The sequence below is a fragment of the Melitaea cinxia genome, chromosome 15 (assembly GCF_905220565.1).
Source record: "Melitaea cinxia chromosome 15, ilMelCinx1.1, whole genome shotgun sequence".
NCBI classification, from domain to species: domain Eukaryota; kingdom Metazoa; phylum Arthropoda; class Insecta; order Lepidoptera; family Nymphalidae; genus Melitaea; species Melitaea cinxia.
The window spans coordinates 8010114-8067709 of record NC_059408.1 but is presented as its reverse complement, the minus strand read 5'-3'; the positions used below and the strand labels follow the sequence as shown (position 1 = coordinate 8067709).

Genomic DNA, 57596 nt, shown 5'->3' with positions numbered 1-57596 from the left:
CAAAAATAAGAAATAACCAACTTTTTAATATGACTATTTTGAGCGCATTCTTTAGTGTCCTTCTTTATTTTCGATTTGATTGTGGAGTTTCTTTGGAGAATACCTCAATCGTAAAATGAATAATTTTCTGATTTTTCTTTCAAGTCGTGTTTATTAAAATACAACGATACGATGATGTTACAAAGGGAGGATCGTAATCGAAATTCGCATCATTATTGCGAGTTGGAGATATTACAGATAGCCGACTACAAGGGAATGAATTTATATTTTTTTTCAGGAAAGAGGAATAATACTTCGATTTTTAATATCAAATATCGTTTCTATAGTTACTAGTTGTAAATCTTTTTTATTTTATTTTTTACTTTCTGTTACAAGTTTTTTAGCTTTCATTTATTGCTCTAATAGAACAAATCATTGTAACTTTAAACTCCTGTAATAGTCAAGTTTATGATTTAATTATTGACAAGTATAAGGGTTATACAGAGGTACGTAACTGAGGTAGCGCACAACAGGAAATATCCTGCACAAAATCTGAAGCAGCCCGACTGGGGAAGAACCTCGACCTTACAGAAGATAACAGCCAAATAATACTGCTTTTAAACATTGTGGTCTTCCTTTGGTGAGTAAGGTGACAAGAGTTCCTGGGGAGGGTTGGGGGTAGGGTTGGCAACGCGTTTGCGATGCTTCTGGTGTTGTAGACGTCTAGCTACGGTAATCGTTTACCATCAGGTGAACCGTACGCTTGTTGCCAACATAGTTGTATAAAAAAAAAACACATGTTCACTTATTTAAACTGCTAAATAAACAAAAATTTGAAAATATTTATACATAGAAATGAAAATATTTTTAATCTTATATTTATTTATAATAAAAACATTGCTACACAAGATATATTTTAATGAGATACTAAGCAGCAGAACAAAAGCCTTAGTTTCGTGCACTAGCTTGTATTACATCTTCAAACGTATACCCACAAACCGTCTAAAATCTCATCAACAGGTGGGGTCCATTTTCACAGTAAGTGTCGACCGGAAACGCCATGATCGCTGAAGCGTCTCAACCTCGTTACGATCCCCGTTCCTGTCTCATTTCCTTCGTGTTTTTATAACCTTTCTAAATACTTCAAGTTTCTCACAGGTCTATCATTTGGCGATGACTTGCTTTACTAAATATTTGGTAATCATCTGCAGTGTCTCAGTAATGACTTTTCGTAACAAATGGTAATAATTATATTGAAAGGAAACAAAGAAAAGTGAAAACAGTAATTTCTGGTTGGTAAATAAACTTGATTGTATTATCTGGGTTATAGGAATAAGTTTTATAAAGAATTGCTTGTATACGTGATAAGAATTCAGTAGGTACTAATAAAATTCTATTCTTTAATAAAAAATAACTAATATAAGCATAGGTATACTCGAATGCTCAAAAGTATCTAAAACACAGAGATATTTAAATTAATCTAATGTTTTTTTTTTTTTGTCTTCTTCGTATATTTTTTTATATAAATTTGTAACATTTTACCGAATCATATTAAATAACTTATAACACGATACTTCAGTGTATGAGTAAAATGAAATAATTGTGCTTTCATTTCTTTTGAAATGTAAAACAAAACACTTATTCGAACATAGCCTGGTTATATTTTCTGAAACTACATATAAAATAAGGTCGTCGCTATGTTTATAAATATGAACTCCACTATGGTATCAGTACTACAGAAACATCCTCACGGATCATTGTGCATGGAGGAGTTACTGTTGAAGTAAATATATTATACGTGTTGGGTGAAGAAGCTGTGATTGGGAACTCCTGACCTTATTCCATCATTCATCACTTCATCGATCATTATTGGACTAGTCAACTAAAACTGTTTTCAAAGTATTCATTGAGCGCTCGCTTCCACAATATCTTAGCATTTTTTATTTAAAGGAGTTAATGAATCTGTGAAACGGCCAAAATGTGTAGATTTAGCACGTATTTCGTTAAGATTAATTAAAAATATCATTTCATATTGTTATTGTTTTGATTTTTTCACATATAAGACGCCTACTTTTGTAAGGCTTTGTCCAAATAGGCTTTAAAAACACCTTCGAATCGTCATATTACAAATAAAATATTAATTATTTTCAAAAGTGAAGCTTGCACTGAATACATAAATAGATGTCCATATCTAGATATATAGCTTTGAATTTTGTACGTTATGAAATGAAAAGGCTATTTCGTAGTTTTAGGTTTCCGTGAATCAAACCTATCGTTAGCTTTTGCTTAGAAATACGGTAAGACTGACCACAGCATTGGTATTTCTAATTTCCGGTTTCTCAGAAAAAGGTTTAATTAAGTAAAAATAGTCCGAACGCAAAAAGTATACGCTCACACGTCAACTTTTAGTTTAAGCTACTAAACCTCCGAGGTCGCATCGGTAGTAGGTATATTTTATCGAGTTACTCTGTAAATGTTTATTTTATTTACTACAAAGCTAAATAATCTTTGGACTCTATTTTATGTTCTGAAATGTGGCCATTTCATTTTTTTATACCTAAAATGTATTTTTGACCATAGACAATCAAATGAATGATGATTGTTTGTATAGGTAGTAAATTGACACATATTAAAAAACCATAAAAGTATTGAATAAGTATACATATAGTAACTAAACTATACTATGTTTAGTTTAAGACTTTATTATTACAAAACTAAAAAAAGATTAAAAATTAACCGTACTTTCAACATCCTAATTTTTAGAAAAAAATGATGTATATCATAGTAAGTTGTTTTAGAATAAGCCAGATTATAACAATATTATGTAAAAATTAGTATTAAAAATTTGAAATAAATACGTACTCTTTGACCGAAAAGGAGGAGGTTACTCAATTCGGCCGTATATATATATATATATATATATATATATATATATATATATATATATAATGTATGTTCGGGGATAACTCCGTCATTTATGAACCGATTTTGATAATTCTTTTTTTGTTGGAAAGGAGATATCCCTAGTTTGGTACCATGATAAGGAAACCAGGATCTGATGATGGCATCCTAGAGAAATCGAGGGAAACTCTCGAAAATCCGCATAACTTTTTACTGGGTGTACCGATTTTGATGATTTTCAATTTAATCGAAAGCCGATGTTTATCTTGTGGTTACATTTAAATTTCATCGAGATCTGATTACAACTTTTGGAGTAATCTTTGATAATGCGTATTTACTTGACTATTTTTTCGTCTACCTACGTTGTATTACTTGTCGATATAATTGAAGTCGGTTTTTCTTCGTTTGCCTGCAAACACAATTATAATTATTTAATTATGTTTCTATGCGATACGTTTTATCATGTCAGTTTGCAATGTTGCGTCGCTATTTTTTAATTTTGCTTAACACTTTCAGACTGGTTTGGTTATTAAATTAACATAGTGTAGATATAGATATTTGTAAAGATCATTTTTAATTAAAAATTAGACATACCTATAGCGATAACCCTTAATTATAACACGAATCGTTCAACTCTATTCTTATAAAGGGAAGGTTTTGGATGAGGTAGCAAATTAAGAATATATGTAATTACACGTAGCTAGATGCGTATTATGTTTGTATGTGCATAAAAAGTGTTCTATCGGTCGGCCGGTCCTTTGTTGAATAAATTAGTTTCGGTGTCTACCAAATTACGCTTCGGATCTATCTATACTTATAATACTCATATCTTCGCAAGAAAATATGCTCTACCTATTATTTCTTTTCGAATATATTAACATACTTTAGTATTTCTTAACAGAACGGGAGCTAAAACAATAGTTGATTATACATCATTTTAAAAAAAGGTTTTTGGGAACACTGGTAGCCGAATACTATTTGTTTTCATTGATTTATTCATGGTCACACTGAAGATACAAGGTGCCGACAAAGACGTTCCTTTTGAAATACATCTTGTTCGAATTTGTAATGAGAGTTTGTATGTAACGTTACAAAATAACGAGGCACGTACCGCTTTAGTGAAACTGAATACCTAATTGTTTAAGGCTTAGGAATTTAGAAAACAAGTACAAAGTAAAATCTATTTATTATACGTAGTGCTCAATACAAAATCATGTCAAGTTTGAAGTCATATAATATACTGGCTATTGTTTAAATAAGTTTCTTCATATAAAATTTATCAGTTTCGTGATAAGGCCACATGTGATAAATTGCCAGTTTCATAAGGCGTTCATTAGAAGCGTGCAAAATGCGCTCCGTTGCGCGGCGATAACTTTGCCGATAACGGTTTTATTGCTTCAAATATATTACCTATTTGCGTATCCGTACTCGGTAATCGTTTACTAAGACAGTTAAATACTTAAAAATTTAAACAATTTCATGTCAGATGTAAGTTTTAATTTTTGTTATACCTAATTAAGCGTGAAGTTAATTTTTTTAATGTAGAGCAAATTTCCTGTTAAGTGACTTAGCAAAGAAGAATAGAAGAATCATCTTGAGTAAATTAATTTGGTAGGTGACTTAATATTTTGAATACCTAATATTTTGTACTTGTATCATTCTATTGAAATGTTTGTCTCAATGTAGCTAAGTTTATATTTTTATTAGAGAATTATATTAGAGATTAAGACTAGACATTTAAAGCAATAACTAATGAAAGAATTTTCTATTTAAAACTGTTTGAAATTAAAAATACTTTTAGGATCTTTATTATTAAGTTCGAAAAATCAAACGCCATCGGATTATTTTATGTTAAAATAACAGTTAAAGTTGCTCTGCAGGCTACGTCATCACTTCTTTAATTAAACATTGCATCGGGCCTTTAGATTACAGCGGCTACCCGGCTTTGTGAATACCTGGATTGATTGGTACACTTAACATAAAAACTGGATTATTAAAAATATAAATACGATATACATTTAATTGTGGATAAAAAGCAGTAGCAGGTGTAATTTAAAAAATTTATCATTTAACCAGTTTAATTTTTGTCTATTTTTAAAACGTAAATAAATATAAAAAATGATCTATATATATCGTTGCATGACGTTCAAGTCTCTTGATTAACAAAGTTATGTAGACTGTAAACTGACGATGTTCACATTATCAAGATTACACACACAGAGACACATACATCATTACATTTATTTTGTATATACAATCTAAAGCTAAAACACAATATTATAGCACATTAAAACTAAAGTTGTTTTTCCAAAAACATTTACAAAGAATTTACTTTAACATTAACATGCAGCATGTTGCTGATGAGATTGTGGAACATTCCGGTTTGTATGAAATGGCTTTCGTGCGATTTTAAGAGAACTTTCGTAACAAACTAAACAGGGCCTTATTATAATGACTTTAGGTCTCATGTCGAACGGATCATTAAAACCGGCGACTAGCTGTCTCGTCTTTGATAACGTCCTTCGAAAATTAATCGTATTTATGTGCTATAGAGATTTATAACGTCGGAGAATCTCTCTTAGAGGTATATTTAAATTGAGACTCGATTATTTCACATAAGCTTTTTGAAAAGTATACTATTTATTTTCTTATAATTATTTCGATAGTTAAAATGTTTTTGATGTTGTTTTAAAATAAAATATTTCATCGTAATATTTCTAAATATAGGTATGTAATGTAAATATATGAATAGAATGCACGACGCTTTCTTTTTAAGTCAATAATGATTAAACTAGAATAAAAATTATTGCAATTCGAACGTACTAATATAACAACTCGTTGGTTCGCTTATAAAATGAAAATGGAATCGAAGGCTCTAAAGCAATGTAATCAAGTTCTCCAGTCCATCCATAATAACATATTACAGATAATAACAAAAAGGATTCATATATCAAAGGTGACAAATCAAAATAAACAAGTCACGCATTCTCGTAGCCGCAGCAAGAAAGCTGAAATCAAAGATCGAAGTCTGAGCCTAATGTATATTAAATATGAGCAGAGGCCTCACCATATGGCATTCAAGTGAAAAACAGTGCAAAAACAAGATGGAATTGCCATTATAGCTTATAACTCAATCAGTCGCTCCCGTCGGTGGCAAGGCACGATAGGCATTTTACACTTTTTTCATTCGCAGCAGCGTTCCTACCTAACAAAAATGTCAACTACTATTACAGAGCGAGCAAGCGTCAAACGCCATAAAATTATGAGAGAAAGAAGATAAAACATAATGGGAAAAATTCCGAGCATTTCCACAGACGTTATGTTACTATAGGTAATAATTTGCTTTTATAGGATGGTTATAAATTACAACCATTACTATCGAAAAGACGTTTCGTAATATGATTAATGTTTAGTTTGAATTACGATTTTATTGATATAGCGAACAATTTTTTTTTATAATTTTTTATTTGTAAGTAAATGTCCTATAATTACAGATGCGATATAAATGAACTAGAGGAATGAATGTATAATGATCCGAATAATTAATCACGTGATGTGTGATTTGTACCTTTGATTACTATAAATAACTTTCAATGGACATTGGCGGCGGCGTTCGATTTAATACAACTCTTGGTTATTTTTATAATTGAATGATTGATTCGTTCGAAAGCAATTCACTAATGTATTTAACATCGTAACACAATTATGCTTCACAAATCAGTTCCTCTCAACTGCTACCATAGATACAGCTACGTATATTACAATAACTTGAATTTTTATTTAAGATTAATTCTAATATGTTTCATAAAAGAAATAAAACTCCTTATGAATTCGAATATCTGCTCATGAAAGTTTGCGCAAAATCGGAATGTTTTTAAATGAATATAGTAATTAATGAGTAAAATAAGAAAATAAAAATAATTGAATAAATTAATTTTATTGATATCATAATAATAATAAAAATATATATGTATGGGTTAGAATTATATTTATTCGTTTATTAAAATATAAAATGAAGTATTTAAGATTATACAATGAGTGTTTAGGTGATTTTAAGGTCAACAATTGAGTGAGTGATATAAAAAATTATCGAATTTCGGCTGGTAAATATTTTTAAAAATGAGCTCCTTTTTGTATAATTCAGTTGATTAATTTAACCGGTACGATTCATTACTCTTACTTGTATCTTTAGTAAGTTTTTCGTGATGCTTATTCAGATAGATGTTATTTTTTAGGATGCAGTATCATTTATGTGATGTTAAACGGCGGACCCAATCGAATCTTACAGATAAAGTACCTATGTTCCTAATAAAGTTATAAAGCATACGTTCATTCAGCAATCATGTTACATTTATGAAATTTTACACAACGAAAGACTGAATGAAAAGGATACATATAACATTATTTCGGTAAAATAGTTATGATTGAGTTTATCGCATCATATAATAAGAAGGGAGTTTTATAGGGAGGTAAGAAATTTATCAGATGTAGCAAAAAGTAGTACGTTAACAACTTTACGAAACTTATATTGTATTTTAAGGGACGACAATATATTAATAAAATTGGTGCGAACTTAAAATATTGTAATCTAAATATTTTTTAAATAATATTTGGGAGCCATCTTTTGAGTATAGTTTTCTATGCTAAGTACAATGTTTATTTTTATATATATTATATTACATTATTTTAAATTCAGAAGTTTTGTTAAGTTGTAGTCCTTAATTTGTATTTTAATGTAGATAGCTCAGTAAAATATGTTTATAAGAAATGTTGTAATTTTTTATAGTCTTTTAAATCAATATGAACCTAATGAATGCCAGAGAAAAAAAATGTTTTTAGTTTTTTGATCAATTTGTAATTTATTTAATTGCTTTAGTTATTTTTTAACCGACTTCCGAAAAAGGAGGAGGTTCTCAATTCGACTGTATTTTTTTTTTTTTTTTTTTTTTTTTTTTTTTTTTTTATGTATGTTACATCAGAACTTTTGCCCGTGTGGACCGATTTCGACAAATTTTGTTTTAATCGAAAGGTGGTGTGTGCCAATTGGTCCCATTTAAATTTATTTGAGATCTAACAACTACTTTTCGAGCTATATCTAATAATGTGTTTTTACTTGACGCTTTTTTCGTCGACCTACGTTGTATTATACCGCATAACTTTCTACTGGATGTACCGATTTTGATAATTCTTTTTTTGTTAGAAAGGGGATATTTCTAGTTTGGTACCGTGATAAGGAAACTAGGATCTGATGATGGGATCCGAGAGGAATCGAGGGAACTTCTCGAAAATCCGTAATAACTTTTTACTGGGTGTACCGATTTTAATAATTTTTAATTTAATCGAAAGCTGATGTTTATCATGTGGTCACATATAAATTTCATCGAGATTTGATAACTACTTTTTGAGTAATCTTTAATAACGCGTAGTAGCTTGACTATTTTTTCGTCGATCTACGTTGTATTACTTGTCGATGTAATTGAAGTCGGTTTTTTTTTCTTTTGCAAGCAAACACAATTATTAGTTTATAAGTTTATTACTAGTTCGCCAACCCTGGCACTCGGTGAGACACTTTTGACGGCTTGAAATGATGGACAGTCATTACGATGTCATTGACATCATTTGTTTCATCCGCCTTCATTTACTTTGTGTTATGACTTGAAAAGCCGCAACGATTGTTGTGGTCAGCTACTGAATGTATGAATCAAGATATTATTAATTCACTACTCAACAAATTGTGACGAGTAAAATCAATATTTATTCATCTTGAAAACATTATATTTATGTATTTATTTATTAAGGAAGGAAAGGAAGGAAGGAAAACGAAAGCTATCTTTAAAAATAATATTTATCAATATTTACGTTGTAGGTATGTAGAAACGTTTGTACAAATTATACGCTAATCACCACCCATAATTACTATTATCGAGTCTCTTAAGCTAATCTTATAGAGCGTTGTATTGGTCCGTATTTTGGATCAGTTACCAGCTTTGCTGCATCATCGGTCATCTAATCATGTATCAGGCGAGATTAAACCAGCCCAAGCGGACCGCATCAAAGGCGGTATCACACTGTTATTTTGACTGATTGATCTCTTCCAACAAAAAAAGGTTGCATCGCTACCGAGATCGACAGTAGCTGAGAAAAAACAAATTAGTTGGCTAAACCTTTTCATAAAGCATTGTTATTATCACCACCTACACCGACTTATATGCCTTCCCAAAATGCATTTTGTCGTGTCTGAACGGGACTTTTTTGTTCCGTCAGTAATATACGGTTCAGAATAAATAGTCTCGTTCGTTCTCGTATCGGTATACAGGTGTATTGTTGCCGCGTAATCGCTGTAGTCGGAAGGCAAAATCATGCTACGTCTGTGACCTTGCGTTCGTTATAAAAACGCAATTTTTTGAAGAAATGTTCCTTGGTGTCAGATGTAGCGGCTCGAGCTTTGATTATCGAAATTCTCATATTTAGTTTTAATTGGTGGCTTTATCGAGTTTACATTTTACGGTCGGATTCGATGAGAGGTTAATAAGCGGCTTTTTGAAAGGTATATTCGTTTTTTAGAGGTCCGCGGCAATAATAGGAATATGAGTGGATTTGTAAGAGCTGGTTGTTGTGATCGTTATATTATTGTAAATATCTGTTTCGGTTTTTGTTAATTAAGATTTATTAGAAAAGTTCAATTCTTGGTTTTATCTTGTGAGCTGGATATTTATTGACATCGAGGGAACATGTAGTGTTTGACGCTTTGTATCACATTTGACTCAGTTTGCACTGCTAAGTTACAGCATTTTTTTACGGAACCGTTCATGGAATGTAATTGTAATGTTCTGTGCCCAATTTTTTATTGTTTAGGCAATAGTCGATATTGATTTCGGGTCTTAGATACCGACGTATTATTGCTTGTTTTATTGGTACCTGGGAACATTCTAATTAAGCATATCGAACCTTTTTTCTCATCCTCCTTGATTCATTCGTGTCTAAAGACTATAATAATTTGTGACTCACCTTGAAAAGCGTATGCTCCAAAGATTGGTCTCATATTGTTCATGGAAGACGCAGTTCCTGTTGAGTAATCCATTTTGTGAGTTTAATTGCGATCAATTTTTATTATCTTTCAAATTTTTATTATCTATCAAAACACGGTATTATTCACTTATTCACGGTTTGTATTTTATTAGATTCAAAAAACACGTCATTTTGAAACATTAAACGTTTTATATTTTAAGTTTTATTATTTTTAAATCCCAGTCGAGTCTAAGTGGATTTGAATGCGTTACGTTAGTTTCACACAGCCTGATATAACTATGATATAAGCGAATCAATTACAAAGTCGCTGGCGGCACTATTATTTTCGGACCCTACTCATAGCCCATTTACAATATCATTTCGCTCCACCTCTTTGCTCCCCTACCACTTTTTAGTTACTGGTAATAATAGTAAATCACAGGGAAGCCGCGTATATGTTAAAAGTGACGTTCCCGTTATAAAAGGGTGTGAAATGTATGTAGTAACTTGTCCCTACTCAAATTTATGCATGTCCAAAAAAATGAACATATAATTATATAACTCTTTGCTGGTTACCGAGAGTAATTTTATTTCACAATTAGAAACCAAAAAAAGTGCTAATAATAATCTTTCTTAAATTTATAAAATGAAAATTGTTATTATTGTTTTTATTTGGTTAAATTCTGTTTGAGTACGATTTTATTTAGCTGCGACTTTAGTTTAAAAAGCAGCTGCTTGTGAGGTGCGGATAATAGTAGGTATCAATAAAAAGCCGTCATGCAAATTATCGACTATTGTAACGATGTATTGTCGATCGGAACGTATGCCAGTGTCCTGCAATAGTGTGCGATTAGATTCGCGTTTAATTTTTTTTTGGAAATCTTTTTAAATTCTTCTAAGCAGCTGTATCTGTTAACGCGCTTTGGAATATTATGTATATTTTAATATATTTTAACCAAAAGAAAATTACCAAAGTTAAGATTTTAGAAAATTACCAAGGTTAAGTTTTTACATAGTATTCTTTTAATCAAGACAAAAATCTGGCGTCAAATTTTTTTATATAGTTTATCATTAGAAGATGAGATGAAATTTAATAGAGTAACGATAAAAAAATATTGTTTCGTAAAATTAAATTCAAAACGCTGACTCACGTTTCGTTATAACTTTTCATTCAAGTTTTTGAATAAAAAAAGGATGAATGACATTCTCGATGATGCCCGCGAGAAATGTCATTCGTTAATTCGTCAGTAGCAATACGAATGTGACAAGATGGCGTGTGTCAAAACAAAATGGAGTGGCGTCTTGGGATTGTATGTAAGGTGAAAATCACCAACTGTGTACAATAAGCTCGAGTGATCCACTTGAACCAGTTGTATCCGATACATTTATAACTTTAGATTGATCATGTGAATACAAATAAGTCAAAATTTTACAAGATCTTATTAAAAATGTCTATTACAAAATATTTTATTGTTATACTATTGTAATCATACGCCTTCTGTTCGAAATTTTGTTTCAATTTCTAAAAGGATCTTAGTTGTGTCTTAACGTCTTACGTCTTAACAAGTTGTCTCGTCGCTGTTGATTCATGACATTATTTAAAATAGATAAACTCTGATTTTCGTAATAAAACAGTAATTCTTGGGATTGCTTCATCACTTCAGCCTATGGCAGTCCACTGCTGGTCATAGGCCTCCCCAAGTTCGCACCAGACATCCCGGTTTTCCGCAATCCTCATCCAGCCTACACCGGCAATCTTACGCAGATCGTCGGTCCAACGGGCCGGAGGACGTCCCACACTGCGTTTGCCAAGACGCGGTCTCCACTCCAGGACCCGTCTACTCCAACGGCCATCGACCCTGCGACACAGACGACCAGCCCACTGCCACTTCAACTTGCTAATTCTGTGGGCTATGTCGGTTACTTTCGTTCTCTCGCGGATAGCCTCATTTCTAATCCTGTCTTTGAGAGAAATCCCAAGCATAGCCCATTCCATTGCACGTTGAGCGACTTCAAACTTGTGGACCAGTCCTTTCGTTTCGGCTCCGTATGTTAACACAGGCAGGACGCATTGCTCGAAGACTTTTGTCTTTAAGTATTGCGGAACCTTCGAAGTGAAGACTCGACAAAGCCTGCCAAGGAGGGAAGGAATTGCTTACATTGATTTAAATAAAATTATTTGCGTTTTAAATTGCTAAAAATAAGTAGTTTTACAAAAAGTTATGTACACTACTAGACTAGCCCGTTGGCGCAGTTGGTAGTGGCCCTGCTTTCTGTTCTGCGGGTTGCGGGTTCGATTCCCGCCTGAGTCTGGGTATAATATTTCTATTTATATTTTTATATTTCTATTATTCCTATGTATATTTATCAAAAAAAAAAAAAAAGTTATAACAGTCGGCTGTTACCTGTAACACAAGCATTAAGTTGCTTACCATAGGAACAGACGACCGTGTGTGTATGTTATAAGATATTCATTTATTTATTATAGTTATTCATTTATTATTTATATTTAAGTTCATTTAAAAAGTCAGAAAAAAATTGCTAAAAATGCAATATCTAAAAAAGGTTTTGTATTTAAACAAAATACTATATAATTGTACTTATTTAATTTCTAGTTGATTAAATGTTTCAAGCATCTATGGTATTTAGTGTACCTATTCTAAAATGTATGTTACTCGTATTTCTAGAATAATATCCTCCATAATATAGATCTAGTATTTCATGCATGAACTTACCCCACATTTGAAATCTGTTACAACGGTTATAAAGTCATTTGGTGTCATATACACCATTCCAATAAGGGCAGATGATGCGTGAACAATTTTATGAAATTGGTCGTATAAAACGAAACGTATTTTTCCTTCACATCTCGATACTTTGAGCAAATATTGAATATTGAGCATTGATATCTTAAAAATCTAAAAAAAAAAAAATTGATAATAATAACAATGTTATTGAATATTTTTGTATCTAACAAGAAGTCCAACATAAGTAAAGAGTCATTTTTCAATAATCTATAATATAAAAATGAGTCGCTGAATGTGTTGCTAAGCGCAAAACTCGAGAACGGTTGGACCGATTTCGCTAATTCTTTTTTTAAAATATTCCTTGAAGTACGAGGATGGTTTTTACGGAGAGAAAAATTCTAAAAAAAAAAAAAATTTTTAAATTTTCTGAAAAAGTCTAAAAACAACACTTTTCTATACTCCCATACAAAAGATTTGTGATAATACTTAAAAGTCACTGTTAGGCGATACGAAGTTCGCCGGGTCAGCTAGTTTTTAATAAAATACCTAGTTTAGTGAAAGTACATGCATTTTAAAGAAACATGTACGTATTATATAAGTTATTCGCGTTCAAAGTAATGTTTCACTGCGGGTTGGCGGATGAATATTTTTCGTAATTTCACCCGAAATATGCATGTGTACATTTAGTTTCGCTATGTTTTGCATTTTCGTACTAATTACCTACGCTAGGAAACCTAAATTAGTCGAGTACATACATCCAAACTCACGTTTGATTTAAATCTAATAAAAAAATAAATAAAAGTCCATAATCGTCGGGTATGATTTTATTTTCTAGCTATCTGAGACATATTTATTTAATTTATAGATTTTAAGTACAATCAAATACCATTATTAAGATGATAAATTTATATTATAAAACCCAGTAATAAACTATTATTATTGACTATCGTAATATCAAATTTTTAATCAAATACTTTCAAATTTAAATAAAATTAAGTAGATTTCCTTATTATTACTTATAAGTTAAATGTAGGTATTTTTAGATGTTATTATAATTTTTGGTTCGTATAATTTGAGTTCAAGTTTTAATAATATATTTATTAAGGAGTAACGTTACCTTTATGAAAATTTTAATTAACGAAAGTTTATTTAGGTGGAAGGTATGTTTAGGCTATTTCTTGAAATTATGTTAAGTATTCAACACATAACAAGGATGCTCTTAAGTGTAACCTTGTTTGTTTTCATTAAGTTTCTTAACCGACTTCAAAGAAGGACGAGGTTCTTAATTAGACTGTATTTTTTATGTGTGTTAGTTACCTAATAACTTTTTACTGGAAGCACAGACTTTGACGATTCATTTTAGCAGAAAGCTGTCGTGTGGTATCATTTAAATTTAATCAAGATCATCTGACAAGTACTTTTAGAACTATCCCTAATGCCTATTTAATTGGTTATTTTTTCGACTACCTAAGTTGTATTATTTGTCAATGCGACGTTTACGAGCAAATACAATTAGAATATTCATCGCATACATCAAACACAACTAATACATATATCTAAATATGTATTCATATTATAAAGATATCAATATAAGATGGTATTACAAGATCTTTGTAATAAGTTTTCATTTTAAGGAAGTCTTTAAAATAAACGAAGATCACGCCAGCTATTAAGTTTTTACATTTTCTCTAAGCCAAGTATTACGGAAAACGTATAAAAATCATTATGACGGAACAATAGCCGAAAGGTATTGCAAGCGAGGTGTAAAAGGTTTTGTTAGCGTATTAGTCTTACCTAGCTCTACAATATGCACATAGTGAACATATGAGTCGCTATTGTTCTGCTCAGTGGCGGTTAACCTGGGCACTTTCACCGGCTCACGATATCGGTGCCCGTTACCGACACAGCGACCGATTGCACTCTGTGTACCCACTTGTACTTATATAAGTCATACTAGTTTCAAATATAAACTTTGAAATGCAGCAATGTTTTCGAAGCTTCGATATACTATATAAAAATGCTACGAAACTATATTTTGTGAATGTACCTACGTATCTCCTAGATCTATTGTAATGTTTAAAGGTAAAATCATCGCTATCAATATTTCATTATACCCACTGAATTATTTTTGTTGATTGGCAAGGAAACTTTTTTATTTGAGTCTTTCTAATCTTAAAAAATAAATCTTGACAGTATAAAATACAGATCTCGTAAAATAGTGTGTTATTTTTGTTTAAACTATATACCTAGTCGTACGCGAACTTCGTACCGCCTTGTATCTTTTAAATATAATAATTATATATATCGAAATAAAATATAGAATATATCTTTCAAGTTGGATCAAACTGCACACGTTGTGCAAATTTGATTTAAATCGGTTATGTACTTTAGGAGTCCATCGCGGACAAACAACGTGACGTGTAATTTATATAATTATACTAGCTGACCTGGCGAACTTTTTACCGCCTTCTTTATTTTTTCCTTAAATATAATAATTAATATATCAAAATAAAATATAGCCTATCTTTCAAGTTGGATCGAAAGGTTTAAGGTTTATATCTGAAAATATAATCATAAGTAATATAAGTATTCTAGTTGCGTTTAAATGAGAATACGTGTAATAAATCATTTTATTTTATATAACGATGATTGAAAATATATTAATGTTTATAATTTTATTAATGTTGCGTATAGAACATACATAAATTATTTTACGAATAGAGATGTCCACGCTTTGAATTTACTTTAATACTTGTTTAAAAAAATCTAATAATTGATAATAATACAAAATTAAATATAGAAAAAAATACTTAGATTGAATTTTAAATGTTACGAAAAATTTTATTGGTTACTACAATATACCTACGAAAAAGATGCAACAATTAAAAACTCTTATTATAAATTAGTTTCGTGATAATAATTCTAATCATAAATTTAGAAATGATAAAAGTTTCAATTTTGTCGGTTACCGTCAATTATGTCACAAACGAATGACAATCCATCCAATTAGAGCAGAACAATTAGAAGATATCAATGTGTCTTTAAAACTTATAACGATTTCATAAAATTTAAATATTTCAAAAGATTCATGCATTATATTGGAAATTCTTACTTTAAGCGCATAGAGTTGCTTTGACTGCACAATTGGTTGTCAAAACATTTAACCTCGACAACCTTCCTCAAGCGTAAGTTATGTGAAAAATTTATAAAATATGAGAATGTTAATTTAAGTCATTAGAGAAAAGACAAGAAGATATTTTGGAAAAAAATTTGATAGAAAAAATATGTGTGTGTGATCGCGCCGCCGCCGCCGCGAGCGATGTTTGTGGAAACAAGTTAAATGTGTTAAATGTAGATCGTACGGACACATTGACGTTCAGTTGGCTGGAAGAGATAGGTAGGTCGGTTTTGGGTTTGGATTTATAGAACCTTTTTATTTTACTGCCACTTTTTAGAGGTGTCGAACTAAGCACTTGGCACTACTATACGTCAAAATTTTTAAAAATACTTGTGATAAAATATTAAGTAGGTACTCGATATTGGTAATCGTAAATCGTAACATACAAGTGATCGTAATAAAAACACTACGTTTGTCTCACCTCATCTTAGTGTTATTTATTGCCTATGTACTTGCCTAAATAGAGGCGGAATGAAACTATTATTTTAGTTTAAACATACAAATAGATACCTAAGTCACCGGTTATCTAAATTAATAACAGTGACAGACTATCTTCTATTTATTTCTGTAACAATAAATAGGCCTCGTGCCTATTGCTTTTAGATATATATTATCTATTATGCATTATTAAACATAGAAAAAATGTTAATAATTTTGGTACATACTCTTCTAATGTTATTTTATATGATAGTTAATAATTAAGCAACAAAATTTAGCATTTTTACTTCACAAAATTTGAATAATATGTTTTTTTTTTTTAAATTAAAAGTATTTATTCGTACTGGTCTTTAAAAAGGTTAAACACAATCAATCTCTTCAATAGGTAAGTACATCTATGTATTGCCCATTAAGTTATTCAATTCACGGCGAGTGAATAGGATTTTCTTCACTATAATGGACTCTAATCCAACCTCACACATGTCTCAGTAATGCCGCGCTCGCATGAGCCACATTATAATTTTTCGTAACGGATCATTACAATATCTCATCGTGACACAGAAAAATTTTACATGTCATTTGGATGAATTTTTACGAGTATTTGTTTTTCCGCACTGGGCGGGCCCTTTTATATGTCGTTAAATTGGTTAGAATGTTTCGTCAGGGCGGCTTATTTTGTTACACGTTTTTTGTTCTAGTATTGTTTTAATATATTTTTTTTTGCTCTTTTGGTTGCGTGGAATAGAATTTTTAATAGATAACTTTTATAATTGTTCTATCGTAAAAAAACCTGAGAATACCTACCTACATATGGAATTTTGTAAATAATAAAAAGTCGAATTCAGTTTCAAATTTACTATTTATTAAACATTCACTTTTTTTTTTTTTTTTTTTTTTTTTTTTTAAATATATAGACTAGCGCTTGACTGCGATCTCACCTGAAGTCAAGTGAAGATGCAGCCTAAGGTGGTGCGCGCTTGCCTAGAAGATGCCTATTCACTCTTGATTTAAAGATACCCGGGTTATAGTTCGTTGGAAAAACGGAAGCCGGAAGGGCATTCCAAATTTTAGCGGTGCGTATTAGGAACGAGGAAGCAAATCGTTTAGTGCGAGATCGTGGGATTTCAACCACATAGCGGTGCAGATTCATGCGATGCCTTGCGGTTCGGTGGTAGAAAGGTGATGGTGGAACCAAATTGTATAGTTCTAGAGCACACTCTCCGAAATACAACCTGTAAAATACCGACAAACAGGCAACCTTGCGCCGATGTTCGAGACTTTGAAGTCTAGAGCGAACCAGCGATTTGTCACCGATGAGTCTTCTGGCGCGTCGATCCACAGAATCCAAAGCAGCGAGCTGGTACTTGGCAGAGCCATCCCATAAGTGGCTGCAGTACTCCATACACGATCGAACTTGTGCTTGGTAGAGAGTAAGAAGCTGTTCCGGTGTGAAGTACTGCCTGACTTTATTGAGGATACCAAGTTTCCTACCAGCAATTTTTGCCTTGGATTCTATGCATTGTCCGAAGTTCATATTAGACGAAATATTTATGCCTAGAAGATCAATACTATCGGTGATAGGTACAGATACACCCCGGAAAGTCGGAGCTAATGGGAATGGACTCCGTTTAGCAGTGAAAAGACACGCTTGTGTTTTGGAAGCATTAAACTTGACTAGGTTGGCGTCACCCCAATCGGATACCTCTTTCAAAGCCAAATTCATGCGTTCAACCAGGGCCTCTCTATGCTCATGAGTTTCAGCCCCACCAGCTCGGGGACCGGACACGTATCTCTCCGTGACAGTGCTGTCATCCGCGTATCCAAAGATACCGGGCCTGAGGAGGTCATTTATGTGGATCAAGAAGAGGGTTGCAGAGAGAACTGATCCCTGAGGGACACCGGCATTAACCGCCATCAAGTCAGACGAGGAGCCATCTAAGACCACCCGAAATGATCGCCCACTCAGGAAATCTAATATCCAGTCACACAAGCTCGGGGGTATTCCGTAAGCTGAAAGCTTGCTCAATAGGCTCTCATGCCAGACCCGGTCAAATGCCTTCGATACATCGAGTGAGACAGCTAGCGCCTCTCCGTGCTTGTCCAAGGCTTCGCCCCAGATGTGCGAGGCGTACACTAAAAGATCCCCCGTGGACCTGTTGCGGCGGAAACCGTATTGCTGGTCCGACAGGAGGTCATTCGATTCGAGGTATGCAAGGAGCTTATCGTTCAGTATGCGCTCCAAACTTTTACACAGTATGGAGGTGATAGCGATTGGTCTATAGTTAGCCGGGTCGGCACGACTACCCTTTTTAGGTACAGGTTGTACGTTGGCAATCTTCCATGCTTTAGGAACTTGAGCGGATTTTAGAGAGAGGCGGTACAAGCGCGTGAGAATAGGAGACAACTCAGGAGCACAGTGCTTAAGTACTCTTGCTGGTATGCCGTCAGGACCACTAGCCTTATTCACGTCCAAGTTACGGAGTACTCTCAAAACCTCAGTTTGGCGAATGCGTAGTTCTGACATAACAGAGTCGCAAGGTGGATGTCTGGGCGGTGAGGCACTACCTGCATCAAGGAGCGAATTTTCTGCAAACAGATTCGCTAAAAGGTTAGCCTTGTCTGTCGCAGTAAAGGCCAGCGATCCATCTGGTTTAAGCAGAGGAGGCAGCGAGGGACGGCAGAAGCTCATTTCAACCGACTTAGAGAGTGACCAAAATGCTCTACTACCGCGCGGATGGGAAGCTAGTTGGGCTCCGATGCGTTTAATACGGTTGAAACGAGCTTTTTTAAGAACCCTTTTGTAGGACTTGGCAGCAGAGTTGAACGCTCTCTTCCTCGTAGTTATGTCCGGAGATTTAAGGGTACGGGCTTCAGCCCACGCTGCAAACGCTGAGTCTTTACGGGCTGCAGCTTCGGCACATTCTGCATTATACCACCTAGGGATCTTGCCATCTAGTGATACATCAGCAAATGGAATGAAGTACTCCATCCCCTGACGTATCACTTCCGATATTTCTTGTGCGCAACTCGACGGATCACTGGAAGAGAAGCAAGTCCGCCGCCAAGGGTAGGATGCAAAAAAGTGTCGCATCTCATCCCAATCTGCCGACTTATATCGCCACACACGCCTGGTTCCGGTAGGACCTGTATCCAGAGGGTGAAAGTTAGATACTGACTTTACCACACAGTGATCAGATGTGCCCAGGGGAGCTGCAACTGATACCGAAGACCGGTCTGGGTCAGTTGTCAACAGAAGGTCCAAACAATTAGGTGTATGGTCGTCAACGTCGGGTACTCGTGTTGCTTCTTGGACTAGCTGGGTAAGATCTAGCGACAGAGCAAATTTGAGCGCCTCTCTCCCGGCGTGGTCGGTATTCTGGTATGGGAACAGCCAGTCCTGGTGGTGAGCGTTAAAATCCCCCAGAAATACCATTTGGGCAGCAGGATACCGACGTTGGACCATGTCAGCCGTCTCACTGAGATAGTCGAACATCCGAGTCGTCTCCCGATCACCACTGTGCGACCGATAGGTACAGGCATACACAATCTGCTCCATGCCCGTATCCAATAAACACCACATGATGGAAAGGTTAGGTATCTCTAAGTTACGTAGACGCCGGCAGCAAACATCATCACGAGCAAACATACAGACTCCAGCGTGAGATTTAAAATTATGTTCGAGCGAATACCCAGGGTACTGCAGGTACGTTACATCTGCTGGGCTACCAATTTGCGTCTCCGTAAGAAAAAGTAAATGCGGCCTCTCAGTCTCCAGGTGGTGGTGGACTGCAACGAGATTTGAGTGCAATCCTCGTATGTTGGTGAGGTGCACTTTGAGAGAGAGGAGGTGCAGCCGCTGTTTAACCTTACTTTTTTTCTTGTTCTTCATTGTGGTCAAGGGGTGAATAGGAGGGGAAATGGTAGTTGTACGAGGCGCTGCGTCTATAGACTCCACGATTTTTGCAGAAACCACACTAAAGAAGACTCGACTGGAGACTGCGGGGACGCCCGAACCCCCCAGAAAATCGCCATCGGGTCCTCTCACCGGTCGCCAACCGGCACGATGGAAGCCATCCCTGGATTTTTCGCTAGGTGGCGGGGCAGCCTTTCATAGGTGGCGAACCTACTAGTTGGGCCCCCTACTGCCTGCGGTCGGCCAGCGGTGCACCGTGCTTCGGATCCCGCTACCCTCCAGGTCGAGACGTCCGGCACAGTGACTACGCAGATCAGGATCCTGTCACTAGACGCAGCGCAACTGTACATACCCATACCCCTATGATTGGCTATTACGAGCATCGTTCCGGAACGCGAGGCGCCTCACGGCACGACAGGTCGTGTTGCAAGACGCGTCACTTGGCGGCGCGTCTTTGCTCGATGGGTGGTTACACTAGCCACGGCCGAAGCCTACCACCTATGTATGTTACTCGTTTTGCACCACCCAGGGGTCACGTGTAGGGTAAAGAGGGTTAAGACCTGACTTGGTACATCCTACGGACGCGAGTAACTTCGACCCCCAAAAAGATTCACTACATTAATTTATGTTTACTATTGTTTATAATATCTAATTACTCCAGAAGGATTAGTAACTAATTGCAAAATAATACTATGGACTAGTACATCTGTTCTTCATTTACACAATCCGATGAGAACGAAAGACAGTTAAAATTAACTGCAGTAATCGACATATCCCATAAATGATCCTCGGAACACACAAAGCATATCAAATTAGACTAATTACATGCATCGGACCTGCCACGACATGTGGTAAGGCGACGCACCTTAATGACAAAATATAACATTACAAAAATAAACTATTTGTCTTTCGGTTTTTGTAAAAGAATTAACGGGTGACTTGTCAAATTAAATGTGTACTTATATTTGAAAGTAATGTCTTGTTAATAAGAATCGATATTTCATATGTAAATATCGATAAAATTCGTAATAAGTTCTGTGCTTGTTGTTATTCGTTACACGTGGCCTGCTCCTATTTATTTATTCCTCTTTACTTGCTTGTAGAGTTAAGTTTATCTAGTAAGAAATAAACTGTTTAAGGAAGTTTATATTTAAAATATTAAGATTAAGGCTAATTGTCTATCTGTGTCAAATGTTAAACAACAGAAAGGCGCGTGGCCGTCAACGCTTGGTGTTTTGTAATTTATTGGCAGCGTCCGCGCCGCCCTCATTAGCGGCTCGGGTGCAAAAACTCGCCAATTTTACATTCGCGCTATGACTCACGCCCGATCTCGATTTATTTGATACTCGATTCGATACAACGCTTAACTAGATATGCATACGTAATTCTGAAACAAGATAATGATTCGTAAATTTGTTACTTTACGACATCATAAAAGTTAGTTTAGGAGAATTTACACGAGATTCTAAACAACGTATATCGATATTTTTTATTTTATTTAATAGGATCATCACTTCTAAGAAGAAGAAGTAGGTTACTTTACTGATATAGGGAAGCCGAAAATATATACCTAATTAGCCGTAGTTGTGTTTTGAAGCAAACGTTTTCTATTTACGTAAACAATTTAATATGGGTTAACAAAAGAACACTCCTCAATATTAACGTATCACGGAAGTGTACGTAATACATATCGTTTGTTGTGGTTTTAGAGACATTATGTTGGTTGCGATGTCGTCGTGTGCGGCCCATCAGCGCATATTTTCAGCGGCGTCTTTGCTCTGAAATGGTCCCTGAAGCGTGTACAGCGATTTCAGCGCGAGTTTCACGCCTTTTTTTGTGTCTTCATTGCGATGCTTGTATGAAGCTACTTATAGACCGTGAAGTGTTAGACTCCGTTACTCGTTAATTAATTATATTTACAAAAATAATTACGTGTGTTTTAAAAGCCTGTTTTATGTCTCCGTTTTTGTACGTTTTAATGTTATAATTGTTGACAATGGTAGTAGCTTTTGTGCACGAACAGTTTTTATCAATAGAATCGTATTTATAAATATCTATTTGGATAGCTTTATTCAAAGTCTTACTTCTCTTTGTAAGCAGTTTATTGATATTAAGCTAAATGTGGGTATCGCAATAGTTCAAGGATTAGAGTTGAGAATATGGCTCTTTTTTATCCTTGAATTAATGATCCTGAGGATAAAAAAAATAATCCTTATGGAAATAAGGCCTTTTACTGGCTTTTAGAGTCTAAGTATTGAGTTTTATTTTAATTCTCGTTGCCAAATAATATATTTCAATGAGACTGGTTCTCTAAGGGTAAAGTTTTAATAGTAGGTACTTTTGACGATGTATGTACCTAAATGTACTGACGTAACATAAAAAAAAGTTTTTAGGACAGTGTTTACTAAAGTATTAGTAAGTAGCCATGCAATTGTAAAAAGGGCACCTAATATCCAACTAAGTAGGCATTAGGTACTACTTAAGCAGGCTGAAGAGTAAACTAGTAATCCATAGCAGTTACATTTTTTTTTATCACATAAATTATTATATATTAATACTTAATTATTACCTACTAGCTGCCCGGACAGAATTCGTTCTTCGTTCGTCAAAAGTTTTTAAAATGTTTATTTATCTAGATTTTTTTTAATTATTTAAAGTTAAAACCTTCCTTGGGCCTTAAGGAACATACAAAAAAATTATATAGCCAAATTGGTCGAGCCATTCTCGAGTTATACGCGTAGCAACATTCATTTTTATTTATATAGATTTATATACTTTTCTCAAAGGTAAATGTTGACAAAGTTAGTTGAAAATTAGTGTATGAGCAGGCTAGTAACAAATCAAAGTTTTGTAAGAGTCGGGCTCGTTGAAGCGTTCTGTGGTTTTTAATTACAATGTTACAAACGGCTCAAGGTTAGTTCTTAATGAGTTGACGATTTCTGTTTTATTTCGATAACTTATTGTTTCTATTTCAACTTTTCTCTTTTTCCTATTAATTTTCATAATATTATTGTTTTTACTAAAATAATTACTATTTTTAACCGATTTAAAAAAGAGTAGGATCTTAAATAAGACTCTATTTTTATGTATATTATCTCATAACCTTTTACTGGGTGTATCACTAATAATGCGTATTTACTTTTTTTCGACTACCTATATGTTATGTATTACTTGTTGATATAAATTGAACTATTTTTTTAAATGTATGGGCACTAATACGTAGACTACGACAAACATTTATATGGCCAATACAAATTATTGTCATACGCGGGAATCGAACCCCCAACCGCTAGCGCAACATATATTGCTGTGACCGCTGCACCAATGCGTCGTCAGATACCTACTTATATTAAAAGTAGTTTTATCAACCCTATAAAATCGTGTTGCATAATATTTTTTTATATGACTAGGTCGGCAAACAACCCGAGTAGAAATTTTTCGTCTTCCTTAGAAGGACCGGACCAGGCAAGCCTGATCAGGACTAGATAAGGCATGTAACGCAGATGATTGGTCTGGACCTGATCAGAATGAGATGAGATTTCCTGATTGGGTCCAGATCAGGAAATTTCATCTCATCCTGATCAGCCGGTTCGGTCCGGTCGTTTTAAAAAACACGAATGTATATTCTTGAAAAAATTGTTTAACAAAAAAAAAGTGGATTGATATTATAAATATGTTTATATTTTCCAATGTATTATTTATTTATGTTTTTACTTTAAATATTAATTATTTTTATTTGTTTTTATGTTATTAATTAATTATTATTGTTAATTAAATTTTATTTATCAACTTCTAATAATTAACTACTAATCAACTATTTCCTATTACTTACAACTGCTCCACTGTGTAGAAAAGGACTCCCTGCTAGACTGTCCTGATAACTGTATATATACTAAGTGCGCTTAAAAACATTAATAGCGCGATTCAGGCTCAGTTCACCTAATTTCTTTCAGGCTATCCTGATCTGAACTAGACCGGGTCCTGATCCAGTATGCCAGACCATACGTGATTATATTTTATATCAGGCTACCCTAATCAGGATCGGACCGGGTCCTGATCCAGTATGCCTTACCATACTTGATTATATTTTACCTCAGGCTATCCTGATCTGGACTGGACCGGGTCCTGATCCAGTATGCCTTACCATACTTGATTATATTTTACATCAGGCTATCCTTGTCTGGACCAGACCTGGTCCTGATAGAGCTTGCCGGGTCTGGCATGCCTCGTTCTATCCTGATCCGGTCCAGATACATGACCTGGTTGAGCCTGACCTTTTTTCTTGTCGAGGGAGGGGAGGGGGGGTGATAAAGAGACCCGAATCGCTGTGATTGCGTTACAAACAGACGAATGATTGTGTACCGGGCTATCGAAAGATACAATAAGATTCGCCTGCTTGCGACAGAAATAGATCTGGCCGTCCACGTAGTGTTTGTACGAAAAAGGCGATTAAAGCAGTAAGGGAAATATTTTGAAGAAACCCTATCCGAAAGTAAAAGATTGTATCTCGGGAGATGATGATAGCACCTCGAACCATGTCGCGTATTTTAAAAGATGACTTAGGACTTCCAGCCTATACGAGATATACTAGTCATTTCTTAACTGATCATTTAAAAAAGATACGGTGGTAAAATCAAAGCAACTACTTAAGCGGTACGCAAAGGAAATTTACAGAAAAATTTTGTTTACAGATGAGAAATTTTTTACAATTGAGCAATACTTTAACAAACAAAATAACCTTATTTATTTTGAAAGCTCTAAGGAAGCTTCCCAATTACAATACAACAGAGTACAACGTGGGCATTATCCGACTTCAGTGATGGTTTGAAGGAGTGACTGAGATCGATCCATCTAATCTTGGTTAGAAACTAACATTCCGGACTTCATCAGAGCTGAAGAGTGGCCGCCATCTAGTCCCGGTCTAGATCTGCTGGGTTATGATTTATGGTCAGTTTTAGAGAGTAAGGCTTACTCTAAATGCCATGATAATTTGGAGTCCCTAAAACAATTCATATGATTGACAGTGAAGAAGTTTCCCATGGAAAGAGTGCGTGCTTCTGTTGATAACTGACCTCAACGTTTAAAGGACTGTATTGCAGTCAATGGAGACCAATTCAAATAAACTTTATATATTTTTTTCGGTTTTATATTAATGTATTAAACGCTTAATTTCTTGAAATTCGAATTGAATTAATGACTGAAAGCTTCAATGCGGTTCCATTTATCATTCTTGAATTTTAATTGGTAGACTTAGCTTCACTGCATTTACAGTTAGAAAAGTTCTACAAATGACCGACTATTTCCATAGTGTTATGTTTTACGGTCTATTACTGTGGGGTAATGCTACAGATATTGAGGCTGGATTTATTTTGCAAAGAGCTATTCGTGTCATTTATGATTTTGGAGCTCAAATATCTATGCGGGATGTTTGTTATTAGGTAGATATTAAAAATTGCGTCACAATATTCATAATAGTATTACTATTTATATCAAAATAATCAATCGCAGTGTAAGCACGAGAAGGTACCTATAACAAAATTGTAACTCCACGTTTCCGATTGCGCAATGTAAACGTCTCCTTTCTGGGTTATGATATTTGCATGTTTAATAAAATTTCACAAACAATATTGAAATAATAAATACATTTAAAGTTTGTATTAAAAAGATATTAAAGCTTGTATTAAAAAGATATTAACAGCTAAAGCATGTTATTCGGTGCAGGCATTTCGTTACATAAATGATAAAGATGTGTGGATTTAGTGACGCTTTGTTTCATGCAAGATATTAATTATCAATGTTGTATAAATATACACAGATTATATATTATTAAAGAGAAGGTGCTTTTGTAGCCTTGAATAAATATGTTTTTTTTTTTTTATCTGATTTTGATAGATATCTTTTATTAGTTGATAGGTATAATATATATGTATAATTTAGATATTAAGCGATATAAAATGTCTAATTAACTTTTTGTACGAAATCTTCAATAACATAGTAGGTACACTACATTTGGTCTATTGAGGTATTGGTTCTCTTAACACAACTTTTTGAGTATATAAAAAAATCTTAATTTTATTTATGAGTCTGTATGTCATCACAGTCTTGGACAGTTCACATACAATGGAGTACAACTTATAAGGGATAGATATAGGTATTATGAAGGCAATATTTGTGTATGTTTAGGGCCTATGTATGTAACTGTACCTGTATTGTACAAGTCGTTGAGCTCTCACCACCTCGACACACTAAGCATACAATGACCGTACACTGACGACAAAAAGAGATCAATGTATAACAATTTAAAATACATTTATAATAAACATAAAACACAACTGCATAAAAGCTAAAAAGGAAAAAACAAACATTTAAATTTTGCAGGGTTGAAGAATGAGTCCCTACTGTTAACCTTTAATAAAAAGATTTGTTCATATGCGTATTGATTGTTTCAATGGTGTTCAGTAAATTCAGTAAGTATTACTTTTATCGACACTAAACTAACTGGACTCTTTTTTTGTAGTTTTTATGTCGCCGGTTCTTTTATTTACTTCTTTCCACTAAGTTTAGTAAGTTTTTATTGACTTCTTTACTAGAACAAGGTGGTAAATTTCGCAACATTATTTAAGTACCTACCCGTTTCATGTATGAAAATAAGCGAGAATGGTAGTATAAAATACTTAAATCATTTATTTAATTACAAAAGTGTTACTCAAGATGAAAGAAAGTGATTTTTGAATTTTTTGAATATCTATTCAGCGATTTACGAAACATACACAAAAAAATAGTTCAATTGAGATTATTCTTCTTTTTATAAGGTTGCTTTAAACAGAAAAATATACTCCTTATGACAAGCAATACAAAATAATTGAATCTACTATATATATCAACAGCTACTATCTACCAAGAGAATTACAATTTTACAGAAATTTGAATGGTTTAGTTTGTTATAAAATATTTTTACTAAATATATAGGTTTAAATATTATGTACATAGAAGTATTTTTCTTTTATTAGATATTCTATAATACGCATTATAGATATCTAGTTTCAAGTAATTTATGGATTGTGTAGGAAAAGATGATACATATTTGTTATATGAGTAGGTACCTTTTACATATTTTCATTACATAACAACGCATAAACAATATTTTGACTACCTCTTATACAGAAAAATTATATTAAAAAAGTGTCTTTTGCTCTGCACATCTCGCATTGAAAAATATTATTAAAAAAAAAATTAAAAAATACCCTTTGAGAATTTATTGTGAAATGGAAAAAATAAATTTTAAGGTAAATTAACTTATAATTAATAAGGTAAATGTTATTAATTTAATTTCGTTAAGTGTTCTTGTCGTAATCAAGCCTGGACATTAATTAAGGTGACCTACCTACAAAATTGTATTTTAGTTAAATTTCGAAGGTTTAATGTAATACTTGATTAGATTTAGATATTCGTTAATTGAATATTTTGAAACAATGCTTCAACGGCCTTGTAACGGCAAATGTATATTCGAGGAGACAATTGTTTATTAATTGATGACGGTACAGTCAGCAGCAAACATTACCAACCTATTTTTAAGCCATATAGGAAGTTGGTACGGCCTGTGTATATTTTCATAACATTCCACACCATTATATATGTAAACTTTTTAAATAAAATATATATATTTTTATTCTTATTATCTGTGTTATATTTCCTATGTATTGAATTATACTGAACATAGATTTTGTCAATAGTTAAGCCCTCTATAAAATCCATTATTATTTTATTATTTACAATATTTTTATATAGTTATATTGTATTTAACTAACCTAGTTTACGATCGCTCTGCTGTAATGTTGCGTGTGCCGTGTCGGCGGCGCCTAAACACCGACGATCGCGGGTTCGATTTTCGCTCGGAGTGGATATTTGTGTTTATGCAAATATTTATTCCCGGTCTAATTGTTAGTCCTTATAGATCACCGCATCCTGCTTCGGAGAGCACGTTAAGCTGTCGGTCCCGGTTGTTATGATGGACACCTGATAGCGATCGTTACTCATAGTAGGAAATATATTCGCCAACCTGCATTAGAGCAGCGTGATGGATTAAGCTCTGATCCTTCTCCTGCCCGACTAGAAAAAAGGTCAGGCTCACCAGATCATGTATCTGGACCAGATCAGGATAGAATGAGGCATGCCAGATCCAGCAAGCTCTATCAGGACCAGGTCTGGTCCAGATAAGGATAGCCTGATGTAAAATATATTCAAGTATTAATGTTTTTAAGCGCACTTAGTATATGTATATACAGTTATCAGGACAGTCCAGTAAGGAGTCCATTTCTACACGAAATAGTTAATTAGTAGTTAATTGTTAGAAGTTAATAAATAAAATTAAATTAATAATAATAATTAATTAAACATAAAAATTAATAACATAAAAATAATTAATATTTAAAGTAAAAACATAAATAAATAATACATTGGAAAAAATAAACGGACATAAATATCATAATAACGATGTTAAGTAACATATTTATATCAATTCGCTTTTTTTGTTAAACAATTTTTTCAAGAATATACATTCGTGTTTTTTAAAAGGACCGGACCGAACCGGCTGATCAGAATGAGATGAGATTTTCTGATCTGGACCCGATCAGGAAATTTCATCTCATCCTGATCAGGTCCAGACCAATCATTCATCTGCGTTACATGCCTTATCTAGTCCTGATCAGGCATGCCTGGTCCGGTCCTTCTAAGGAAGACGAAAAAATTTCTACTCGGGTGCATGGGGAAAGAGGCCTATGCCCAGTAGTGGGATATTACAGACTGAAGCTTATAAATTTTAACTCGTAAATATCCAGTAAAATATACATTTGACAATTAGGTACCTATATATTATGTCAAATTAATGAATGTAGGTACAGATGCTGGTGTGGCACTTCTCAAGCACATACCTACATAGTGTAGCCGTAAATACTGTTACAATAAACAAAATATTATATTTGAATTTAGAATCTGTCTTTTTCACGTCAATACATTGTAAAATATTTTGTGATATTAAAATGGAGCGGGGTGATAAAAAGAACCGAATTGCTGTGATTGCAATACACAAAGCCAAACATTTTTTTTTAAACTCGCCATACACTTGGTATTAGTCAGATGTTTGTGTACGGGCTATTGATAGGTACAATAAGACCCCCTCTGCTTGCGACAGAAAAAGATCTAACCGTCCACGCAGTGTTCGTACGAAAAAGGCGATCAAAGCAGTAAGGGAAAGAATTTGAAGAAACCCTATCCGAAAGCAAAAGATTTTATCCCGGGAGATGAAGCTAACACCTAGAACATAGAAATCTAAATAATATTATTTAGGTTTCTGTGACCTAGAACCATGTCGCGTATTTTAAAAGATGACTAAGGACTAGCAGCCTATAAGCGACGCACTGTCATTTTTTAACTGATATTAAAAAAAAGAATAGGGTGGTAAGAATAGGTAAACCTAATAAGGTATCTTTTTAGACAGAATTTTTTTTTTAGAAAAATAAAATTATTTAAAAAATTACTATAATAAACAAATAATTATAGAAAAATAAAGAGACAAAAAAAAAACGAGTGTCTTTTAGATCACACGACTGAGCAACTTCTTTAGTTGTCCCTACAGCAATATACGAAACGTAACTCTCTATCTCTCTATCTTCACTAAGTTATGTCTCTCTCTCAACTTCCGTTCACCACACCCGATCACACTTTTCGTAACGGTCTCGTCACACATTCACCAGCTTACTCCCCAAGTCAAGTGTAAAGAAGTTTTACTTCAAAAATTATTGTTGCTAAAAGAATAAATACGTAATAAAATGTTGTTGAAAATTTATAAATTGTAACGTACACGAACAACCAACGACGATGCAATTAACACACACAAACAAACTATAATAATCTTCATAGTGTGCATACAAACTCCGCCCTAAATAATTTTGACCAATCACCGATCGTTGTAGGCATAGATCGCTGTGGCCGCACGCCTCATGTTTTTCGTCACGGAGCACCGACTCAGGCGCGACTCATACATTGTTAAATATAAGTGCTTCACTTTGAAGATACCGGATCAAGCTCATCGTGCTGTCCCTTTTACGCTTTATCTTACCCGTGTCGTACTGTTGCAACTTTAACTCAAATATTCCTCAAAATAAAACAACAAATTACAAGCGATACAAACTTTGACTCCAAAAATAAATGAATACTTCAATAATGAGTCAATACACCTTAAATTTGATGTTAAAATAGAAACTTATGGAACCGGTATAGATTTGAGAGACGAATCTGGTCATACAACAGAGAGAGACAAACGATCAGGTGGAGTGGTACCGAAGGCTGCGGAGGCGGTTTGACCATTTTTTGTTGCACCGCTGATTGTGAAAGATTACACTTGAGAGTCGAAATACATCTTTACACCACACGTCAGTGGGCAGTGAGCTGTCTTCAAAGTAGCACGGGACTAGATCTGTCGTTTATTTTCACGTAACCATGTGTTAAAGTGTTTGATTGCCGTTGTGATTTTCCAGGACTTTCGCATGTGCTATATTTATATCGTGGAGAGTTACGATCTCTCCTTAAAGTTCTTCTTTCGTGGCAATGGCTGTATCAACGTTAAACATGACACCGTACTTTACAGGATATTCATTCCAAGGTTAGCGACCACTTTATCTTTTCAGTTTAGCGTTTAAAATTATATTTAAATAAGTGTTTTTTTTTTTGTACTATCTTTTTGTAGTATCTTTCAATTTTGAAAAAAAATCTGTACATTTTGTAACGATGTAAAAATGTGTATTATATATGATCATATAACGTTATAAATATTCTGCTATATATAAAATTCTCGTGTCACAATGTTAATTAAAATACTCCTCCGAAACGGCTAGACCGATTTTTATGAAATTTTGTGTGCATATTGGGTAGGTTTGAGAATCAGTCAACATCTATTTTTCATACCCATAAGTCATAAGGGGGGAGGGGATTACGGGGGGTTAATAACGTATATGGCAAAACAACGTTTGCGAGGTCAGCTAGTAAATATAAACTTTGTTTTTTCATAGTATTTTGCTTATAATTTTTTTTGTCAGATTAAAAATAAATTTGATTCGTCAGATTTTTGAGCCTAGAGGTAACTATAATTAACTAATTTTACATCGACTCTCAGTATCATCATAAAACACTAATCGGCAATAAACCGAACCGCATTTATACGACCAGAGCTTAGCAGCTGATTAGTGGTCAATTACAAGCATCCAATTCGTTTATAATAACACAATTTGTCCTACAAATAGTTTTCTAGCTACGAAAGGTTCGAAACAAACCATAAAACGATAAAATCTTGAAGAAATTAAGCTAACAGTGATTTTTATTGGTGATCATATAATAATAATTTATCCTGACGCCTACGAGACAGAGGCTATTAAAAAATGTATCAGAAACCTATCAGGTTCATGTTATATTCCTGGGATGGTCAAGGTCCAAATGTGGAAAGCGATTTGTCAATTGTGCTAAAGGTACTTTTTCAATACAGAAATTCTGTCACGACTCGACTCGATTATTATTATATTGTGGCGTTTTCCAAATGATCTTGATCTTAATTTAAAGTAAATAATTATATTAAATCGAAATAAAAAGATTTTTTATATTCTAGTTTTCTTAATTCGTCTGATATTTAATTTCTGTTATATTATTGGTTTTGTATTGCATCTATTTTTATATAAAAATTAGCTGACCCTGCAAACGTTGTTTTGCCATATATGTTATTAAACCCCTTAAACTTCCCTCTTTAAACTTTATGGTATGAGAAATAGATGTTGGACGATTCTCAGACCTACACGATATGCACATAAAATTTCATAAAAATCGGTCCAGCCGGTAATTATAAGATGTAGGTATATAGGTAGGTTACTACTCATTTTTAATATAATTTACTTCATGTTCCTCCAGACTAGTTACCTACTAAGTTCAGAAATAACTAGTTATTATCCTTCTAAATATGAACAGTTTTTTAACGTAATATTTTTTGTAAGTATAGAATGTGAATGTTTTTTTTTAAAGTATTTTGTCTATCGTAAAATCACTGAACCGTCATTGTTTTAAACGGTGCTATTCGCTGTTTGTTATCCTTGACGGTGAAAAGGACGGTTTTAAGGGCAATAGTCTTACAGTGGTCCTTTTTGTATGTTTACAGCTTACTAAAAAAAACGCTGTGACAACTAACAACGTAAGTTATAACAACAAACTTTTATTGTTATAACTTATTGTGCTATTAATTGTTTTATTTTAATATACGACACACCTTAGTCACCAGTCATATCAATCGTTTGCTATTGTGTTAGGCATATTTTTTTAAATTGTTTTTTTCTGCTTTTTTTATTTTTTTCCCTTGGAGCAGTACTTACTAATATAAAATAATATTAACGCTTACGTGTTCCGAAAAGTTCTCTTGTAATGCGTTAAGGCATAAATCATTACCATACGAAAACATTTCGACGGCATTGTTAAAAACGTCACCACGACTTATGACCTGCTTCTAAATTAAAACGAGAAAGCAATACATAAAAGGATTATGAGTAACAAGGATGAATGCTTCTAAAGGAAGCCGACGCAAGCCGCGCTCTTTTAATTTTGAAAACAGATATTTTATCTACGAAAAATCTTTAGAAATATCATAATAATCATTAAATTGTATTGAAAAAAGATATTGAAAATTTCATTGCGAATTTTAAGTTAATTATAAAGTATTATTATAACGATTTTCGATGACTCAACGCATTATGCGCTTGCGCAGAGAAACGCGGCTTCTTTTCAGCGTGGTATACATTTTAATCCCTAATTCGACATAAAATTATAAACCTTTAAATTTAAATCGGGCTCAGTGTCAAATCTCAATGTACTCTTTCCAACAAAACATTTACAATTCGTAAAGAGTTTTTAATCCAAGCACACGATGTCGATTGGCTTATAAAACAATGTTTTAGAGTTTTTATATACAAAAATATATTTGTGTGTCAGTAGTTCTAGTAATAGTTTGTTTGCAGGATTCACGGAGAAAAATAAATATAAAAATTACAATTATATTACAATGATTTACATGACTGTAATCAAATTAAAACTAAACTATAAATACAAATAAAACCTTGTACTAAAATTATATACATTTACAAATAAATTTATGCATGAAATTTAAATTAAATTAACTATATTTATATTAATCTATAAAATAAATAATGTAAAACACAAACGAAGGTGTTATATAGGCACCTGCCGACGTTTCTGCCTCGGCTGCATGTAGCCAATTGAAAAATTTAAAAGTATATAAATATACTAAAAGAAAATACTTACATATAAAAAGATTTTTAACCTTTCAGAAGATGAAGATCATAGTCAAAGGTCAAATGCTCCTGGCGTTGAAGGCGTCAATGGTCTATTTGCTTGTCATACTTCTAGTATAAAAAAATGAAGTTATATATGAAAGTGTACAAATATATAATAATATGCCTACAGTTACTAAAGAAGCTAAAAAGCGCTGATGTTTAAAATTTACAAAAAAAAAAAAAAATATAAAAAATCTCAAAATATAATAAAAACATCTACGACTGTTATTTAATTGTAATATTATTTATAAATATTTTTAAAAACCCTCATCTAAAATAATAAATCATAGTAATAACATGAAAAAAAAAATTAGTAAATATTTTTAAAAAGTCAATAAAAAAATCTACATAATATCAAAATAAAATGCTTACTCTTAAAAAATATACGTAAATTTAATAATATTTATAAATATATATTTAAAAAATTCTCATTTAAATTAATAAATCAAAGTAATAACATTAAAATAACTAAGAAGAGGTGACAAAATCTCAATAAGAAATAAAGAAATAAAAACTTTAATTTGTGAATTTAATAATTACATAAATATTGATTCTTATTAGAATTTCGTGGCGCATGCGTTTGTAGATCTATGTCGCGATAGTATTTGTGTATCGTCGCTTATCGTTTTGTTCCTTTAGTGACTGGTCTTACTATACTATAGTACTATATGTATAGTCCTTTTCTACCCTCACTTTTTTGCTTTTTGTGACGATATCGTATAATGTGTTGAACTATTGTGATACGCTCGCCTAGATGTAATGTACGAGTATCTAATACTTATAACTATTTAAAAATATATTCTTTCTATGTATTTCTTATAATTATGAGTGAATAGTGTAAATTCTTATGAAAATGAATACTTAATACCTTTGACATTAAATTAAGAAAAAAAAACTTCAGTGTTGGATCATGTCCTAGCGTTTTTAGTAGGGTTGTCAGATCGAATGAACTTATTACCGGGAGAAAAAAAAAAACATTTTTCGGGATTTTGGGATTTTGATCGGGAGAAACAATAATTGTATTTGCTCGCAAACGAAAAAAAACCGACTTCAATTACATCGAAAAGTAATACAACGTAGGTAGACAAAAATATAGTCAAGTAAATACGCATTATCAAAGATTACTCAAAAAGTTGTAATCAGATCTCGATAAAATTTAAATGTGACCACAAGATAAACATCAGCTTTCGATTAAATTAAAAATCATCAAAATCGTTACACCCAATAAAAAGTTGTGCGGTATACAACGTAGGTTGACGAAAAAATAGTCAAGTAAAAACGCATCATATACGCATAAATTTAAGTGGGACCAAATGATACACACTACCTTTCGATTAAAATTTTTTTTTGTCGTAATCGGTCCTCCCATTAAAAAGTTTGGAAGTAACATACATTAAAAAAAAAGAAAAAAAAATACAGTCAAATGAGAACCTCCTCCTTTTTTGGAAGTCGGTTAAAAATAAATTCAAATTAAACATATTCAAAACAACAACATTTAACGTTATTATTGCACCATGCGCTGCTGATAGAATGTCAAAAAAAAAAACAGAAATTGGTTTCTTACCCTAGGTCTCTTATATCTTATCTTAATCTCATTGTAGATTAGTTGCCATATTATTATAAATAATAAACGAAATTTAATAAAGTAATTTATTTTGTTTTTAGCTTGTTACATGTAGGTATTTTGTGTTACTTTTCATAGATACAATTTTTTTTTGTCTTTTTTCACTATTAAAAGAAGACTTGAAATTCAAACAATTTTCCTCAAAATCCATGCACATTAGTTTTTTTTTTGTGTAAAGATTGTTCAGTAATAAATATGTCTTTATTTTGTCATTGGATATAGTAGTGTCTTTCTGAGAGGCGATTTCAAATAAGTGTTTCTTTTAAAGAACAATAATCATTTTACAATTAAATTTTTCTACTAGATCCAAGAGCTAATGCCATGAGAACAAAGTCTCCTTTTTTAGTGAATATTGTGAGAACCTTTTATATATATTTTATAACTGAAATCAAATAGTTTTTCTTAATTTCTTGTTTGGAAAACTGCTCTGCTTTTTTTATAAAATTTTTCTTTTTCAGCATCTGATACTCTGTTTTATATGGATCATATCCCGACCATCTGGCAACCCTATTTCTTGGGCAGCTTTAGCACTGTTTGTCTGAAGTGGCACTAGAAAAATAGGAAGCAGGTTGGTGACATGATGATGCCAATGAAAAAATGGCATTAGCTTGAACCCGTGGATTTTTGTACCTCAAAAAATTGTTTTGCATTTACCTACATATAAAACAAAAATCAAAAATAAACATTGGTACATCGGTTTTTTTTTAGATTTTAACATTAAAGTCTACATTTGTTATTAAAATATGAATAGGAATCATATTTATTTACTCTTGAAAACAAAGGATGGTCATAATAAATTGTATTTGTAAACATTCGGATGTTAATCACATATTAATTAGTCGAAGTAACATGATTATATGTGAAACAGTAGACATTTTTATCGACGACTGTATCCACAACAAAAAAAAAGCGAAAAAGTGTTACTCAGATAACCACTGTCGCGTTAATAAAAGTTGCTTACCTACAAGGGTAGGCACACATAATCGCGCGCAAGCTGAGTTGAAACATCTATAATATGAAGTAGCTATCTACATACATATATAAATAGATAGATATGAAAATTTTGATATCGGTGTATGTCGATGATATTAGTTCGCATAATGTGTGCGATGACGGTCGATGTCCGCGATACGCCGCGGGCTAGGTGACGGGTACGAGAAGCGATACCGATCGACGGTGTAAACCTTGTAATTTCCAGGCGAATCAAACCTCTTACCAACGAGAACATCTCGATAAACTCGTTATCCGTTTCGATGTTTTTAACGAAAATCTCCGGTGACCTCTATAAAAAGTTCAGTACCATAATCAAGGTTTAGTCACATTTGTATCAAGACGGACACATCACAAGCGGTGCACATCGCACGCACACATCCTCGCCGGGATCAAAGACACCGACAGGCTCTTTTAGCCGCATAATATGACGCGCCTCGTCCCCGCGCCCGCGAAATGCCTCGCCCGAACCTCGAGGGCGCTTACTTGCCATAATTTATGTCGATCTATTAATAAACAAATTGATATTAACGAATTCTTAACTTATTTAAATCATTCGAAAGTATGGCTTATTAGTGCAAATAGTATTCGGGTAATTAAAGATTTTTTTCTTCTATGACTTATGGTTATGTGTATTTTTTTGTAATTGTTGTTTATCGGATGATTTATTATGTTCTAATAGAGATAAAAATCAACATAGCTTTGGGCGGCGTCTTTTTCGCTAGCCTTTCACTTGTTTTCTCATTACATTACGTGCTTAATTGTAGTGTAGTTACGATATCTTATTTGTATAATCACGAACACAATCTCGGAAATCTAACACATACATTGTTTGTTATCTGTCTAATACCGAGTTGAAATTTTGTAACAATAACAACCTATTACTATTAAACTTGTCTACAATATGAAAGGATATTTATGTATTTTAATAATCGAGCCCTTAGCGTCGGCCGCGTCAAAGAGTCCATTTCTTACAATAAAAGAAAAGACCCGTCAAATTAGTACATAGCACGTTATGAATACGGAATGAGGTCAAATAGGGTACTTTTAAACAGACTATTATAATGAAATAAAATATTCAGTTCCATTCACAGCCAGTACATACATTATATTCGTTGACGAGCCGAAAGGCGTTACCTAGTTTGAACAGTTGCGTTCAATTCAATGGAGTGAAATTTCGTTTTAGCTCGTAGCTATAAATGTTTATAAACGCAATAAATGTTGTCCTTAAGGCTAGAATTGGTGTTCGAAGCCTTGGGTAATATTTAGTAACATATATTCATAATAGTAATATTTCTTTTCCTTATGTTAGATAAAAAAACAATTGTTATAAGAATAATTGTGTTTGCTCGCAAACGAAAAAAAACCGATTTCAATTACATCGACGAGTAATACAACGTAGATCGACGAAAAAATAGTGAAGTAACTACGCGTTATCAAAGATTACTCAAAAAGTAGTTATCAGATCTCAATAAAATTTATATGTGACCACATGACAAACATCAGCTTTCGATTAAATTAAAAATTATTAAAATCGGTACACCCAGTAAAAAGTTATTGCGGATTTTCAGGAGTTTCCCTCGATTTCTCTAGGATCCCATCATCAGATCCTGGTTTCCTTACCATGGTACTAAACTAGGGATATCTCCTTTCCAACAAAAAAAGAATTATCAAAATCGGTATATCCAGTAGAAAGTTATGCGGTATAATACAACGTAGGTCGACGAAAAAAGCGTCAAGTAAAAACGCATTATTAGATATAACTCGAAAAGTAGTTGTTAGATCTCAAATAAATTTAAATGGGACCAATTGACACACACCACCTTTCGATTAAAAAAAAAATTGTCGAAATCGGTCCACACGGTCAAAAGTTCTGATCTGAGCCGTTTAGGAGGCGTATTGTAACTAACATTGTGACACGCGAATTTTATATATATGATAATGTGTAAACATGTTGCGGAAACTGTACTCTATACAGTACGGGTTCATTCGTTCAGACGTCGGGTCAATTCGGGTCAAAGGAGAGCTAGTGAGTGCAAATCGCATCTCGGTTTCTGACAGATTACGAGGAATACCAATAAGTGTTTATATGCTTGCTTACGAGACTGTATTTTAAAATTGCTAAAATCAAAGTATAAGTATTTTGTATTGTAAACATTTTGTGATATATGTGAAAAAAGTATTTTTATATTACAATACAGCATCAAATAAGAAAAGTAAATATTAAATGATATAATGTATCAAATAAGTTTTGACTACCTAAGGGTAAAATTTAGTATTTTTTTTTAAATTTTGGTTTACGTCTTTATCATAAGACGACTCAAAGATGACGATCACTAATTATAGGTATAGGTAGACGTCAATAAACGTAAACTGGCGACTGATAGTCTACTAATATATAAAATTAAAAAATAAACTAATATGGCAATTTAAATGTACAAATATTAATGTAAATAAAATTGATACTAAACAAACAAATCAGTATAAAAAATATCTTTTGTGAAATAATTGTTAAAATAATCTTTTATAAATGCATATTTAAATGCCGTTATTAAATAATACTTAATATAGTTTTTCATAGAGAGATGGACTGTTTCGGTGTTATAATATATCCCATGAAAGTATAATAGAACTGATTTGATAACCGATTGCTACACCTCGAGCCACGCGACCACGAGGCCACACAGACATATCCGAAAGCTTGAAGAAGGCTTAATGGAATGACATAGCCTTTGTAAGTGCCGCCCAATTCTAATGCCTATTCAAATGGCATTTCTTCGCTTTGTTGCTTGATTTTGGACAGCAATAGCTTATTTTATTAGTGTATAAATGATTTTAACAGGTTACGAATAGAAATCATGCGCATCGGAATAAAAGATAATCATTTTATGATCCGATCGAAATTTACCTTTAATATTACTATAGGTTTATTGAATCTCGTTTATTCTCAACATTAAATATTAAATGTTTTCTTTAAATCGAACATGTTTTGTTATCATGCGTTAGTTGAAACGGCGTGAACGAATTTCAAATAAACGGATACAGGACTTTTAATATAATTCTAAACAAACACGTGTACAAAAATGATTGATAAATAGCAACACAAGATTTAATAAATTTATTAAATCATTGTCTTTGTTAATTCTAACTCGATAACTCACAACTATTTATAAATTATAAGATGACAATTTCTCTTAATATTATGCACAAGTTATCGATGCATACAAATCTTGTGAAGGAAAGCGGCGTGTGACGTAAAACTTCATATAAATTTTACTATAGGCACATTAATGTCGCTACGTGAAATTGATTTGCAAGCAGAAACATATTATGATTGTGAAAATGGGGTTTACGATTTATTTACACAATACGATATCGACTTTAAACATTATAAACTATCATAGCTTGTAAGAATCTGTGTGAAAACTGTGCATAAATTAATTTAATTCAACTGTAGGATATATTATCTGAATCAATTGTTAGACATTACAATATTAATAGACATTTTCTTGATTTTATTTTATAAATATACTCTTCTAATAGAATAATTTTAATGTGAAAATGATACCTAATTGACTCATTTTGATGTGAAAATTCAATGCTTAACCAAGGAGATTGTCTGAGCAGCTCGTTTATCAGAAAGCGATTGTTAGAATTTAATAGGGCATATGAAAAACAAATACGCGAACGGGATATCTTTACGCCTATTGACTTCATAACTTTTATTGGTCGTTTCTCACCGTAGTGTGCTTCTGGCGGTTCAGGCGCTATAACCTATGACATTTAATGTCACAGTAAATACGTAAAGTAATCTACCAACGTGTAAATAAAAGACTCGATCATCGCCTGGACTAGAAAAAATTAACTCAATCCTCCAAATATTGAGTGTTAAAACGTCTATTGGGAAGACGGTAAAGTTTTATTAAGAAATTGCTGTGGAAATATTTGAATTGCTTCATAAATTTCCAAACCTCAGATAGGTTTCGAATTTAACGTTTCAGAACGTAATGGAGATGAACCCTGGATTAAGAAATCGAAGTTAATCGAAATGAATGTACAATTCGGCAACGACTGGTACTTAAGTAATCCAATCAGCGAACGTCAACGATAGCTCGATCGAGTTGAAAAGTTTTGGAGAAATGTGATTGCTAATTAAAGTTGACACAGAAATGCGTTATAGTGAATGAAAAAGCATTTATTCGGTCACGCCTTGCGTCTTACTTAAGCATTAAATGATCGGCGCTGTTTCAATTTCATCTTACACGAATGTAGCGATTGAACGAATCGGAACAAGATTACATTATTGTGTGAAAAATTTATACCTTCCATGGGAGTACGTATCTCAAGTTTAGTATGTGATTATTCCTCGCTCAAGTCACTTGTCATCATTATGAATAAGACTCGTAAGTAGAGCAAAACTTCGGCTACCGAAAATCCCCTGACTTATAAACTTATATTTTTCTAAACGTGTTTTCTGATACTTTTGTGTACCACCCTGGTAGCAGCTATTGTGTGGGTAAAATGGTGCATGATGAAATTGTGCTTCTGGATGATTACATTTCACAAATAAATCTTGAAATTTGTTGTTAACTTCGCCTCCTTTTGCGTTAATAGCGTTACAATGTTTGCCAATTCTATTACGCATTGTATGTTTGAAGTTCTTGTATGGCTTTTGTGTCCTTTTATCAATTGTACGTATGATTGATCCTGTTTCAGTATTAAAGCATTTTAGTTTCATTTTTTTGACGAACAGTTGTGATATTATTGGCTCAAGCTTGGGTTTATTAAGTAATAAAAGTTTTGGTGTACCTACTTTTAAAATTGTACGCTTAAATACATTATAAAGAAAGAATAACAGTATTGAATTAGAATATTGTATAATAAATGGTACATAGGTCTAATTTTTTTTAAATTATAATATGGGATTTATTTTGAAAATAGTTTAAGTATTGTGGTAAAATATGATTATTTATCTAATAAAATGAAAAGCTAATAAAGTGATACATTATTACTAACCCACCCACATTTGTATAGATAAGGATATTAAGGAAACGTTATGCGTCATAAATATTTCTGGAACGTTAAATTAACACTACAGAACATGGGTTTGAGGCACCGTGATGTCTACGGGGTTCCGAACAAAAAATATATTGGGATCGCTCGCAGAAACTTATTTAGTCGACCACATATGTACATTTTGATCGACCTTACACCCAAGTTAATAAAGTTTATTGTATCATGGAGGGTTTAGTATTTCACGTGATTCTTTGTTTTTAACGGATCAACTCTTATCCATATGTTGTTTATGCTACGGTTTATTTTACATTGGCTTATCTTTGGTTTCTCGCCTTATTAAAGGACACACTTGTTGACATGTTGTTTAATTGATCGGTGCTTCTCCGTAGGGGTCCTGGAACCTACGTGTGGCGGTGTCTTTGAGGAATTATTTGAAATTGATAAACTATAAATGCCTCCCACAAGTAGAAGATGCCACCGTTATTTTTTTTCTTTACAAATGAGAAGTGTCTGTCAAATTTGGATATGAATTAGGAATAAATTTAGGAATGCGATCATAGTAGGTATATTGTGACAGTAAATATATATTATATATAGTGGCATTTGGCTGGTTCCGCCGAGTTTTCACTTCGAAGATTTCGCAATGCTTGAAGACAAAATTCATCGAGCAACATGTTCTATCTATGTTGACATACGCCGAGACGTGGACACTGACGAAGGGACTAGTCCACAATCTTAAAGTTACTCAACGTGCAATAGAATGGACTATACTTGGAGTCTCTCTCAAAGATAGTATCAGAAATGACACCGATCAGAAATATCCGTGAGAGAAAAAGAAAAGTAACTGACATTCGCCGAGTTGCATGAAAAGAAATTAAAATTTAAGTAGTGATTAAACTAATTTAATCGCAAGAATTGTATGAAATTCTTGTGATTAAATTAGTTTAATCCCTACTTAAATTTTAATTTTGTTTCGTGCAACTCGGCGATAGTCTTTAGAATTAGCAAGTTGAAGTCATAGTGGGCTGGTCTGTGTCGCAGAACCGATGGCCGTTGGCGCAGACGGATCCTAGACTGACTACGCGTGGAGAACGAAATGTGAGACGCCCTCTGGCCCGTAGCAATATCTATCTATATAAGATTACCAGCGGAAGCTGGATGAGGATTTCGAGCGTCATGAAGTAGACTGTGATAGACTGAAACTGAAATAATTTTGCCTTTGTTCAAAAATTACTTTTGAGCGACTTCAAATAAAGGAGGTTCTAAATTGATTGTATTTTTTGGTGTATTATCTCATAAATTTTTGCTGGGTGTACCTACTAATTTTGATATTTCTATGGTGAAAAGATAAATATTTTCAAGTGGGAAACAATTAATTATAGTTTTAGGCATAAATTTTCTAATTTAGTGGTGTGTGTAGGTTAACACCGGGTGATCTCGGGATCGATAAATTTGTTTCTCGTCTAGGTCCTTGTGAGTTTCTCTACCGTATATAGCGATCGTAATTCGCAATAGGGAATATACATGCGTCATGCAGAGAAACAGCATGTCAGAATAATCTCTGACCTAGAAGTGGAATGTAACCAACAAGATTATATCTTTATCTTTCATTTATAACAACAATATGTTTAGTCTATTTTAATTTCGACTGTGATGTCAATGAGATGATTATAATCTAAATTGTTCGTAACTATACTAGAAATAGATTTTACTTATTTAAACTACTGAAATGTTTCAATGTATTTTAATACATATGCACAGTATTCGAACGGGTGTCCATATTATTTTACAGTGAATTTACGCTGAATAGTTTGAGCACTGCGCTGGATACACTTAAGCGATTTCTTGGTGATTGGATATTGAGGAACAAGCAATTTTGAGGTGTGATGGTTAAAATTGATTTAATTTCGTTGCAATTTCTATCGTGATATGTAGAGTACCACTCGTAGGGTGATATCGAAGTGCAGATTATTGTATATAATACCGGGTAATATATCGTGTGTTCTCGCTCTGTCTAGCCTAAAGTAGTGTGTGCAACATATGGTACTGCTGAGCTATTATTTTCATGACAATTACAATGCATTAAATGATGTTTTCGTTGATTAACTGTACCTATCGGAATCACGACCGAATGTTGCTGGACGTTGTGGAGGTCATTATTGTGGTCGAAGTGTTACGCTTCATCATTGTGGGACCTTCACTATGGATTCCTTCACTAGTGTTTGAGCATCTTTTCTACGTGAACAACATCCCAAAATGTAATATTGAATGTGGCCAAATAGAAGCCAATGTGAATACAAAAGAATTGCAAAAATTGCTGATCGGCGGCTTTCTTTGACGATAGGTGGTCCAAGCCACTACCCATAATGTGATTATAATAGCCATTTTATTCACACATGCGTTAATAGTTCCAGATATATTTTATATCTCGAAAAATTTCATTTGCAATTACTGACAGGTCAACTTTATTATCGTACTCGATAACTAATGCGATAAAAGATTAATTACTTTTTGTGACTTACCTTTTTGTTTGTCTGTAACAAAGTAAAATAATATATCTATAAGGTAATTTAAAATACAACTCCTTAGATTAAAACGATATGTGTAAATAAAGAGTAAAAATAAATTTCTGCTCAAATGGAAATGGTTACTTTGCTTGACTTCAAGTTTAATTGAACGTATAATCGGCATTTAACACTGCCAACGTTTTTTGTTTACCTAACAAGTATAGTATTTGCCGCACTACCGGGTAAATTTTTTGATTTTATTTCGATATTAATTCATATGTTTCGTACAGGCCAAGGTCGAATGAACCAATTGGGTGGAGTTTTCATCAACGGTCGTCCCTTGCCGAATCATATCAGGCTGAAGATCGTGGAGATGGCGGCGGCGGGCGTGCGGCCTTGCGTCATCTCGCGGCAGCTCCGCGTCTCGCATGGATGCGTTTCGAAAATTCTCAATAGATATCAGGTTTGTTGTCCAATGTTTTGATTTTAATCGTAAAATATTTTTAATGTAGCTACTGATATAAAACTGTTGTTTATAAGTTTGTATTATTTTACTTAGTTTTGTTTTTTTTGTTGACTACAATTCTGGTGTAGTGGTGTGTGAAGCCGAATAAATAGTGGTGGTAGCGGGTTTGATTCTCGGGAGTAAAATATTTTTATTTCTACAAGTATTTGTTTCTGGTCTGGATGTCTGTCATTGTGAGTCCCCCACGCTGCCTTGAGAGCACGTAAAGCTGTTCTAGTCACAGACACCTGATAACGATGGTAGGGAATATATCCACCGAATTGCAGTGGAACGGGGTGGATTAAGCTCTTATCTTTCTAGTACTTGGAGAAAGAGGCTATATCCAGGAGTGGGACGTTACAAGATTGAACAAATCAATTATTATGAGTTTGTTTTAACAGGAAACTGGATCAATTCGTCCTGGTGTGATTGGTGGATCAAAACCGAGGGTAGCAACGCCTGAAGTTGAGAACAGGATCGAAGAGCTCAAGAGACAAAACCCAGGTATATTTTCCTGGGAAATTAGAGATAAATTAATTAAAGAAGGCATTTGTGATAAAAACACTGCCCCATCGGTCAGTTCCATTTCACGACTTATAAGAGGCGGCAAAAGGGATGAATCAGACCCTAGAAGAAACCACAGTATTGATGGTATTCTAGGTAAGTCATCCTTACCGTCGAATAAATATATTTTTATACAAATGCTTTTTAACATTATTATTAATAATACGTTATTAAATCAGTTAACGAAATATATGTTTTCAATTGTTGTATTTAATAAAATAATACTTTGATGTCTATTTTTAAACATTTATTCAGAGCTGAAATGTATTTTTGCGTTTAATTTGTTCATGTAGGCTGTAAAGTTTGTTGGTACACTTAAATACTCGTACTTTAGCGAGGGGTTGTGTGAAGCATTTGTTTAAAACAGTATATTACAAAAGTTAGCCTTAACCATTTTATAAACGATTCGTCATAAAGTACTCTATCATTTCTGAATCACAAAGTTACCTCGGAAACTAAATTAATATTACATTTACTTTGGATTACGAAATAATTTCAAAAATATATTTTTAAGTAGTACCTATTTGGTAGACCTTCGATATAATGATGCGTAAATAAGTGCCATGTCATCGTAGTCTTTAACGTTGATTCAAGACCATAATCACTTAATTCACTTTAAAGTACATTATTATTATGAATTTATTCCTGTAATGAGACTGTCGGAAACGTTCGCAAACTTAGTAAAATGGCGTATAAAGTTAATAGTCCACGTAAAAGTAAAGCGAGCAAGGCGCGCGCGCACGCCACGGCAGCGCCCCTTGTGTCGGCTTCGGAAATTGTAGGTCATAAAAATGAAATTAGTACTCAAAGCTGTTATTATCCCATCGCGTTTGGCCGCGAGGCTTGCATTACGACAATCTGTCCGTACTGCACGTCTTGTGCCGTATAGCTATCCAATATAAAATGGCGCTCCTAATATCCCGGTTCAGCGACGGTGCGGTTTTGCCTGAGAGATTCTGCGCCGCGATAAGATTATGCATATTAAGTTGTGTGCAGCTAAAGTAATGTCTACACTGGAAAAGCGGGACCCTTTACGCTCGTGCTCGCGTACACAAAATTTGTGTTTCGTGCCTGTCTATGATGACGGATAGCTGTAAATGTAGTGAAACTCCAACGTTTTATATGATCGTCGCAATTTTGTAACAAGCAATGATCAATTAGGTGAAATTTGTCACAAGAATATTACGAGAAAAGATTTTGAATAAAACTATGAAACTATTGAGTTATTAACGTAGATTTATTTAAACTTATATACAAAATAAATGCAAGAGCAATAAAAAGCCGTATAAGAAAAAACAAAACTAAATCAATAGGTGATGTAATATAATGACATATATTTTAAGCTTAAGAAACTCATTAGAGATTTCTTTGAGATTAATGTTCAATGAGGTTTAATATATTTAATTTAATCGAGACCGCGTGTGGTCCGAGCGGTAGCAAATGATAATAGATGTGTTGAAACAAAATTATAGGAAAATAGAAAGTTACGTTGTAGTGACAAATTTAAAAAGTGTAGTGGATTACCTGCATCATTGTTGTTATAAGTATTTGAAAAATGAGTAAACTAGCGTACAGTCTTATTTTCTCAATTGAATTAATAGCGGAAGAGCAATTTTGTTGCGTGGCAATAGAAAGCTAATTTCTTTAACTGGTTTTATAATTCAAAATGATATGATTGTATAGGTAACGATAAGTTATGTATATCAATTTCAAGATATAACATAATTTAAATTAAAATATGTTTTTCTCTTCTTGAAAGGTCCCTCATCATGTGAAGATTCAGATACAGAATCGGAGCCCGGAATCACACTAAAAAGGAAGCAGAGAAGATCTCGTACTACTTTTTCCGGAGACCAACTAGAAGCCTTAGAGCGTGCTTTCACCAGAACTCAATACCCCGATGTTTACACTAGAGAGGAATTAGCGCAGAAGACTAAATTGACAGAAGCTAGGGTTCAGGTAAGCTACAAATCATAAAATAAAATTTATTGCCAGTGAAGGCTACAATCTAATATTATCATTCGGTTACTTAGCCTATAATTATCAACAGTTGTCAAAAAAGAAAAAGGCTCATTGTTAGATATCCCTTCCATCCGCCCATTAAAGCATAAAAATATAGTCATTAATTTATAATTAATATCAACTTGAAACTGAGCTACCATATGGTGTTACTACCGATCTACTTAAATTGATGGATTGAAGTAGTAATTATGGTAATAAAACAAAATAGTTGCGCTTACTATGCTTACAATCCTCAAAAAAATTGAGGTTACGTCATAAGTTAGTAACAGGTTTAATTTGGTTGTTTTTATATGAAGAAACTATTTTTTTGGTTATGTTGATAGCTATTATAAATTTATAATACATATTTTTAGGGCAATTAATTTTTATAACAACATATATACTTTAAAATTATTTTTTTAATTAAACTTTCTGGTAAGTGAAAATTCTATTCTATTCTTATTATTATTATTATTCTCTTAAGGTCTGGTTTTCAAATCGACGAGCCCGTCTGCGGAAGCAATTGAATTCCCAACAACTAAGTGCTTTCAACACTATGTCGTTACAATCTGCTTTCCCATCTGTTCATCAACAATATGAGCCATCACCTACCTTTAACGCTCAGTGTTCATCATGGCAGCAATCATACTCTTCTGCATTAAGCTCAAGTTCAGTTCTCAATTCTGCTCTAGCGCCTTCTCTCCATCAATCAACTTTGGCCCCTTCTGTATGTCAGTCAGCACTTGCGGCATCTTCTTTGCATCCTCCTACATCAACCTCATTTCCTTCGGGGAACTTGACTCCTTTATCTCACTCGTCTGAGCTACCTTTGCAAGCGCCATCGGATACTCCTCCTAGTACGAGCCCTGCGGTTGCAAGTCCATCAGCAAACCAAAGCAGCGGGATCAGCTACCAACATCCAACTTATGCTAATGGAACGGAGGCTGTGTCACACACATATGGTTATGGTGACTATGCAAAGCAAGAGCATATCGCAGCCCACAACCATTGGGCATCAAGACAACTCAGTAGCCATCATACAAATAAGTTAGCAGAAGTAAGCGCATGGCCAGAAAATTATAGGTAAGTTCATTTCAAACTTATTCAGGTACCAGTAATGATGATGAGTCTATAAATAAATATTAAGTGCCTTTAATATCTCAATAAGCCCTGGCGGCGACCAATTGCCTTTATGAATTATTGATGTTTAGCTACTTATATTCAGTTTCGTATTCAAGGAATGAATATGCACTTATGAACAAATGTGTAATAAATTTATATTTTTAACTAGAAGAAAACGTACGTATTATTGATATTGTCTTTATGTATTGTTTATTTGTTATCATAATTAATGCTTAGGCGTAACAATTTTTTTTAATAATAGCCTAGTTGGTAATTTTTGATGCAGTGGCTGTTTGCTACGAGTATCCAGACGTAGATCTCGCGAATTGAGCTACATTTTTTTCTTTTGCCTTCCTTTATCATTAGCCGAAGCGGCCGCTAATCAATTAAGAGTATAAGAAGTCAGCCATTATACGCCGCGCGGGTAGTTATTACAGGCCTCCTTTCGTAATACGCCGATGCGATCGTGGAGGCAATAGGGCTGTGAATTTTATGTACATTTTTGATCGATTACTAATTGGTTTTCAAGTTATGTTCTACGTTGATACATAATTAAGTAAGCACGATATTTTTAAAAAGTTATTATCGAGGTAAATTCTTTTTACGCATAAGACTGCTATGTATTTGTCGAAAAAGAATGTGACATATTCATTGTGTCATTGTACATATGTCAATGAAGAGGTCGTTTATCTGTGTTATCGAGACAAAGCAAGTCTATAAACCTAACATTGGACCACACACAATATATTTTGTATTACAATGAGAGACATCCTAATAATATATGAGCCACTTCAATGGTAATCACTTTATCTCGTTCTTTAAGAAAAATCGATTGATGTAACATTTAAAAGACAAACACGAGTTAGCAATAGGAATAACTAAAATTTGTCTATTGGTCTTTTATCGACAGCTAGTCTATTTCACACATTGTGGTAAATCCACACTTATGAAAAAAATTATAATTAATATATTTTATACATAAAATAACAACGAATTTACATTTTTAGTTATTAATATTTTGTATGTATAGGAGTAGGCTGGATGAGGATTGCGGAAGACCGGGATGTGTGGCGCGAACTTGGGGAGGCCTATGTCCAGCAGTGGACTGCGATAGGCTGAAGTGATGATGATGATGATGATGTATATTTATTACAGGTATTATTAGCGTTTTAAAAATAATCAAATATGACCACATTTATATTCTTAAGTCGAAACTTTTCTAATACTTCATATCTTGATCTCATTTTTAATTTTTAAATTGGACGTGATATCAAATTAAAGCAATCAAAGAAAATTTTACTATCTTCGTTTAAAAGAAGACAGAGCATGATTTACAGCACTACAAAATATTAAAAACATTGTAAAACAATTGTTCAATTTAGTTTTCAACCACTATAATGCAAAACAAATTGTAGCATGGTAATTTCATACTTACTTAAATGCCATAAGGCTATTTGTCGAATGCATTAAAATGTGCATAGAAGGTATTATCGTCGCCTTACATTGCGGAAAACAGATAAACATATGTTGCTTTGTAGCGAGCGCTTGGCAATTAATGGGAGGCCGAACGTGACATTAGTTCGATGAACCCGTGCATTAAACCTAACTCGAACCCGGTATTAAAACTTATCTGCAGCTATTTGCATTCAACTTCCTAAACAGCGTGGTTCTGTATCTTTTATTGGACAATAAAGCGGACGAACCGTTTGTTCGCTCAAAATGTACACGTGATTGATGGATGCAGGTGAACGAAAATTGCTTTTCAATTGCTCCACGATTGAAATACTAGGCTTTCGGTAATGCATGCGTTGTACGGTATCCGATTCAGCAAGATTCTGATATTGACCTTCTTGGCTAAGTTGAATCTATCGTAGTATAATCAAACGAGAGTTCTATATTTTTTGATTATTCTATATAATTATGGTTGTAGTACTGTAAAATAAATGTATTACTATTTAAATGAACCAAACTATTACGGTAACACGACTAACATACGTATACTAATTAAAGAAGCTTTTACTAGATTTGAGAGGCTATATCAAAGCAGTGTCAAATGTTATCAAGTTTCATTGAGTTCTGTTGAGATTGCGTGAGCCCGCTCCGTTCCACTTACTAGCTGCAGCTTTCCGAAATTATATCTTGCATATGTTAATTACGACAACTGATTAAATTTCTCTTTCACCTGCTATTTAAACACCGTCATCGTTTGAAACCATAAAATTGCATTCAATGGTTGTTTCAGCACTATTAAAAGAGTTTTTGATTTATTGACTGATATACATGGGATCTTTATCTCCCCATTAAAATTGATCTATAGTATTTTATTTGTTAAACAGGAGTATACGCACAGTTTTAGGATTTTAACGATACTGCTGAGTATCCTATTTTAGTTCTTTAGTAACTGGTCTTTTTGCTTAATACCTATTTATTCCAAAGCTCATATTAGTGTTGCGAAGGTCTTAATCTTTAAGCCTATCCACCTACACGCTACAATAATATATTATTGTTTATGCGTTACAACGAACATGAATAAGCCTTAATAACGTATTAGCCACTGAATTCAATTGAATATTTAATTTTATTATAAGCTTAGTCACGATTTATTTCCATAAAGCGTCATTTGTATGTGTTTTCTTTCATTTCATTCCGACCACCTAAATTACGCATTCCGGTAGACCAAAAACAGGTAACAATTACAAGCGGCATTAGTGTCTGCTCTATGATTATAAACTTTTAATATCATACCGATAGATACAGTCCAGCGTCGATGTAGATCAATTACTAGTATTTCGTACATGATTCACTCGTTCTTTCCCACGATTTATAATCTTGAACTACAAGTTTCATAAAGTTGTTTTCCGACAACAGCTTTATCGTTTGTGATTGCAATTATTTGGCACTTCAAGACGTAGCGCTTTATTTCATTTTCTATTAATTGTAATTTTTATTGTACAGTTATAGTAAAGTATTTTTGCTGTGTGGTTATGGCATTAAATAATATAGCCACCCCCTCTCTTCCCGTGGGTGTCGTAAGAGGCGACTAAGGGATAACACAGTTCCACTACCACCTTGGAACTTTAAAAGCCGATCGATGGCGGGATAACCATCCAACTACTGGCTTTGAAATATACAGGCCGAAGACGGGCAGCAGCGTCTTCAGTGCGATAAAGCCAGCCCTGTGGTCACCCACGCGCCTGCCCAGCGTGGTGACTATAGGAAAAACACGTGATTTCACGCCATTTTTGGCTCGAACTTGTGGAGAGGAGAGTGTTCAGTAGTAGACTGCGATAGGCTGATGTGATGATGATGCTGTGATGAAAAGTATTTAAAAATTAACGCTGTTATTTTATACTAATAACATGACAATAATCTAAATGAATGCAACGATGAAGGAATGAGTTATAAATAAATTAACGTCTCCTGTGATCCTGATTATCGTCACCGGAAAAAACACAACGCACAACCACAAACGTCCAGGCCACGGCAAACATCTGTATGGTCAATACAAATGTAATATCACGGGGCTCGAACCTGCAACCGCTATAGCAACGTCCGTAAGCCAGGGCTATGATATAGTAGAGTATGTGCAATTGTATATGTAGGTAATATATTGCCAATGTAATAAGGTTAGATAATTAGGTATATTTATACTATAATGCATATGTATTTCTTAATCATTTTTGCCTACAAATATTACAGTACTTTGCACTACTGTGTTGTTGTTACACGAAGTTTCTGGAAATCAAGGCGACATCGTGTACATTTTCAAATAGAGTCAGTTGATTTTGAGGCATTTAAAGAAAAGTTAGTGATAAAACTTCTGCACTACAAGATTCATAATTGATTAATATTCATGAAAAGAAACAAATTGACCGAAAGTTCAAACATGTTTGTGATACAATATACTGCTAAATATTGTGTAATGGTTAATTTTCTTTGTTACAGTTCCTTTTTCGGCACTAACGCAACTCATTACGCCTCACACGCCCATTCTCCCAGTGAGGCGAAATCGGGTTATCCTTATATTGGACAACTTGGTGGAATGGATATGGGTAGAGTTCATTGAAATAAAGGGACAGAAAAAATGTTTATTTGTATATAATTTTATTTTATTCAAATGTATAATAATTCCCAACATTTCTTCATTCAAAATATTTTGAGTGTTGTCTTGAATTTGAAAATTGAATTTTTTAATATGAGAAAATAATGATAATATTATGCGACCCAGATATTAATTATTATTGGAGGATTTTGAAGTAAAAAAAAAATTATGTTCTCTGTCAGAAAACACATGTCTTGTGTATAAACAGTGAACTTTTAAATATGATGCAATATCATGTAATTCAGAATAGACGTTAGTGTATTTTTGTTGACTAGCCCATTGGTGCAGTTTGCAGTGGCACTACTTTCTATTCCGCGGGTTGCGGGTTCGATTCCGCCCAAGTCTGGATGTAATATTTGTATTTATATTTGTATTATTTCTACGCATGTTTATCAAAGAATAAATATTTAGTTATATCAGTCGGCTGTTACCTATAATACAAGCATTAAGTTGCTAACCACAGGAACATACAACCGTGTGTTTTTTAAAAGATATTAAATTATTTATTTATTTATTTATTTATTGTATACGGATCTTATACATATTATGGGTGGGTGGTATACCTACTTGGTAGTTAGAAACAGCTGTGGTGGTGGACTCCGAGTTACATTTTTTGATTGAACAAGAATATGTTGTCTGACAGAGAGAACATGTCTTGAACTTGAACGTCGAACTTATCAATATAAACAATATCTAATCAATATCATGTGACTAAAATCGGACATCAGTGTCTTATAGTATGTGAAAGTTATGCATGTTGTAGGTTAGGCAGTTGGTAAGATTAGCTGAATTCGAATCGAATTTTTTACGAGTAGTCACTGCAGTCGCAGTAGTGAAATTATTGTTATTATTCTATATTATTCGCATTATTACATAGAAAGTGTAAATTTATTTTTATATCAACGTGTTTAATATTTTATATTACAGAAACAATTTAGTGAAGGCAGTAAGTTTACACTGTTTATATAGAATGCCTTTGTGCAATTGTGATTTTATAATATTTTTAGTACTAGTTTAAACAAATAAATAAATAATTTACTTGCACATGTTCAAGTAATTAAATATAAGTTAACCCAGTTTTATATTGAGATAAGTGCCTTTAAATGTAAAATGCATAGTGTAATATTAAATATATTCTAACATTTCCTTGTTTAGTAAAATTAGTTTTGAAGACTTATTGTCAGTTAAGTATTATAATTGGACACAACTTTATTTACATAGCAAGTAAGCGAACAATAGTTCCTAATTTCATCTACTATATCAATTATTTAGATCATATAAGAATAATTATGAAATTGGATTGTACTATAGAATTTGTAAATGTATTTTTATATCTATGTGTACATATTTACAGCAGTAACTTTACATGGTTATAGCAGAATGACTATTTACATACGTATACATAAATGTATGTGAGTGATCATAAGCAATGTATCTATTAATAGTTATTTTATATTTAAAATACGAGTTTCTTGCTGTGGTAGCGCACAGCAGGAAACACGTTGCTTAGCAAATTTGGAGCAGCTCGTCTGCTGGCTGTAAGTACCTCAATACATAGTTTAAAGTAACCTTACAAAAGAACACACTCTAATAATATTGTTCTCAAGTAAGACTACGTTCTGAGTAAGATGACTCTTATTACCTGCTTATGGGTCATTGTTAATACAAAATTTTATTGCATGTCATGTAGTTACTAGATTTTCAGGCGTCCATAAGCTATGGTAAGACGGTTATCAGACGGTTATTATCTAATTTACCCCATTTCTAATTTATTTAAATATAAAATGTCACTAATCATGCTTATGCTAGCTTTATGTAAATAAGTTACGTAACTAAGCAGACTTCTTGAAGGTTTATTAAGAATAAATTTTAAAATAATAAAAATGTGTTTTATTTTGATACATAATTAAAAAGGTAGGGCGTAGTATCGGAGGTTGGGCACAGCAGGAATTTCCTGCTCAAAATATTGAGCAGCCCGACTGGGGTACTAACTTTTACTGAAGATCAAAGCTAAATAATACTGTTTTTAAGTAGCATTGTGTCCTGTTGGTGAGTAAGGTGACCAGAGCTCCTGGGGGGGATTGGGGATAGCGTCGGCAACGCACTTGCGATACTTCTTGTGTTACAGGCGTCTATAACCTACGGTAATCGCTTACCACGAGGTGAGCCGTAAGCTTGTTTGTCGACCTAGTTATATATAAAAAAAGTATGCTGTAAGTAAACAGAACCCAGATGGTTAGAAAATCCTACGAGCTTTTAAATATACATATATTATAAAAATAGTTATACTGAAACAGAGTAAATGAACTCTAAAAATTAAGAACTCTATTCTCAAGCATATTAGCTTGCTATCTACGTACCTACTAATATACTCATTACTCTACATTATAATATTAACATAAATAAACTTAACTTTACCAATATTTGTTTAGAGTACACATAGTTACTATTTTTATGCAATGATGATAGTGCAATGGAGACCTATTACCAACATTTGTTACCAGCATTACGGCAGCGAGAAGTGGCAAACATCCTACAAGTATTGCGACAGTGGTTCTATTTAGCACACCATAACATACTTGGTTCACAAGACCAGTACAATCAAATTTCTTGTGACACAAATCATACACAGACACCTTCAAGTTGACTACGTCTAGCTTTTAGGGTAATGATAGATATATATTTCCTAAGCAACTGTGCAAACGGCAGTTCACACAGTCAGTATCATTCATTAATTTTGTAGAAAAAAAAAACAAACGCAGTCTAGTTTTGTTTATTAAATATATTTTATGCATTTTTAATTATTTTGCTCGGTCAAATATTTTTATATTAAACGTGTTCATCAAAAATAAAGTTATAATTTTGTTCTTAGTGCATGCAGTATTATTCATAGCTTCAGCTATTATTTTAATTATCAATTATCGACTTTGACATAAAAAGATTTATAATCATAATAATAACGTTTAATAATGATACAAAATAATCTTTATTTTCCTAATACAATAAGTTTCACAAACAGGCGCATTAACAAGAGCGATGGCATTACCCTTCACATTTCGACAATAGCATTGAATGTCTCTGCACAGTATGGGGTGTAAATACACCGTTAAAGCAGTCAAATACATGCCTGCTATGTATGCCCCAATACAATATGTTGGTGAAGGATCTCAGTCTATTTTCGACGTTAATGATTGATTCTGCGAATATACTACAATAGTTAGCCTGACAAAGCATATAACAAATGTATAAAAAGCATTATATATAATTAAACAAATAAAATAATAATATAATAAGTTTACTGATATTAGTTTATTATAGCAGTTAGTTTTTAGTTAAGTGGCATCTACAGGACAGGCTTGCACTACCTGTTGTTATTAAATTTAAGATTTGATAGTCTTCGGTTGTGCTAATAGAATGTGGTCTATTTTTAACCGACTTCCAAAAAAGGAGGAGGTTCTCAATTCGACTGTATTTTTTAACCGACTTCCAAAAAAGGAGGAGGTTCTTAATTCGACTTTATTTTTTTTTATGTATGTTACATCAGAACTTTTGACCGTGTGGACCGATTTCGACAATTTTTTTTTTAATCGAAAGGTGGTGTGTGCCAATTGGTCCCATTTAAATTTATTTGAGATCTAACAACTACTTTTCGAGTTATATCTAATAATGCGTTTTTACTTGACGCTTTTTTCGTCGACCTACGTTGTATTATACCGGATAACTTTCTACTGGATGTACCGATTTTAATCATTCTTTTTTTGTTGGAAAGGAGATATCCCTAGTTTAGTACCATGATAAGGAAACTAGGATCTGATGATGGAATCCTAGAGAAATCGAGGGAAACTGTTGAAAATCCGCAATAACTTTTTACTGGGTGTACCGATTTTGATAATTCTTTTTTTGTTAGAAAGAAAATATCCCTAGTTTAGTATCATGATAAGGAAACCAGCATCTGATGATGGGGTCCCAGAGAAATCGAGGGAAACTCTTGAAAATCCGCGATAACTTTTTACTGGGTGTACCGATTTTAATAATTTTTAATTTAATCGAAAGCTGGTGTTTGTCCTGTGGTCACATATAAATTTTATTGAGATCTGATAACTACTTTTTGAGTAATCTTTGATAACGCGTAGTTACTTGACTATTTTTTCGTCGATTCACGTTGTATTAATCGTCGATGTAATTGAAGTCGGTTTTTTTTTTCGTTTTTAACACAATTATACCAATATCACGTAAGATAGAGAGATATTGAGATTGATAGATGCGATCGAGACAAAAAATAAATTTTTACAGAAATAAGAAAATAACATTGCTAAAACTTTAACCTTAAATTACACATATTAAAATACATTTATATAGAATTATAAAGTGTTGTAATATGACTTTTATATTAATATGGACTTATTACACATCTATACAAATAAATAAAATTGGAGTGTCTGTTTGTAATAATAATATAACCGCTTTTTACTAAATCCATATATATGGATGTATACACACGATTTGTCTGTCTGTCTGTCCGTTTGTTCCGAGTTATCTCTGAAACGGCTGAACTGATTTTGACGGGACTTTCACTGGCAGATAGCTGCTGTAATAAGGAGTAAGGTTACTTTTATTTTAGAAATTTATACATTTACCGAGTAGAAATTTTGGGTAAAAAAGTCATGATGAGGCATGCCTCATTCTATCCTGATCCGGTCCAGATACATGATCTGGTTGAGCCTGACTTTTTTTCTAGTCGGGTGTAACTGGGAACCGAAGAATATTTTTTTTATTAAATTCCACGCAGACGAAGTCGAGGTCACAGTTAAGAATAAAAATTAATTCTTAATCTACAAAAATTAAATTTTAGGCACTGTTTAATGAATGAATGAATTATGTATAAATAGATAGTTCTAAGTTGTGGATTGTGAATATAATTAAATTTATAAAATTTAAATGTAAAAATTTTATTTAAATTTTATTTAAAAAATATTAATTATGTTTCTATATACCAAAACAACAATCCATTACCGAAACCGTACCGAACCGTAACTTATAATCTAATGCATTAAATAACATAATATTTTTTTTGTTTTCGTTCCTTCGGTTCAAAAAAAAATGGCGACTAAGGTTTTTCACTTCAGTTCTTGTTTCACTTCAGCCTATGGCAGTCCACTGCTGGACATAGGCTTACCCAAGTTCGCGCAAGGTTCCCGGTTTTCCGCAATCCTCATCCAGCCTGCACCGGCAGTCTTACGGAGATCGTCGGTTCAACGGGCCGGAGGACGTCCCACATTGCGTTTGCCAAGACGCGGTCTCCACTCCAGGACCCGTCTACTCCAACGGCCATCGGTCCTGCGACACAGACGACCAGCCCACTGCCAGTTCAACTTGCTAATTCTGTGGGCTATGTCGGTTACTTCCGTTCTCTCGCGGATAGTCTCATTTCTAATCCTATCGTTGAGAGAAACCCCAAGCATAGCCCGTTTCATTGCACGTTGAACGACTTTAAACTTGTGGACCAGTCCTTTCGTCAGTGTCCACGTCTCCGCTCCGTATGTTAACACAGGCAGGACGCATTGCTCGGAGACTTTTGTCTTCAAGCATTGCGGAGTTATTGTTTATATTTATACAATT

The 57596-nt window shown here is 33.4% G+C and overlaps 2 protein-coding genes across 2 annotated transcripts; one reads left to right on the top strand and one right to left on the bottom strand.

The window, feature by feature from the left end:
- Window positions 1-11214: 11214 nt before the first annotated feature.
- On the bottom strand, window positions 11215-20140 carry LOC123660650. Its single transcript, XM_045595706.1, has 3 exons — window positions 18686-20140; window positions 12624-12806; window positions 11215-11340 (listed from the first exon to the last, which is right to left on the bottom strand). The coding sequence occupies exons 1-3, from the start codon at window positions 20138-20140 to the stop codon at window positions 11215-11217; spliced, it is 1764 nt and encodes a 587-aa protein (XP_045451662.1).
- A 10629-nt stretch (window positions 20141-30769) lies between these two features.
- LOC123660464 (protein gooseberry) lies at window positions 30770-51941 on the top strand. Its single transcript, XM_045595539.1, has 6 exons — window positions 30770-30824; window positions 43974-44146; window positions 44590-44848; window positions 46512-46711; window positions 47238-47836; window positions 51821-51941. The coding sequence occupies exons 1-6, from the start codon at window positions 30770-30772 to the stop codon at window positions 51939-51941; spliced, it is 1407 nt and encodes a 468-aa protein (XP_045451495.1).
- Window positions 51942-57596: the final 5655 nt, after the last annotated feature.

Excerpts from the sequence above, each read along its gene's own strand:
- LOC123660650 (XM_045595706.1), bottom strand. The coding sequence starts at position 20,140 with ATGAAGAACAAGAAAAAAAGTAAGGTTAAACAGCGGCTGCACCTCCTC. Across the intron at positions 12,807-18,685 it reads GTGGTCCTGACGGCATACCA|ATTTTTAAGATATCAATGCT; the intron begins GCAAGAGTACTT and ends TTTTTTTTTTAG. Across the intron at positions 11,341-12,623 it reads TAACAGATTTCAAATGTGGG|ACATTTTTAATAAGATCTTG; the intron begins GTAAGTTCATGC and ends ATTTTGTAATAG.
- LOC123660464 (XM_045595539.1), top strand. The coding sequence starts at position 30,770 with ATGGCTGTATCAACGTTAAACATGACACCGTACTTTACAGGATATTCA. Across the intron at positions 44,849-46,511 it reads CAGTATTGATGGTATTCTAG|GTCCCTCATCATGTGAAGAT; the intron begins GTAAGTCATCCT and ends TCTTCTTGAAAG. Across the intron at positions 46,712-47,237 it reads TGACAGAAGCTAGGGTTCAG|GTCTGGTTTTCAAATCGACG; the intron begins GTAAGCTACAAA and ends TATTCTCTTAAG.